The sequence below is a fragment of the Rhinatrema bivittatum genome, chromosome 2 (assembly GCF_901001135.1).
Source record: "Rhinatrema bivittatum chromosome 2, aRhiBiv1.1, whole genome shotgun sequence".
Classification (NCBI taxonomy): Eukaryota; Metazoa; Chordata; class Amphibia; order Gymnophiona; family Rhinatrematidae; genus Rhinatrema; species Rhinatrema bivittatum.
In genome coordinates this window covers 141,977,320-142,049,408 of record NC_042616.1, presented here as the reverse complement: position 1 = coordinate 142,049,408, position 72,089 = coordinate 141,977,320, and the positions used below count along the sequence as shown (strand labels likewise).

At 42.7% G+C, this 72,089-nt stretch overlaps 1 long non-coding RNA gene across 1 annotated transcript; it reads left to right on the top strand.

The window, feature by feature from the left end:
- Positions 1-32,858: 32,858 nt before the first annotated feature.
- Positions 32,859-38,394, top strand: LOC115084181. Its single transcript, XR_003854498.1, has 3 exons — positions 32,859-32,924; positions 33,660-33,750; positions 38,310-38,394. It is a non-coding gene; the product is annotated as an uncharacterized LOC115084181 (long non-coding RNA).
- The last annotated feature ends 33,695 nt before the right edge of the window (positions 38,395-72,089 follow it).

Below are 72,089 nucleotides of genomic sequence, written 5' to 3'. Positions count from 1 at the left end.
GGAGGATGACGTCAAGGTTAATAGTATAGCTGGGTTTAAAACAGGTTTGGATAAATTTCTAGAGGACAGATTCATTAACACTTAGCCAGGCAGGCATGGGAATCACTGTTTCCTACTTCTGGGAATGAATGACAGGGAAGTGATGTGGGTACTCTCAAGAGACCTGGTTTGGCTACTGTCAGTTACAAGATGACAATGCTCAGTGGACCATTGGTCTGACCCAGTATGCCATTTCTTATGTTCTTATGTCAGGGTCCAGGCCAAGAACACCTTTCCCATACACATATCATGCAGTCGTCAACACCTTAACTCATGCCATGATCTCACCCACTCACAAACCCTTTCCACACTCAACACAGAGTAGGAAGTCTAAGGACATTAGAGGCTCCTCTGCAGTGCATAAGGACTTCATCACTGCCATAATAGAGGGGGTTCTGTTTTAATACATCCCACGCCTGCCAGCATCCTGGCCACATTCTGTAATACATCCATCACACACATTGGGAAAGTGCTCTATATGGTAGGAAACCCTGCACACCTTCCCTTTTTAAAGATAAGTAGAGGGATACTGCATGCATTAAGATATGTTGGAACATGGCATACCCAAAGGATGGACACATCTGGAGGCAGAAGAGTGACTGCTGTCTCGAACTCTTACTACTCTTTTATGAAAGCAGCTCTATATGGGGAAATATATTAGATGTGTTTCAATAATGCAATCTTTATTATACTAGATGGGGTCTTTGAAATGATTTTGCAGTGCTGCCCTTATGGATGTACTATGTATCAGAATTGAAAAAAGTAAAATTAATTTCCCTGGGCCCTGTAAAAATGATCTTGGGAAATAGAAAAGCAAAACTATATTTTATTTTGATTTTTTTTTTAATTTTTATTTAATTGCTGCTGATCTTAAGGGCTCCTGCAGGAAGGAAATGTTAACAAACACATGTGTAACACTCCTTATCTCCAGATACTCCCGGCATAGCTTCCTGCAGCATTCTCCATCCTAGGGCCTGGTTGAAACCACCTGCACTTCCAGAAGCTCTTTTATAGCCTGTAGGTACTGCCCGATGATGTCATCTCAGCGCTAGTATAAAAGGATAGCACAGTATTACCATCCAGGGCCTCTGCAACAGGTCTCCTGTCGTGCTCCTGCCTGTAGTTGTTTCATGGTCCTGCCCTGCTGTGTTCCAGTTTTCCAGCCTTGTTGTGTGCCAGTCTTCCTGTCCCATCCTGCCTTCCCACCTTGTCTCTGTCTCCTTGGTCTTTGTCTCCTTGCCTTTGATCTTCAGTTGCTGACCTCAGACCGGATACTGACCTTGCCTTGCCTGCCACCTGACATGACCCTGCCTGGACTTCAACTATGCATTTGCATGCTGCCTGCCTTGACCCTGGACCTCGCCTTGCCTGCCATGACCTCAGCAGGGACTTTCACTACTCTTGTTCTACCTGCAGCCTGCTACGTGGGAGAGAGCCACCTCGTGGTACTCCCTCCTGACAGTGGCTCAAGGGTCCGCTCTGTGCCATGTTACAATGTGGGCAGGAAAGACAAAGTAAAAGAAAACTTTGAACTGAGCAATCCACATGCTTGCTGCATTCTCACCTGGAAGAGGAACATGTTGGGACTAGGACTGCAGAGAGATTTGAAAAAGGTCAGAAGCATTTGTGTGTAGCTGCAGCCAGAGAGAGAAAAAGCAATCTTTTTCATAAAAGAAAAAAAAAAAAGGAATGTTTTGGTGAAGGAAAGTTCTCAGAAGTGAGTTGACTTTTTAACCTAGAGATACAGCTCTACCAGAAGCAAGAGAACATTTGAGAAAAAGGTAAACAGAAGGAGAAACTGGTGTGAAAGGAAATCTAATTTAAAGGTAAAGTTTGCCAGCTGAGACATGTAGCATTAGTGATCTGCTGTAGTTAAGTTTGTGTGAAGAAAGGCTCTAGTGCAACTTGTTTGATTGTGAATTTGGGCATTAATGCAGAATTGCCTTATTTTAGGGATAGATTGAAATTTTGTTATTTAGGTAAGGATAAGTTGAAAGTTTTATAATAAAATCATTTGTTTTGTTATAAAATACTTTTGAATTGTTTTGAGATTTTTAATTTAATATTTTTTCAGAGTTTATTTAATCTAATATGATCCTACGTGTTTTATGAATATATATACAGTAACAGCATTTATCCATCCAGTCTGCCCTTCAAGGTGTTGTAACTGCCACTTTGTGGAGGTTACCCTAAGGGTAAGAAGGCCCCATCCAAGCCAAAAAAGCAGATGATGGCCAGACCTCCCCTTCCCAAATTAATTTATTCATTCTTTCATGCGATGCTTGAGAGGAACTGGTGGAAACATTTAAGCTGGGAAAAATTCCACAGGTAGAAAAGGCCTCTGGCTCTAGTGCTCTGCTCATATATTGCTCATATTTATTGCATTTCTTCGTTCCTCTTTGTGGTAAATAGGTCTTCTTCAGGAACTCAAAATACAGAACAAAGGTGAAAAATAATCTGATTTTAGAACTATTTGTCTGGATGGGAAGACATTTTGAATGAGGAAATCTGCCTCCATATTTAGAGACTCTTTTACAAGTATCCCAAGGGCTTAAACTGCACTCTGTCAACTCTAGTAGATTCATTGTCATTGTAATGCAATTATATATAGTGAAGAAAAATAATGGCAAAAAATAAATAATAAAGTGTTCAATACATAAACAAATATCAGCAAACGAATAATAATGAAACATTATAGAACATCCAATAACATTTTTTTTTATTATTTATACTAAAGAATTATTCTTTTTTTAAAAAACTGGTTACTAACTAGTATACGTGAAAAAACTGTTCCAATACAATAAAGACAGAAGTAATCACAAAAAATATTTCTACAACAAAATGTTTCAAAGTTTCATATATGTCACACAAACTGCTAAGTGGCTAAGCTTAGCAGAAGATCCAACAAAGTAAATCCAATGTTGTAAGTCTGACAAACATAAGCAATACACTAGAAAAAGTGACCGTCTGGTTTAAAAAGCAGCGCTGACTCGGAGCTTCAAAGGAACAATTCTTCATAGAAACCCCATAATCATAAAGAATTAGGACAAAATGGCAGTCCGGTTTGAAAAGCACTGCTGACACCAAACTTCAAAGTAACGAATCTTCACTAAAATCCCCGACAAAGGCCTTTATTGTTTCACCCGAGAAAGCATCATCAGGGGGCAAACTTTCAGTCAGATTATTCTAGCGTCAGTATGGAAAATGCATTCATTTCCACTATTATAGCAGGTATTTCTACAATTTTAGCATGGGTTTACTTAAATCTATAGCAAAACCTTCCTCCCACTGTGAAAACAACGCAGGAACCCAAACCGAGGCTACTATGTAACATCGCTTAACATCTTCCAGCTCTGTGGCGTGGATTGAAGATATTGGTTAATTTGTATGTTCAATACAATATTCCTCAGTTGTCTGGCACGAATCATTACTGGACTTTTCGATTGCACTGAATGATTTTTACTGGCTGCCATACAATTTATCAATGTTATACCATTAATAAGTGCTGTTTTTTTATTTTTGATTTATTTTTGTTTATTAATTTATGTTCCTGTTCCAGCCAATGTTTTTAAAACTATATATATATATATATATATATATACACACACACACACACACACACACACACACACACACATATTTATACACACATCTACACATTGTCTTGTCTCATGCTGAAGGTTTTGTTTAAAATTTCTAGGCAGAAGTGTTTGAGAGCCATAAATATTGTCAGTATCTCTAATGCATTTATAAGTAGGGTAGTTTGTTCAGAGAACCAAACTCTTTACTTGAATTTCTCTGTCAAGACACACAACTCAGTTTATGGATTTTGAATTTAATACTAGCAGAAAAAATTCTGCATCTCTGAGGTAAATCACACATGAGAACATTTCTTTATTATCCCCCCTTTCATTTCTTTACTGACACCGAGATTTAAATAGGTTGCAAAAAATCCTTTTTGAGACATCGACCCTAAAAACTACAGGCATTTTCTTGTTGATGGATTTGAGTTGGTCTGTAGTTCTTCCACCTCATCTTTTAATTTGGAAACTTTTTTTAGGGACAGGTTTACTTTTCCAAACCATCTTGCAAGAATTTAATGGCCTGGCATGGAAACAACGATCTCTTGTGTATTGATAATACATCTGTATGATTTTACTACTTGAATTACCCTGCGTACACACTGAATTGCATTTTCTAGGGATTCTGCTTTGATAAGCCAGTTGTCTAGATTGGGTATTATGAAAATACTTTCCCATCTCAATATGATCACTAGCACCACAATCACCTTTGTGAACAGCCTTCGTGTGGAAGCTTTCCTGAAAGGAAAAGTCATGTATTAATAAAGGCCCCCACAGAAGGAGAATCTTCTAAGTCTTTAATAGGAAGGTCTGCATACTTTTTTAAGGTGGTCTTGATTGCACCTTAACAATATAGCATTAAAAGTGAAGCATATTTCTGAAGTAGCAATGAAATCATGGCAGTATTACTCAATGTCTCTGCCATATTTGATTCTACCATCTTGGTGGAACAACTTAGAGAGATTAGGTTTGGTGGCACCATCTTGAGATGGTTTACTTCAGTTCTTTTTTTTTTTTGTAGCCAACAGATTATCACCGTGGGGAATGCATCTTTAGACCCCCGTGGGTACTCCAGTGTGGAGTGCTGCAAAGATCTGCCATCTCACATCTTCTTTTTAGCATCTACTTTCACCCCTTGGGAATGCTAATCCAGAAGGCAAAATATCAAGTAGCTAATGTAAATTGATGACATACAATGGGTACATTACAGAAATTGGATGAGATTCAGTTTGCTAGGCTTAATCATGCTGAGCTGTCTTTTTATTAAAAATCACAGTTCTTAAGGATGCATAATTCTGTATGAAACCTCAAGTATGTGATGTAGAGTTAATTTTGAATAGTAACTTATCCATGAAAACATATGTTGCTTTGAGCAATATAAATGTATTTGGCAAATAAAATCTTTTTAGATAAAGATGATTTGATCAGTGTAGTTCATGCCCTTATTGCTAAACATCTGGACTACTGTAATACCTTGCTTATGGGTATTCAAAAGACGATTTATACTGTTTACTAGGGATGAGTATTCATTTAAACTGAATATGCAAACACGACAAAAAAGCACAATTTGTTTAATTCAGGGGGCCCTGAGATGAACCAAGGGATCCGGGAATGCATTGGGCGTAGGACAGAAGCAGGGGCTTCATCTAGGGCATAATCTGAGGCCCAAAGCAGGGACAGTGGCCTAGGCCTGAGCACAACGCCGCGGTCTCAGCCTAGGCCAGGACCAACCTGAGCCCCCCCCCCCCCCCCCCGAACAATCACTTACCTGATCTGTCGGGTGTCCACAGAAGTGGCTAGCTGGGTCCTGGACCCAGACCCAGGCCAGACTCTGGGTCCCAACCTGTACATCAAAATTACATTTGCTGGGGTGAATGCACCAGGGTTAATTAACTCCGGCATGATCCCAGTGGACGGCATCAGTTGAAGAAAAAAAGAAAAACAAGGATGTTGTCTGAGCTGCTCCGAGTCCTGGGCTTCGGGCCAGGACCTGACTGTAAGCCAAGGCCCAAGTGTCGGGCCCCAGCCTCCAGGCCAGGCCCTGGCCTAGGCTGAGGACCAGGCATCAGGACTCAGCCTCTGGGTGGGTCCTAGGGTTGGGCCTGAATCTTGGCCGAGGCCCTGGCATTATAACCTTGTTTCCAGACTGGCCCATGGCATTGGGTTTGGGCCCAGGCCTCAGCCTAGGACCAGGCCCAGGCCTCTTGATTCGGACTCAAGGGCAGGCTTGGCCCTCGTGTTGGGCCTGGGTCGGGTTGAAGCCCCGGCATCAGCACCCAGCCTTGGGGCCAGGCTGCAGCATTGAGCCATGACCTGACTTGGGCTGAGGCCTAGGCATCAGGCCCCGGCCTCCAGGCCAGTCCCCAGTGTTGGGCCTGGGTCCGGACTGAGGCCCTAGCATCAGGACCTGGTTTCCTGGCTGGCCCTTGGCATCACACCTGGGCCTAGGCCGAGGCCCAGGCATCTGAATCTGGTCTCCACACTTCTCTGAGCCCCAGTGTCTGGCCTGCATCTGAGCTGATGCCTTGGCGTCGGCACATGGCCACCGGGCCAGGCTGCAGCATCGGGCCTGGGCCCGTAGCCTGGCCTTGGCTGAGACCCAGGCATCAGGATCTGGCCTCCAGGCAGAGCCTCAATGTTTACCCTGGGTCCTGGTCGAGGCCCTGGCATTGGGACCTGGCTTCTGTGCTTGGTCACAGCATCAGGCCAAGGCCCAGTCTCCACCCTAGGCTGTCGCCCAAGCATTTGGACCTAGGCCCACCCTCCAGCCTAGACTGAGGCCCAGGCATCTAGACTCACCCTCTGGGCCAGACCCTAGCCTTGGGCTGGATCCCAGCTGAGGCCCCTGCAATGTTGGGCCTGGGCCTGGTCTCCAGCCTAGGCCAAAGCCCCAGGATCAGGACCCATCCTCTGGGCCAGGCTGCGGCATTGGGCCTGGGCTTGGGCTCAGGCAAAGACCAAGGTTTGTCTTTGTGTTGGCTGAGACCGTGTTTGTGGCAACCTATTTAGCCTACGCAAAGCCAAGGGTTCAGCCTGGGCCTAGCTCTTGCTGGTGGATCCCCACTTGACCGGGTAAGTAGGGGCCGAGGGGTTCCTGGCCTTGCATTTTTTCAGATGGGTGGGGGAGGGGAAAGGGATGGGAGGCTTTGGGAGGCCCCGTTTTTATTTTTTTCTCTGTTTTTTTTTAATGTTTGATTTCTTTTTGTCATACAAATGAAATGAATAAACCATTCAACAAATCAAAATTCGTGGGAAAAAAACTCCTGAACATGAACTGAAAATGAAAACAAATTTTTTTTCTCTGTGCAGCCCTTCTGTTTACAAATTGTGCAGAATACCATGGCATGGATATTTATAGAATGTTCCTTTAGGGGAATATACAACACTAATCCTGACAAGCCTTCACTGATTACCGATCTAGTTCTGAGTATTTTTTTATTTATTTAATTTATATTCTGCCTTTCATGACTGGTCAGTCACTTCAAAGTGGATTGCATTCTGGTACTGTAGGTATTTCCTTGTCCCCAGAAATAAGTTTGTACCTAAGGCAATGAAGAGGGAAGTGACTTGCCTAAAATGTCAAGGAGTGTCAGTGGGCTTTGAATCCTGGCTTCTCTGTGCCACAGCCTGCTGCTCAATATCTAGATGCTTGTGGAGTTGGGCTAATGTGTGTTAGTGTTACCACTAGGAAACTGGAGGTAATATAAATATACAAGCAATAGTCATTGATCCTTAGACCCCAAAGACTGAAAAAAAGTTTTAAAAAAATTAATAAAATAAATCTCCCTTTCAGAGGATACAAGTTCTCTATTTTAAGATCTTGTATCTTGTTTTTGGAGCCTTTAGAAGTGAAGGTACACTGGACCTTAAAGATTGTCTGGTATCATATAGGCCTCTTTGAGCACTTAGATCTTTGCAGGGTATTTTTTAAAAGTTATTCCTACCATAAAAATGGCACGGTTGGAATCAACTTGTTGCAGGGTTTTCAGAATATCTAGACTGATGTTTTGAAATTACTTGCTTATGGAATTTAGAGAATCAAGAAATTGCTTAGCATTCAGGAAAGGGTTGAAGTCATGGCTCTTCACCTAAGTCAATAGATAGGAATAAAAAAGAGACTTTCCTTAAGTAAGTAAGTGTTGCTGCTGGCACATTATCAAAATAGTTTCTCTCTGTTAGTAGGGATAATTGTTTTTATTTTATTATGTTTGTATGTTATTTTCTAACAGATTTTTTATAATTTTCATTTCTGTAAATGTTTGTTGTATCATGCTTGAAGCATTTTGTCATTAAGCACTTGCTAAATGTAAATTCATGAATTCAGAAAATGAGGACCAAAGAATACCTATATCAAATAGATTACGGGACCTTGGCAAGATAAAGTAAGGTACAAACGGAGGAAACTGCTGGCCAAAAACACTTGGAGAATGTATAGGTACAGCTGGGATCTATTTTGGGCATTGGAGAGTGGGAGAAAACAGCAAGTTGTCCATTATCACTAAACAAGTGCTAGAGGTTATAATTAGGACTTCTGATTCTAGGTGTTTATAAATTGTAAATTTAGTGCTTATTTTTCAAGCAATTAGTTGTATTTGAAGGGTACTAAAAATAAGTGGATATTATTCTTTTCACAGCACAAAATAAAATTAGATGCATTTTTAGTTTGATTCTGTTCAATAAGTCATACATCAACATATCTTGAAATGTTTACATGCTAGTAGAGGTGGGTGGGGTGTGTGCCTATGGGGGTGGGAATGGGTGCAGGTGTGTGTGATTGAGGGGTTGGAAGTGGGGTGTATGTGCCTAGGGGTTTGGCTGGTGTGTGGTTGTGTGTGGCTGAGGGGCTAGGGTGTACCCTACTTATTGCTCTCCACCTCCACCTTCCTTTCCCCCTTGCTGGTCCTACTTTTCCCGCATTGCCTCTTTCTGGTCTGATAAGGCTTGGCTCTTTCCTAGTCCTCCTCTTCTAACCATGCTTCTTCCTGGGCCAGTAGGACTCGGGATCCCCACTGGTCTGGTCCTCCCAAGACCTCTCTTTTGTTCTTATGTGGCCCCCTACAGGCTACGTGATTGTTTTTGATGCACAATTTTTCCCGCAAAGGAGAGGTGATTGGGGGCGTACTTAGATTGATGAGTGAAGGGGGGAGTTTCATCCTCCAAAGTGGATGGGTAGTGTAGGAAAATATAAAGGTGTTTCCACAAACACTTGGAGGAGTCTGGTCCAGGAATTGAGAGAAGGATTTCTCAGACTGTGGGTCTGGTAATTTGGAAGACTCATCCTTGAGTATTTTGGGTCAGCAGGTTTTAAGAGAAGAGTAGGCTGGAGGAACATAGGAGCTCTTTCAGTTCAGGTCATGCGATGACTTGGCGATACAAGATCCTTCAGCCACCTAGGAAATTCTTGTCTGTCATGGGAAGCTCACAGTTTGGGATTGAGATTATAGAAGGAGGGGCCCTAAGTAAGGGGTCGGGGTGGGGCTGGACTAGAACCACCCTCTTCCCGCCAGAAAGTTTCAACTATGGAGTGAAGAGGACTATGAGTAACTTCTGTGAAATCTATTGGTAATTGCAACTGGGAAGCTATTTTTTAGTTTTGGACTCTACTACTAAAGTTTTTCATCTTTTTCCTGATTTAACTGAACTCTGATTTTTCTTTGACCTCTTCAATAAATGCTGGCTTTGTTTTGGAACAACTCTTGGAGTGTGGGCTGTGTTTTCCTGTTTGGTACATGACTCTCCTTGGGCTCATTAGCTTTTATTTTTTTTTTAATTTTGCTATTCCCCTGTGGAAGGAAGCCTATTCTGGGGCTGCAGGCTGGCTTTTACTACTGCTGTAGTTGCCAAAGGTGACCCATGATGAAGGAGGTGTAATAGCCCTGTACCCACTTACCTCATGGGGGCATTCCTGGATTTGGGACTGACCTGTAAGGAGCCCCCCTCAGGCAGACTCTATCATTCCTTTTGTTCTTGGCACTTGGTGCCTCTAACTGGGGAAGAAGGTGTTAGTGGGGGGATTTCCCTCCTTTTACCTCAGGAAAGTGTTGCTATATAACTATGAATATTTCTAGAGGATATCAAAGAAAACATTTATCTACTTATGGGTGTTAGTCTCGGTATACACAATTATATTTCTACAAGACAGCAAGCACATTTAGCTATTTGGTTCCCACAGAAAACCATCACATAGAATAGGAGGGACCTCTTGCTAGGGATGTGCATTTGTTTTCAACGAATGTGCAATCCACAAGTCTCTATTCGTTTGATTCGAGGGTTCGCGAAACGCATGGCAATCCCCCACGAATGAAACATATATTAGTTTCATTCTTTTGGTTTGCAGTGATTTCTTAGCGGCTGTTTGAAATAGGAGAAAGCCATGTGGGAATATCCATAGCAAAAATCAGCCCTTTCCTGTGAGTCATAAGTGACCTCACAGCCCTGTCAAAGAGTGGGTCAGACAGGTTGGCAAGGAGACGAGGATGCAACCTATCAGAGCTAAGCATTTTTCTAATGCAGCCAATCGCCGCTCTCACTCAGTGCTCTGTGACACTGTTCTTGATAACGCTGTACTATTTATACCTTAAGCACGCGGCATGCCAAGCTCTTTCTTTTTGGGTGTTGTCCGGGGAGGTGGCTTTACTCAGAGCTAGTCTGAGTGTCTCAAATCTGTATTCAATTGCTAGCTACTTTGATATAATTTTCCATTGAAAAAGATATTTGTTTGTTTTTGCTGCTGTGTCAGCCAGGCTTTTTTTGACTGCACTTATTTTATTGAACTCAGACTGTCTCTCTGTCTCTCCCACTGAGACAAGCTGTCAGCAGTGGCATTTTGCTGTGGATCCTTTGGAGTTAAAATTTTGTTGTGTGGACATACAGCAGTCTCAGTTATAGTGTACATCAAGGCACTGCACTGTGCATCTGTGGGCAGTTTTCCAGACACACATGTGTTGGTACAGCAGTGTCTTTTAATCCAAATCCCCAGTAAGCATCTTTTGGAGTTAAAATTTTGTTGTGTGCACATACAGCAGTCTCAGTTGTAGTGTACACTACAGTAAGGCACTGCACTGTGCATCTATTTGTAGTTTTCCAGACTCACATATATTGGTACAGAGGTGTTCATTCACCAATAAAGAAATTGTTCTTTTAATTGAAATCCCTAGTAGGCAGTGACATTAAATCCTTGATGTCAGGGAAAGATAGACAAATGATTGGGACTGGCAGAGGAGGCACTTCAGAAGGCAGTGCCAGTCCCCCATTAAAGTTAAAAAGGGAGCTGTTCCAATCTAAAATCTCTGGAGGAGCAGGCAGATCCATCCGGAAAAAACTGAAATTTAAAGATGATGCACCGCCACCACCTGTTTCTGACCCTGTAGTTTTGGAGGTGAGGGAAAGGGAGTCTGAGTCATGCAAGACAAAAGGGTGAGACCCAAAAGCAGCAGTGCAACAGCAGCCAACAGACTCTACTTAGCGCTGAAAATGTAGCGCAGGCACTGTTTGCTTCTGATTCCGATGAAGAATCATCTTGTGTGGGATTCTCATCATCAGAAATGGAAGAATTAATAGCTGAAGAAGGTTTAGGAGGATTAGTTAGTTCTGTCTTAGCCTCCACTTCAGTGCTGCAGGGGAGAGATGAAACTGAAGATGATGAGGAGGAAGAGCAGTCAGCGCAGGCACAGAGTGTGACTGATGCCCCTGGCATTGCTTCTCAGGGTGCACCCACTACTTCAGCTCCAGTGCCAGCATCTACCCCGAAGGCTATAGAGAAGGGATCACGAAAGAAATCTGCAATCTGGAGCCACTTTAAAGTGACGGAGGACCCACATTTTGCTCAGTGTAATTACTGTGCCAGGGCTATTAGCAGAGGCAAGCAGATGGGACATGAAGAGGCAACACCCAACAACAGTACTGCCAGGTAGTGTAAAGTGGTTGAAAAGGAGCAGAGTCACCCCATGCCCTCAGCCCCTTCTAAGAGTCAGGTGGCAGGCCAGCAGCCCCCTGCCATGTGTCAGAAGCGACAACCCACCATGGAGGAAATGGGGTGGTGTTCGGTAACACTATCCCGGGGAAGGAGACAGGCAGCCTCAAAAGTTGTAACCAGGAGCATTGGGGAAATGATTGCTCTTGCAGGTAGTGGAGAATGTGGGTTTCAAGCATTTGCTGAAGGTCTTAATTCCAAATTCCAAAGTCCCCTCCAGAACCACATTTAGCAGAACGGTCATCCCCAGCCTGTACAACCAGTGTCGCAGTCACATCCAAGCGCTGCTAGCTAAGGCACAGGGAGTGTGCATTTCACTTGTGATATCTGGACCGCCATGAATGCTGCACACTCTTACCTCTCCCTGAGCGCACACTAGTGGGACCTGACTGAGGCAGGGGCAGGCAGCAGCTCTATTAGTGAACAAGTATCAGGGTGGAGGTAGGCTTTACTGCACAGCCACCTGACAGACGAGGCCCATACCTCAGCCAATATTCTAGCATGCATCAGACAGATGCTGGCAGACTGACAGCTACACCAGTGAGACAGGAATCTTCAGGCAGGGTTCTTTGTCACAGACAATGGCGCAAACATGGTAAAGGCAATATGCGACGGGCGCTTTCAGAATATCCGATGTTTTGCACACACTCTTCACCTGGTAGTGAAGTCAGCTCTGGGGTTGGAGTCCAATCACCAAGAGAATGAATACCTACATATGTTAATACACAAGTGCAGGAACATAGCAGCGCACTTCCACAGAAGAATGAAGGCGGGGCAGGTTCTCCGACAAAAGCAGACTAATTTGGAGATGCCTCACAAGCGTCTCATTCAAGACATTGGCACCCAGAGGAATTCCACCTATATGATGCTGCAGAGGTTAGTGGAGCAGTAGACACCCCTTCATGAACTTTCTGCGGCAATGTGTGCAGAGTCCCCTAGGGCATCATGATTGGTTAGTCATGAGTCAGCTGGTAAAAATCCTGCAGCCCTTCAAGGATGCCGTGGAGGAGCTGAGTTCCAGAAGTGCCATATTGACTGACGACATCCCTATAGTTAATTTTCTGGAGGAACATTTGGAAGGCTTTAAACAGGAAGAGGGAATGACAGCAGAGGTGCTGCATTGTCTGGACCTTTTGCAGAAGCAGGTGCAAGAGAGATTAAGACCTTTAACAAAAGACCACACATACATGCTCGCCACAGTCTGTGATCCCCGTGTGAAAAGGAAACTTGCCCTACAGTACGATTGTCTCACATTTGTGAAGGACCTGCTGTTAGTAAAAGTCCGTGAACAGGAGCGCCATAGGCAGAGACAGATTAGGCATGAAGCAGAGGAGGAAACAGCGGGCACTTCAGAGAGTAGTGCAAGCCCAAGCAGGAGCAGCACTCTATCAGCGACAGCTAGTACTTCCTCCTCCACTTCAGTACGCTAAAGCCATGTTGCTCCTAAGAAAGCATCTGCTCTGGAATGGGCTAGAGTGAAAGCAGCTGGCAAGAAGGACTCTCAGCCCACCCAAGCAAAGGAGACACCAGCACAAATGTCAGTGATACAGTATCTCACAGAGCCCGTAGAGGACATGCAGATGGATCCACTGGCATATTGGGCACACAAGTCCACTGTCTGGCCACACCTAGCCAAAGTGGCTCAGCAATATCTGTAATGTCCACCAACCAGTGTGCCCAGTGAACGTGTATTTTCAATGACGGGGGATATCATGAGCCCTCATCACTCAAGGCTGGCACCAGAGTTGATGGAAATGCTAGTATTTTTGAAAATAAACATGCCTTTGCTTGAGTTTCTAGATTTTCCTTGTGAATGGCAAGATGAATAAAAGCAATTTAAAGCCTTGCAGCAGCTCCAACTGCCTCATATGCTCCAGATAATATCAGCACATGTACCTAACCTCAACCGCTGTGCCTGTCTGTCCACTGTCCAGCCCCTATTTATCTATTTATTTATAATTTTTTATATACTGAATTTTTCATGCGAACATATCAAACTGGTTTACAGTAGGTAACAAATATTCATTGAACAATATTTGCATTTCCAAAAAGAAAAAGGAAGTAAATATATAGTTTCATAATAAATACAAAAAAATACTAAACTCATTGTTAATAAAGTTTAAATTATTAGAGAGGCAGGATAGTGAGTGCAGAGATAAATTTAAAAGTATACATTACCTTGATATATATCCAGTATTCTTAAAACACTAAGTTAATAGCTCTTTGAAGTCTTGTTTGAAAAGTCAGGTTTTGATGCCCTTTTTAAATAATTTAATGTCGGCTTCCAATCTTAGTTCCTTTGGTATAGAATTCCATAGTTGGGGCCCAGCAATAGAAATTGCTCTCTCTCTGACATCATTTAGATGAGCAATCTTAGGGGAAGGAATGGGTAACATTCCTGTACCTGTTGGTCTAGTAGTTCTTGAGGGAATATGGAAAAGAATAGAGGATGTTAGCCATTCAAATTTATCATTGTAAAGTGTTTTATGAATTAGGGAAAGAATTTTATGTTGGGCCCTAAATTTAATAGGAAACCAGTGAAGGTCCTTTAATATTGGGGTTATATGATCAGATTGTCTAGATCCTGTAAGAAGTCTAGCTGCTGAGTTCTGCAGAAGTTGCAATGGTCCAGTCTAGATAAAACCAGTGCCTGTAAAACTGTTATGAAATCTTTAGGGAATAGAAGAGGTTTTAATCTTTTAAGGACATGTAATTTAAAGTAACCATCGTTAGTGACATTTTTAACGCAATTTTTCAGTGTGAATTCGCAGTCTAAGAGGATTCCTAGATCTCGTACTGTGCCTGTCTGTCCAGCCCTTACATCACTACAAGGGCCTGACCTCAAACGCTGTGCCTGCCCGTCCAGCCCTTACATCACTACAAGGGCCTGATCTCAAACGCTATGCCTGCCCATCCAGCCCTTACGTCACTACTGTTATGAACCCTGCCCGCGGAGCTAATCCCCGCGAGCAGGCACTGACCTCACCCCATGCTGCTTTTGTTTTCTGCCCGATGCGGCACGGACAGCGCCGAAGTCGGGCCTGCCCACGCGGCCAGAGCCGCGGGCTTTCCTGCTTCCTGCGGCCCGGAGGCCGCCCACCGGGTCTCTCTTCACTGTGGTCGGAGCCGCGGAATTCTCTGCTCCTCTTCACGGCACTGAGCCGCTGCTGACGTCAGTGCTATCTTCACGGCCGGAGGCCACAAGCCCCTGCCTGGATTAGCAGCTGGAGCCGCCCCCGGGGCCTCCTGCAGCGGCTGGAGCCGCTGCTGTCATCGGGGCCTGCGTTCAGGCCCAGCCCTGCTGCCTCTGACGCTACGTCGGTGCAGGACCACTGTCCACTGTCCTGCACAGCCCTGCTCCCTTCCTCCTAGGTGCGCGGCCATGCCTCTCTTCAGAATTTAAAGGGCCCACGGCCGGATATGCCCTGGGCCCCACCTATGAACTGATTTCATGTTACAGCCCTATAAAAGGGCTGATCTTGCCATTGTTCGTTGCCTTGCATCGGAGTTACTTCACTCTGGAGGCTCCTGCCTACCAGAGCTCCGTCAGGTCGTCTTCGTGGAGCTCCTCATCTGCTCATCATGTCATGTCTTGATTGCCTGAGGTTCTCGTCCAGGTGTCCTGGTGTCTCATCTTTGGATATCCCGCTTCCTGATGTTCCTGGTTCCTTGGTGTCCTGCTCCTGTGTCTTCAGCGCTCCTGAGTCTTCTGGTCCTGTTGGATGACGTCTTTCCCGAGCATGGAGTGGCCTGCAGGTGGAATTCGTTCCTGTGCTCCTGAGACGTCTTGTCCTGCCAGCCTTTGTGGAGCTCCGGATGACATCTGGCTTTGTCGTCGGAGTCCCACCTCAACTGGATTCTTTCCTGCGCTTATCCCACTCTCCACATGGTCCGTGACCAGCCTCTTCGGCTGTGTAGGGTGGTCCACGACCAACCCATTGGGTCAGCCCGTGAAGGTGGGCTGAGTAGGGCACCCTGAGAGATAGTGCCAATGTCCTCCTGCCCAGCTTCTCGTCTCGTCTGGACTTTGTCAAGTTCCTCGTCTTGTCGCTGATGCCGTCGCATCGACCCTGGTCCGGGATGCCATTGCATCGACCCTGGTCTGTGATGTCTTCGTATCAGCCTTGGTGTCATGGCTTCAACAGCCCTGGTGTCATGTCTTCATGTCAAGGCCTCCGTCTGCCCTCATCCTCAGGCCGGCCTGCTGCTCCATGCCGATCCAAGCTGGGAGCTTGCATGCCTGGCAGAGGGTAAGACCGTAGTCCTGCCGTGCTGGAACTCGCCGTCAACCCTCGGTTCGGTCCTGGATCCGTCTGGGGTCGGGCTGAGGCCCAAGGGTACACTAAAACATACCCATACATAACAACTACGAGGGCCTGACCTCAAACACGATGCCTGTCTGTCCAGTTTGGAGCTTGGATATTTTATATGCTCAATAGTTTTCATGACCTTTATAATATGGGCCATTTTCCCTAAATCTTTCTTAGGTGTCAACATTAATGTTTCTAGTACTATGGAAAACTGGTGGTAGTTGTACTCTACTTCATCCTCTGTGTTCCCATAGTTTTCAGAGGCATTGTAGAGTACAAAGTCAACATAGTGTTGCAGTCAGATACTGCAGGCGAGGTAGTGGACCCTTGGGCCGGCCCACCTGGGATGACAGGGTAGGCCGGGAGGCGGAGCAACAGGCAGGTGGTGTTCACTCGGGAACCAGGAGCCCCCCAGAAGGAGCCCGTAGGGTCCTGGAACCTTGGGACTTGGGGAAAAGGCTCAGAGTCCAGTGGCAGGAATGGCCTAGGCCGGAACTGTAGTATAGGAAGTCCAAAAGTAATAGATAGTCCAAGGACCGGCTGTACAGGCCGAGGGCCAGCTGATGACAGGACAGTGGGCAGCAGCGGGAACTGTAGCTAACCGGCTACTGAAGCAGAGTCTGTAGTAAGCTGAAACTGTAGCAGGCTGAAGACTGGAACGGAGTCTGTAGCAGGCTGTGGACTGAAGCAGGCTGTGGACTGGAACAGAGTCTGTAGCAGGCTGTGGACTGAAGCAGGCTGTAGACTGGAACGGAGTCTGTAGCAGGCTGTGGACTGAAGCAGGCTGTAGACTGGAACGGAGTCTGTAGCAGTCTGTGGACTGAAGCAGGCTGTAGACTGGAACGGAGTCTGTAGCAGGCTGTGGACTGAAGCAGGCTGTAGACTGGAACGGAGTCTGTAGCAGGCTGTGGACTGAAGCAGGCTGTAGACTGGAATGGAGTCTGTAGCAGGCTGTGGACTGAAGCAAAGTCAAGAACAAGCCGGGGTCGGAGGCAGGCAGAAGCAAAGTCGGGAACGAACCAAGGTCAGAGGCAGGCGGCAGGCTGAAGCGAGTCAAGGCAGTCCAAAGGTCAAGGCAGGAACGAGGAACAGACGAAGCACAACTCAGAACTACTAGGCAGTAGTGAACCTCGTTGCAAGGCAAGGAGAAGGAGTCCGGGCGCCGGTTATATCGGGCTTAGGGCGTGACGTCATCAGCGCAGGCGGGGCCAGACTTCCGGGAGCTGTGCGCACAAAGTGGGCGTCCTCGCGAGGCAGCGGAGAGACGGGCAAGCAATGGCGGCCGCCACGTGGAGCAGGCGGCGCCGCCGGGGTCCCAGTCACGCGGAATGCGGCGTTTCCAGCAGCGGAGGTAGGCACTGTTCAGACCTAGCGAAGGGGAAGCTGTGGAGACCGCAACACATAGGTTGATATTGTAGATTTGTACTTGAGTAGAAGTTTTATTATTTCTGAGAGCTCTTCAAGTTCCTTTGTCATCAGCTGTAGTGCATAAGCAGTTAATGGCTTCTGGGTATTCACTAGACGTCAACGGAACCACCACACCTTCGGGGCAAACCCATTCCAGGGAGCCCTTTCCTGCACAAAGGAAAGGGAACTCTTCCCGGGTGTTGCCTATTTCTTTTTTTCTAAATTTTAAATGTTTTATTGCTCAATTTTGCAACAATACAAAATGCATAACAATTCTACATAATGATATGTACTTGGCTGACATCGAATAACACCTTGTTAAATAAAGCAATAAAAAGCAATATAAACCTTCAATAATCTGGTATTAGTACTATGTCTTTGATATATACGATTACGATTACGAAACAACATAAGAAACTCAATACAGAGATAGAAAACTGTTGCCCCCCCCCCCCCTGCCTCCTCTCCCCTCCTCTAACTTCGTCTTCGTCTTAATCATAAAGTACACAAAAACAGGTATTAGTTTATAATAGTCGGGGGATCCTGGGTAGGTTGTATATAAAAGATTGAAGGAAAACATCAAACATCTCCTGGCCTACCACACAGCCAGCACTTAAGCATTAACAGAACTGCCCAGACCCTTCTGCCATACATAGTATTTATGCCAGGTGCTCTTAAAACCTCCCACTGTGTTCCGGAGGTGGGCCGTAATTTCTGCGAGCCTGTAAATTTGCTCCACTTTGCTCTGTACTTCCACTAAAGAGGGAATCTGAGGGGGATTTCCATCGTCTGGCTATTTCGATTGTGGTGGCCGAGAAAATATAAGTAGCCATAGTGTTAGACTGTTCCTTCCCCTGAGATAAGGGAAAGCCCAACAAAGCTTGTTGAGGGAGAATACAAATAGGGATCTGGTATAGCTGTGTCATCCAAGTTTCCACCTGAGACCATAATGGGCGCAACACTATACATTCCCACCACATATGGAAAAAACTGCCAGTGGCCGGACATCCCCTCCAGCACAGTTTAGAAATCAAAGGGGACATGCGGTGTAATCGCTCTGGAGAGTAATACCACCGCAACACCATTTTCCAAGAATTTTCAATTATATGTGAGGCTATGAGACCCCTACCCGTGTTAGAGAATAGCTCTTCCCAAGTACCCTGTGCAAAGGTTCTGTATAAGTCTTCTTCCCATGCTTTTACATAGGTGGGTTTCTGATAGTTCTCTTTACCTATAAAAGCATAAACATTCGAGAGTAATTTAGACGTTTGATGTGTATTCAGACATAAGAGCTCAAAATCTGATTTCCGTTGTGCAAAATCCCACTGAAGATGAGACTGTGCAAAGTGACGGAGCTGTAAATACAAGTACAAATCAGAGTGCGCTAGGTCATATTTCTGTTGTAATTCTGAGAAGCTTAACAAATTCTGTGCTCCACAGATCTGTCCCCAGTAAAGAATTCCCTTCCTTGACCAGCCCAGGAAAGCATGACTCTCGAACCCTGCAGTGAATAAGGAGTTGGCATACAAATATGTGCTGTGATGAAATTCTTGAGCTCCTACCAACCATGATTTCTTGGATTCCCACAGCTGCAGAGGTAATAACATAGAGGGCGGTAAGAGATCTCGGGGCTGGAGAACCCAAGTCCTTTTGGGCTGCCAAAGAAGGCTAGATAACGGGACAGACGCCAACAATTGTTGGCTAAACACTACCCATGGCTTCTGTAATGAACTCCTATGCCATTCCACCAATGTCTTAAATTTGGCTGCCATATAATATCACTCTAGATTAGGTATACCCAATCCTCCCTGCTTTCTAGATCTGTAGAGAACCTTGCGGGCAATTCTATGTCTTTGACACCCCCCCAGATGTAGGATAACAGGCGTTTCTGCCAAGTAATAAAGCTTTGCTTAGGGATGGCTAGTGGAAGTGTTTGAAATAAGTAAAGAAATTTGGGCAGGATCATCATTTTTACTGCTGCTATGCGCCCAAACCAGGAGATCCTATAACGATTCCACTCCTCTAAATCTCTAGTAATCTGAGCCCATAGTTTATCATAATTGAGTTGGGTCATATCTTGAGTAGCACTGATATAAACCCCTAAATATTTAAGATGAGTTTGTGCCCATCAAAATTTAAATTTCTCCTTCATAGCCTTTTCCATATCGGCAAAGACATTCACATTAAGGATCTTCGATGTTTCCCAATTGATTCGGAATCCTGAGACCTTACCAAATTCCTCAAGAGTTTGGGATACTAGCTCAGTAACCAAAAGCAAAATATCATCCGCAAAGAGCGATATTTTTGTTGAAAAAGCGCCCACCTGAACCCCATGTATCCATGGATTACTCCAAATTTTGTTTGCTAGTGGTTCAAGTGGTTGCCTCTTTTGAAATATTTTTGCTTTGTCCGTTCAAGCTGATACGCGATAGCAGCATCAAGAGAAGCTATCTGTGTGCGTACAACCTCAAGGAACGCGAAAGAGCCCCTTCGTGTCGGATCTATTTTATGGATTTTCTCTACATTCAACTGGCGCACCAAGCGCTCCTGTTCTGCTTCCCTTTGGCGTTTAACATAGGAGGCTCGTGCTATGAATTTTCCCCTTAGAACCGCTTTTAAACATTCCCATACCGTCCCAGCAGTCACCTCTCCAGTATCATTGATCAATAGATAATCCTAAATGTCTTGTTCTATTTGAGAAATAAAACCCTGATCATTGAGAAGGGAATCATTCAGTTTACAATATCACACCCCTCTATCATAATCCTGAAGCTGTAAAGTAAACCAAATGGTGGCATGATCAGACCATGCAATGGCTTCTATATCCACTTTTGTGACCCGGGGTAACAAGCCTCTACTGCCCATGAGATTATCAATCCTCGAATAGCTGCCATGTGGGGGTAGAGTAAAACGTATAGTTCCTGGATTTTGGGAGTCGTGTGCGCCAAATATCCAAGATCCCCATATCGGCCATCAGGCATTTAAGTGCCTGTCAAGCCACCTTAGGGTCCGAACTAGTCCCTGTGGAGGTGTCCTTGCCTGGATCTATGGTCAGATTAAAATCCCCACCTATTATAAGAGATCCTTCTATTTTAGATGCCAATGTATGATTCAGTGACCTAAAAAAATCAGCCTTTTGAGCAGTAGGCCCATAAACAGAAATCAGAGAAAAGATTTCCCCCCTCAATGAGAATTTCAACATAACCATTCTTCCCGATGGGTCCGTGATAAGGTTCTTAAATTAGAAATGGATATCTTTGTGCAATAAAATTCCTACATCCGAATACTTCGAGGAGGGAGTAGCGGCTGCCCAGTATTGAAAGGGAAATTTAGGATGTTTCATTAGGCCCAGGTAACATTTCCATAAATGGGTTTCTTGGAGGAAGACCACATCTGCCTGCATGTGGTCTAGTTCCTTAAACAGTAAACAACGCTTGCCCGGGCTATTAAGCCCTTTGGAATTAAGAGAAAAACATTTAAGGGTAACCATTTAAGTAAGAACCCCCCTTCTTCCTGCTGCCATTATCTAGTAGGCCACCATCCAGAATCCAACCTCTTTGGAAAGCTAAAAATATCATCATCATTTCAGCAAACAGAAACCCCTGTCCCTTCCCCCCCTCCCCCCCCCCCTCTTATACCCAGAAGCACAAACCCTGTGCTCCAAATAAGCATGGAGGAAGTCTTTCGTCGCTCCTCATGGCACCTAAATCGGGTGATTATTGAAACTTTTAGTAACCGCCAGTTTTTCTGCTGCAAAGCAAAAGGAAGTCTCAGAACTTATATAAGCTACAGACTCCATCATTCTGTGGTTTCGGTTGAGTTATCAGTCTCGGGGTTCCTCTGAAGCCTTCTTTGTCCCTTAGCCTCACTGGCAGCGAGTCCCTGAGAGTTGATTGTAGTCGCGATATTAGCCAGAGAAGAGCCGGCTCCCTTTGCAGCAGGGGGAACTTCAATGGTAATGCCTGCCTCCTTCAGGATCGCGCTGGCTTCCAGTACCGTCTTGGCTCTGTGGGTAGCTCCCTGAATCATGAAAGACAGGCCTCCTGGAAAAAGCCATCTATATCTGATGTTGGCCTCAGTAAGCTTGGTTGTGACACAGCGAAAATCCTGGCGCTTTTTTAAAGTGGCTGAAGACAAATCAGCAAAGATGGCGATATCATGGCCCTCCCAAAGCCAGGTGCGCTTGCGCCTGGAAATATTAAAGAGCTTTTCTTTAAGAGCAAAGGAGTGGAAACACACCACTATGTCCCTGGGTCTGTTTGCAATTCTGGGACCCAGAGTTCTATGTGCCCTGTCAATGAGAATATTAGGCATGACTGCCTCCGTCAGATTTTCTTCATTTTCCAAAAGGGAAATAGCAATTTTTTCCACCACAGTAAAACAGTCCCAATATTCCTCCTTTTCTGGCACCCATCTTATCCGGAGATTGCTTCTCCTGCTACGGTTTTCCATATCTTCCACCTTGTCAACTAATACTTGGCAGGTGGCTTGCAAATCCTGATGACATGTTTGCATCTGGGCCCAGCCTTCCCCCTGAGTGTCGAGCCAGATCTCAGCTTCATCCACCCTTCTGCCCAGTTTAGCAGTCTCCTCTCTCATTTCGGCAATCAAACTGGTAATTTCTGCCTTGTAATTTTTAATGTCCTGCCTCAGCTCAGTGAACCAACCTCTTATTTCGACTCGTGATGGGAATTCACTTGTGGGGACTGGCAAGTCGGGCGCTCCCTCCTCACTCTCCGAGAGCGGGTTCTCCGGCGCCATTTTGGATTTTTCGCCGCCAACATTGCTGCTATCCCAGGAGTATGAAAACTTGACTGCTGCAGCACACTGAGCCGAAGATTTTAAAGTATTATCCACTATGATGCATAGATCTTTTTCCTGGGTGGTAGCTCCTAATATGGAACCTAACATTGTGTAACTACAGCAAGGGTTATTTTTCCCTATATGCAACACCTTGCACTTGTCCACATTACATTTCATCTGCCATTTGGTGCCCAATCTTCAAGTCTTGCAAAGTCCTCCTGTAATGTATCACAATCCGCTTGTGATTTAACTACTCTGAATAATTTTGTATCATCCGCAAATTTGATAACCTCACTCGTCATATTCCTTTCCAGATCATTTATATATATATTGAAAAGAACCAGTCCAAGTACAGATCCCTGAGGCACTCCACTGTTTACCCTTTTCCACTGAGAAAATTGACCATTTAATCCTACTCTTTGGTTCCTGTGTTTTAACCAGTTTGTAATCCATGAAAGGACATCACCTCCTATCCCATGACTTTTTAGGTTTCTTAGAAGCCTCGCATGAGGGACTTTGTCAAACGCCTTCTGAAAATCCAAATACACTACATCTACTGGTTCACCTTTATCCACCTGTTTATTAACCCCTTCAAAAAATGAAGATTTGTTAGGCAAGACTTCCCTTGGGTAAATCCATGTTGACCGTGTTCAATTAAACCAAGTCTTTCTGTATGCTCTACGATTTTGATCTTGAGAATAGTTTCCACTATTTTTCCCGGCACTGAAGTCAGGCACACTGGTCTATAGATACCTGGATTACCCCTGGAGCCTTTTTTAAATATTGGGGTTACATTAGCCACCCTCCAGTCTTCAGGTACAATGGATGATTTTAATGATAGGTTACAAATTTTAACTAATAGATCAGAAATTTCATTTTTGAGTTCCTTCAGTACCCTAGGATGCATACCATCCGGTCCAGGTGATTTGCTACTCTTTAGTTTGTCAATCTGGCCTACTACATCTTCCAGGTTCACAGTGATTTCGTTCAGTTCGTCTGACTCATCACCCCTTAAAACCATTTCCGGACCTGATAGCTCCCCAACATCCTCATTAGTAAACACTGAAGCAAAGAATTCATTTAGTCTGTCTGCAATGGCCTTATCTTCCCTAAGAGCCCCTTTAAACCCCTTGGTCATTTAATGGTCCAACCGACTCCCTCACATGTTTCTTGCTTCAGATATATTTTAAAAAGCTTTTATTTTGAGTTTTTGCCTCTATGGCCAACTTCATTTCAAATTCTCTCTTCGCCTGTCTTATCAATGTTTTACACTTAACTTGACAATGCTTATGTTTTATCCTGTTTTCTTCAGATGGATCCTTCTTCCAATTTTTGAAGGATTTTTTTTGAAAAAAATAGCCTCTTTCACCTCACCTTTTAACCATGACGGTAATTGTTTTGCCTTCCTTCCACCTTTCTTAATGTGTGGAATACATATGGACTGCGCCTCTAGGATTGAATTTTTAAACAATGTCCATGCCTGTTTGAACACTTTTAACCTTTGTAGCTGCACCTTTCAGTTTTTTTCTAACTATTTTCCTCATTTTATCAAAGCTTCCCTTTTGAAAGTTTAGTGTTAGAGCTGCATATTTACTTATTGTCCCCCTTCCAGTTATTAGTTTAAATTTGATCATGTTATGATCACTGTTGCCAAGTGTCCCCACCACGGTTACCTCTCTCACCAAATCCTGCATTCCACTAAGAATTAAATCTAAAATAGTTCCCTCTCTTATTGGTTCCTGAACCAATTGCTCCATGAAGTAGTCTTTTATTACATCCAGGAACTTTGTCTCTAGCAAGTCCTGATGTTACATTTACCCAGTCAATATTGGGGTAATTGAAATATTCATCTAGACAGGTGCAGGACAGAAAATGAAGTTCCATTCAAAATTCAAACGTGTATTTATTATATAACTAAATTTTCATAGTTCATTCAATACGGCAACTCCTTCAGGTAAACAAAGAATATTTTAAATACTTGTCCCCCGACACGGTCCGTGTTTCGTGTGAACTGCATCAGGAGGGACCGCAGTATATTATGATCTACAATAAAACGATACATATCAAGAATGGAACAAAATAGGCTGCAAGACATATATATATACAGATGTGACGTAACAGGTACATACCTTTAAAGAGATCACAGGAGAGCGAGCGCCCTATAGCAATGACAGCCATTTAAAAGGAAAAAAGGCGCGAAAGGAAAACCTCTCGCGAGAAGCTGGAGAACGCCGGAGCGCACAGCCACACACATGTCGAATTAATAGGCTATTAATAAAATTGGTACCATTCAATCTCCACTTTCAGCTACACCGATGATGCTGTAAACGCGGTCCTCACAGACACACTATTCTTTTCAGAAGATACAGCGGATACTGCTCCTCCCGTGTCATGGACTGACCTGATAAATACTCAAAAGCGCCTGACTCGGGCAGAACTACATTCGGCTACACTTATTGAGTATTGCAGAGTTCGTCGCATTCCGCGAGGGCTCCGAGTTCAGAAAGAGCCTAGGTTGCACGCGGACAATACAGCTTTTGTGAATCGATGGAACCAGATTTTAAATAAGTGTTCGCTTGACCTTATGGTCCTAATTATTGAGACGAATCGAGATTTGCTTGATTCACTACGTGATGAAATCACACAGAAACTTGATTCGATTAAACACGCTTGTCCGATAGAAGTGTTTGACCAACAACTGGAGGAATTCCAGGATAATCTGCAAAAATTTAGGTCGGACCTGAAAGCTGTCAAGTTCAGTAAGTTCCAACGGGACGCGACTGATTACAGCACAGGATACGTATACAAATGGATGGCACAAAAGCCCTCAAAAAAAGTCACTTTTGCAGACAGCTCCTCCTCCGGCGAATCATCCGGAGAAGAACTTCGGGCACCTCGGACACGGGGTCAGTCCCGCCGGGGCCGTATTGCTGTTGCCTCCACGGATCCTGGACATTTGGCTCGCACTCACGGCTCAGACGACTCTGCATTGAATTCTGGACCATCTGCCTCTTCACGCTATTCTTCAATAGCATCTACTTTTTTAGACTCGGGGCACCCGCAGCCGAAATCAGACACCCGACAACTTCGACCGCGAGGGATGGTGCCTTCTCAGAACAGTTCACAGACTCGGGTAGTCCGTCCACCACGGTCTCAGGCGGACCTCTGGCAATGAAGGATGAAACTGTTTTCAACCTTTCTTCACGTCAGCTCTCTCCGCTGGAATTACAATTACTTCACAGGGGGCTCTCATTTGTCCCTACCAGTAGAGGGGATAACTTTGATCTTTTAGTTCATGTCCACAGATTTTTTCGGAGATTGAAACTCAAATTATTTTTTGAGGACTCCTTACCATCATCAGATATGTCTGTGGTTCACCCGAGATCAAAATGGACCCCTCCGGGGGTGGTTGATGTATCTTTAGGGGCATTTGAGCGCCTAGTATGTAGAGATGTGAACCTGATTTGCTCACAAAAACCATACATTAGATATAACCTGCCAAAAGATGAGGCTCGAGCCATTGGGGAATTATCTAAAGATTACTCCATTGTGATTAAGCCAGCAGATAAGGGGGGTGGTATAGTGGTGCTAAATAGATCTGACTATGAAACTGAAGTGCTGAGACAACTGGGAGACATGTCTTTTTACACCCCACTACCTGCGGACCCCACGGAGGCTTTGCTCCTGGAGATTAAATCTATAGTACAAATGGCTTTAGACGCACGTATCATTACGAACAAAGAGGCTAGATTTTTAGTAGCATCCCATCCAGTTATGCCACTGTTTTATACCCTTCCAAAGGTGCATAAATCCTTGACAAATCCTCCGGGTCGCCCGATAGTCTCTGGCATAGGCTCCTTATTAGAGCCGTTGTCCCAGTTTGTGGACGTTTTCTTAAAACCACTTGTACCTTGTATTAAGTCATATGTGAGGGATTCCTCTCACTTTATGTCTATGTTGGAACAGTTAGAGATTACCCAATCCAACTTGTTTCTTATTACCCTCGATGTGGTTTCCCTTTATTCCAACATACCACAACTTGAGGCACTGATAGTGATTGAGAGGGCATTGAACACTCGCCCAGTCCCACACCGGGTCACTACCGCTTTTTTGGTACAATTGGCAGAGATAGCGTTGACAAAAAACTTTTTTCAATTTAAGGACCAAATTTACCAACAAAATAAGGGGACTGCGATGGGGGCGACAATGGCCCCGAGTTTGGCGTGCCTGTATATGGACGACTATGAAACATCTAAGATTTATACGTCGGATTGGTCTTCTTTTATTAATTCCTGGTTTCGTTACATTGACGATATTTTCATTATATGGACGGGTACTGATATACAGTTTTATGTATTTTTTGACTGGGTTAATTCTTTGAATCCCCACATTCAATTTAATTACAATATTCATCCCACACATATTTCTTTTTTGGACGTCTCCATTCTCTGGATGGGGGACCATTTTCAGACCTCACTGTACCGTAAAGACACTGATCGGAATACGTTACTGGCATATAATAGCTGCCATCCTCGGGCTCTTCGTGAGAATATCCCGACGGGGCAATTTCTAAGATTGCGTCGCCTTTGCTCAAATCGCACTGACTTTCTCTCACAAGCTCAAATTCTATCGGCCCGGTTCAAGGCAAGGGGCTATCCTCCTCGGGTCATCAAAAAAGCGTTTAAACGCGCATTATACACGCACCGGGAATGGCTCTTTATATCCCCCACGGCCACTGAGGATACATCGCTGAACTGCATCCTTCCATTCTCTATAGTTGGGAGGACTGTAGTTAATATGATTAAGAGACATTGGGCAGCCCTTTCCCTTAACACTCTGATGCACGGATCACTTCGGTTCACTTTTAAGAGAGGGACTAATTTACGGGACCGACTGGTTCATACAGCAAGTCGCCCTAGTGATCCGAGATCTGATAGGAGGGGTCAGCATTCCCCTTGCGGTCATTGCGCTATGTGTCGACATACAGAACCTCTGAGGGAATTTGTACACCTCAAAACTGGACGGGTATTTAAGCTGTTTTCCAATACTGACTGTACAACTAGAGGGGTGGTCTATGTGGTTAAATGTCCTTGTCCTTTGTTATACGTGGGTAAAACCTCGCGTATGATAAAAACAAGGATTATAGAGCATTGCTGTAATATCAGATCCTCCAGGATTGACGAGCCTCTTGTATCACACTGGCTCCAGGCTGGCCATTCCATCGATGCTCTCTCCTTCCTGGTCCTGGAGGTGGTCGCATGTCCCCAACGAGGGGGAGACTTTTCCGGGATGCTAGGACGGAGAGAGCAGCGCTGGATTTTCATATTGGATTCAGTTTTCCCCAATGGCTTAAACAAGGAGATTGAATGGTACCAATTTTATTAATAGCCTATTAATTCGACATGTGTGTGGCTGTGCGCTCCGGCGTTCTCCAGCTTCTCGCGAGAGGTTTTCCTTTCGCGCCTTTTTTCCTTTTAAATGGCTGTCATTGCTATAGGGCGCTCGCGCTCCTGTGATCTCTTTAAAGGTATGTACCTGTTACGTCACATCTGTATATATATATGTCTTGCAGCCTATTTTGTTCCATTCTTGATATGTATCGTTTTATTGTAGATCATAATATACTGCGGTCCCTCCTGATGCAGTTCACACGAAACACGGACCGTGTCGGGGGACAAGTATTTAAAATATTCTTTGTTTACCTGAAGGAGTTGCCGTATTGAATGAACTATGAAAATTTAGTTATATAATAAATACACGTTTGAATTTTGAATGGAACTTCATTTTCTGTCCTGCACCTGTCTAGATGAATACTTGCTTATGTGCAAGGTTGGCTTCTGTTGATTGTTTGGTAATTGAAATATCCCATTATTATTGCACTGCCAAATTGGTTAGCTTCCCTGATTTCTCTTGGCATATCATCATCTGTCTGACCATTTTGTCCAGGTGGACGGTAGTATACTCCTATCACTATACTCTTACCCAACACACATGAGATTTCTACCCATATAGATTCTACTGGGCATTTAGTCTCTTGTATGATCTTTATCCTGTTGGACTCTATACCCTCCCGGACATAAAGTGCCAACCCCCCACCAAGTTGATCCTCCCTATCATTGCAATATAATTTGTACCCTGATATAGCACTGTCCCATTGGTTATCCTCCTTCCACCAAGTCTCTGTGATGCCAATTATGTCAATCTCATAATTTGCTGCTATACACTCTAACTCTCCCATCTTACTACTTAGACTTCTGGCATTGGCATACAGAGATTTCAAAGTGTGTTTTTTGTTTGTATTAACCTGTTTTTCAGTTGTTAGGGATAGTTCGGAAATCATTAGCTTCGGTTATTTTTTACATATAGGCACATGGACTATGTTTGCTTTTAATGGAACCTCTCTGTTGGGATGCTCTAACTCTCCTGTTTCATTAGTATCCTTCAAGGATACATTTCTCCAAACCATGCACTGCTGAGTGACTGTCTGCTTTCCCCCTGGTTCTAGTTTAAAAGCTGCTCTATCTCCTTTTTGAAAGTTAGTGCCAGCAGCTTGGTTCCACTCTGATTAAGATAGAGCCCATCCTTTCGGAAAAGTCTCCCCTTTCCCCAAACGTTTCCCCAGTTCCTTACAAAGCTGAATCCCTCTTCCCTGCACCATCGTCTCATCCATGCATTGAAACTCTGGAGCTCTGCCAGCCTCTGGGGACCTGCACGTGGAACAGGAAGCATTTCAGAGAATGCCACCCTAGAGGTTCTGGATTTCAGCTTCCTACCTAAAATCCTAAATTTGGCTTCCAGAACCTCTCTCCCACATTTTCCTATGTCGTTGGTGCCCACATGTACCACGACAGCTGGCTCCTCCCCAGCACTGTCTATAATCCTATCTAGGTGACGCGTGAGGTCTGCCACCTTCGCTCCAGGCAGGCAAGTTACCAGGCGGTCCTCACATCCACTGGCCACCCTGCTATCTACATTTCTAATAATCAAATCACCAACTATGATGTCCGGCCTAACCCTTCCCTCCTGGGCTGTAGCCCTGGGAGACTTGTCCTCAGTGCGAGAGGACAATACATCACCTGGAGAGCAGGTCTTTGCTACAGGATCACTTCCTGCTACACCAGGGTGATGTTCTCCTACTGGGAGACCTTTCTGATCCAAGTCAGCACTGGGGCTGCCAGACTGGATTTGGGACTTGGCTACTATGTCCCTGAAGGTCTCATCAATGTACCTCTCTGACTGCCTCAGCTCCTCCAAGTCTGCTACTCTAGCCTCCAGAGATTGTACTTGTTCCTTGAGAGCTAGGAGCTCTTTGCATCGAGTGTACACATGCAATCTCTCACCAGCGGGTAAAAAATCATACATGTGACAATGCAAAAGACTGGAAAGCCTCCCTCTTGCTACTGGACTGCTGTCTTCATCTTAGTTTTATTGAGTTCCTAGTTAAGTTTAAGTTTAGGGTACTAAGGGAGTTGGAATGAGAGTACTTTAAGTTTACAGGTGAATTTACTAATTAATCAGCTAGTGTCCTACAAGGGGATGATTAAACTTTTATTAAACATTTTATTTATGTTCTTATGTTCTTTTATTAAACATTTATTTATGTTCTTATGTTCAGAAACTCTGTTTATTGTAACGCCTTAACCGCGACAGTTTTGTTCTATGGAAACCAACCTGATTTGATACTTGTATTGAGAAGGTCGGTATATAAAAATCCTAAATAAATAAATAAAAAAATAAGGGCTGGTACAATAGTATGATCTAGATAAGACCCTGATTGATTTTTAATGAGAAAGTGTCTCATGCCTAAAAAATCAAGGGTTGGTTGGGTGGGAAAGACAGACACTAGAATTAACTATCTCTGGCTTGCTTATTACCTCAGACACACACAAACTAAAGAATATATCCCTTAATTTCACCTTTCTCCAAACGTTTATGAGCCCAAACATTTCTGAAAGCTATACTTACCAATCCTCTTTAACCACCATTAAATTAATCTTCACTCAGTTAATTGGAGCGTTTGAGAACGGCGCATGCTTCTGATCCTCCTCTACTGCAAAGGGTACGGGGCCTCTGGAAGCTGGGGCTGTGGTAGTCAATCCCTGGATCGTTTGCAGTGATCTCTGAACTCCTCTCCCGGGGGATGCTGGGAGCAGTAAACAGATGAGCCTTCCAGTCCTCCTCTACTGCAAAGGGTGCGGGGCCTCTGGAAGCTGGGGCTGTGGTAGTCAATCCCTGGATCGCTTGCGGTGACCTCTGGACTCCTTTCCCGGGGGATGCTGGGAGCAGTATGCAGATGAGCCTTCCAGTCCTCCTCTACTGCAAAGGGTGCGGGGCCTCTGGAAGCTGGGACTGTGGTAGTCAATCCCTGGATCGCTTGCGGTGACCTCTGGACTCCTCTCCCGGGGGATGCTGGGAGCAGTTTGCAGATGAGCCTTCCGGTCCTCCTCTACTAGCTTAACTAGGCTCATGGCTTGCTTATTGTTCAGTGATTATGGCTCTCAATGATTCCAGATCAGCTAAGCTAAGCTTATAATCAGTTATTTGATTTACCCAGCCTGGAGGAGCCACATCCTCTTAACCAAAATGCCGAGACATGGACAGGATTATGGGAAGAGAATATGTGCAAGCTCTTCCAATATGGCTTTCTTTTTTCCTGCTCTGAGTATCACCCGGGCCTCTGACCCCCCCCCCCCCCCTGCCTCCCCCATCATTCAATGTGAGAATGTGTTTGCCTGAGAGGGATATATGTGGAAAATGTTCTGAAAAACAGTCCTATCAGAGTTCTGCAATTTAGGACTTTTTCAGTCAAAGTCCTATTGTCAAGATTTTGACATAATTCATTTGTGAAGTGATATTTCACTGTAAGTCAGTAGCAGTAGTTAGAGGGATGTCACATGCACATCTCCTAGCCTGAAACTCTGAGTCATCTTTTCAATAGTCATTTAATTACCTTCATAATAGGGGACCTGATAACCTTTTCAGTCTTTCTCTGACTTCCAGAAGTGCTGGCTTATGTTACATTGCTGCATTGCCCTTTTCCCTGCTGCAGTTCATTTCAGTATGAACATGCTCTTTTTTCCCCTACTGAAAGATGTGTTTCAGGGGGTTACACTTGGAGCTACTAGTCCTGCTTTGATGATGATATCCAGATACTGCTCTCATGCCTCTTCTTGACTCATTTGAGGACAGAGGCCGGATGACATCATTGGAGCTCTCCAAGCAAGGCCTATTTCCGGGGATTTCCAGTTGTATCAAAAAAACAAATTAGTTTCTTTATGGTAGTGGGGAGGTTAGAGATTTTCAGGTCTAACTGAGAATCAGATGCCCTATGTATAGGGGCAGATTTTCAAAGCCCTATGCTCGCTGGGCCTATTTTCAAAAGGTCCGGTGGCACGTGTAAAGCCCTGGGACGCGTGTAAGTCCCAGGGCTTGAAAAAAGGGGCAGGGTGTGGGCGGGGCAGGGTGGTCCGGGGATGGGACAGGGCCGCAGCCTCCAGGCACAGCGGCCATTTGGCGCTGTGCCCGGGATCGCGAGCCAACCATTGGCTGGCGCGCGCAACTTATGCCTGCCTGGGGGCAGGCGCAACTTATAAAATAAAGGTTGGGGGGGTTTAGGTAGGGCTGGGGGGCGGGTTAGGTAGGGAATGGGAGGGGAAGGTGGGCAGGGCAGAAGGAAAGTTCCCTCCGAGGCTGCTCCGATTTCGGAGCAGCCTTGGAGGTAACGGGGAAAGCCAGCAGGTCTCCCAAGGGCTCGGCGCGCGCAAAGTGCACTATTGTGCACCCCCTTGCATGCACCGACCCAGGATTTTATAACATTCGCGTGGCTTTGCATGTTTGTTATAAAATCGCGCGTACATTTGTGCGTGCCGGGTTGCGCGCACAAATGTACGCCCATGCATAGGTATTAAAATCCGGCCCAGAATGCATGCTTGTAAAAATGGGATATAAATGAATGTGGTAAAGAGCTCATTGCCTTTGAAGCTCCATGGCACCTAGGATCCTTTTGTCAAAAAAGTGTTATGGGTTGGGACAGGGAAAATGGACTCACAGAAAGCTTATAGCAAAAGTGTCGAGGAGTAGACTAGTGGTTAAAGCAGCAGGCTACAACGCAGGGAAACAAGGGCTCAAAGCCTGCTGTTGCTCCTTGTGATGTTGGGCAAGTCACTTTATCCTCTGTTGCCTCAGTTACAAAATTAGATTGTAAGCCCTGTGGGGATAGGGAAATACCTCTAGTACCTGAATGTAATCTGCTTTGTTGTACAATGTACAGCCAAAAAGAGTGGAATATAAAAAATCTAAATAAATAACTTGTATAGATCAATTATAGAAGGTTTATTGCATGAAACAGCTATATTCATTGCAGCTTTTTCCATGATATTTTTTATGGCACTGTGTGTAATCTAATTAGTTTCCCTGTTGAGGTCAGAACCTTATAAAGGGGGCATACAGTTGGGGGGTATAGAATGGACAAATAGGTCAGTTAGGGTGAGGATAAGAAGGTCCAAGACAGATCAAGAAGGGAAAGGAGTATGAGTTATACTGCAGAGGCCTTTGGTTGTGTTAGATGCCTAGTAACAAATAATAGAGCTTTCTTAGAGATAAGAAAAAAAGGGTTTCCTTTCAGTCCCACAGAGCTAGGCAAAAGTTAACAAGGTTCCACTTTGCAGTAGCATTACACTAATTGATCCAGCAGTATTAAGAAGATGTTGTGGGCTTGATGTATATAAATTTGGTACTTATTCTTTTCAGATTGGTGTGGCCACATGTGTAATCTCTGTGGATGGCTGAGGATCGGATTAAGAGGATTGAAAGGTGGGCTTCAGGCCAATTCAGGAATTATGTTAGACAAGAGATGTAAGGATCACTAACATAAAGACTAGCAGAGTGGCACTGTTGTCAAGAACAGTTCACTAATAGATGCTAATTGTAGTCACACCCCTAGGTGTAATACCTGTTGGAGAAATGGACCCCTACTGTTGAAGAATGGTTGATGCTGCCTAGTGAGCAAGCCCACTAAGCTCACCCCATCGACTGGCAAAGAAACTCTATGGCGGGACCGACTGGAGCTTTGCCTATATCAGCCTCGTTCCTTGCAGGTTGAGCCTTTGGGTTCCAGGGGCTGGCAGGTCTTAGGTGGGTCCCTAGGGCAATCCAAGAGAATAGTCTAGGCAAGCATGGGTTGAGGCACGTGGCAAACAACAGAATGGGTAACAAACTAGAGGTCTCGACAGACAGCAGAAGGATGGAGGCCAGGCTGGGGTCAGAATCCAGATTTTTCTTGTATTGGCATTGAGGCCACAGTAGTCTATACAAGGACACAGGGGCCTGTCTTTTTTCCCAATGGAAAAGAATCCAGCCCTGGCAGGGGATGAGGAGGGGTAGATAAATCCCCTGTTCAGGTTCTCTTGAATATACTTAGACATGGCTTCTGTTTTGGGTGCTGACAGTGGATAAACTGAACCTCTGGATGGCAATTTACCAGGAAGCAGTTCTATAGGACAATCATAAATTTGATGTGGTGGTAACATCTCGGCATGTATTTTGCAGAAGACATCCTGGAAGTCAGAGTAAAGGCCTGGTAGGCTGGGCTTCTGAGTCAGCCTGGGACCTGGGAAAAGGTCTCTAGAGAAGCAGTTGCGTAAGTACTTAGGTACAGCACTGAATGAGGTCATTATTATAGCAAATGCGAAGAACGCGCCCTCTATTTCAAAAATAAAATATCAAACCTCCTCCTACACTTTCCTGCCAACCCCTCTCCAGCCAATCTGCTCCCCAAAAATCCCAACCTCAAATTTGAGTTTCTCGACTTAACCTCCGCCAAGGAAATCAAATCCATTAAAAAAAAAAAATCAAACCTGCTACATACACCTCTGACACTATCCCCACTAAAGCACTCCTTTCCATTCTCTCCATCATCACGAAACCCCTGTCCGACATAATCAACTGTTCCCTCTCCCATGGCAAAGTCCCAGACCCCCTCAAACTTGCTGTTGTCAAGACTCTTCTCAAAAAACCTACCCTTGACCCCACCAACCCTTCAAACTACCGTCCTATCTCTAACCTTCCCTTCATAACTAAAATTATGGAAAATATAGTCAATTCACAGTTCTCTGACTATCTGGAAGACCATAATATTCTCCACCCCTCTTAATTTGGCTTCCGGAAGTCTCGTAACATGGAAAACCTATTACTTTCACTGACTGACACTCTCCTCAAGGGCATGGACCACGGACAATCCTTTATCCTTGCCCTTCTTGATATTTCATCTGCCTTCAACACTATCAGTCACAAAATCCTCCTCACCCGCCTAACTGAGATTGGCATCTCAGGCACAGCCATCCACTGGTTCTCTTCCTACCTCAATAATAGAGGCTACGCTGTAAAAATTGCAAATTCCGAATCATCACACATCCCCCTTACCCAAGGCAACCCACAGGGCTCTTCACTATCCTCCACACTCTTTAATACTATACCTGTTACCTCCTCTCCGACCTTGGTCTTAAGTTTTTCTTATATGCAGACGATGTCCAAATCCTCATCCCTATCCAAAAATCCCTCACCAAATCTCTTAAGTTTTGGGAAACTTGCCTCGTCTCCATTAACTAACCGATCTGATATGGTTGTCAACCATGAAGGTTGGAATAGAAAAGTGTTAAATAAATAAATAAATAAATACTCTCTAACCTCCACCTTGCTTTAAACTCCTCCAAAACTGAACTCCTCATCATTTCACAGGTTAAATCACAGGTTAAAGCACATTATGCTCTAACCTAAATTCCTTTTGTATTATGTTATAATTCCTCCTGCCTTTCTTTCTTCCAGCTTTAAGCTTCCCAAGTTTTTTACTCCTTGTTAAATGTAACTTTGCCTTATTCACCTCTCTTGTTAATTACTATTTTATTTATTGCTTCAGTTATACCCTTGTTCTATGTAAACCGATCCGATATGGTTATTACTATGAAGGTCGGTATAAAAAAGTGTTAAATAAATAAATAAATAAATTTCAAATCACCCTGACCGGATGCCACAATCTGCTTGTGACCTCACCCTTCCCTCAAATGCTTTTCCCTACTTCGTGCGAGATCTCGGTGTCTCCCTAGACCACCAACTAAACTTCAAAAACCACATTAACACAATCATAAAGGAAGGATTTTTCAAGCTCCATATCCTCCCCACTCCGTTCGCAAGACTTCCGCACAGCCCTTCCACCAGAGAAAGAGCCCTATCCATTGCAGGCCCCTCCCTCTGAAACACTATGCCACTTGAGCTCCGACTAGAACCATGCATTTGGAAATTCAAAACATGGGTTAAAACATGGTTCTTTAAAATGGCCTACCTTGATCCGGAATCTACGTAGTCCCCCTGCTCCTTCTACTTCAGAGAAAGAGCCCTTGTCATTAACGTACTCATAGCCTTCTCCTTTATTCCTTTAATTATACTCTGTTTTGTCTCCCATTTCTCTGCACCACCTTATATACCCCCTTTTATATCCCTATACCCCTTTTATTTACCCCCTCCGCTATCCTTTAAACCTTACTTTTTCCCTATAACAACCCTGGTAGTCTATATATAATTTCCTTTCTGAACTCATAATTTGTAATGTCATATATAGTGTCTCTTGTTAAAGATAATGTATATTATTGTATATAATACTTTTTGTTATTATTGTATATAATACTTTTTGGCGTGTATAATTTATATAAGGTTATCCACAGTGTATAAGGTTATACACAGTCGCTTACTGAGTGTATAATTTGCAATGCTACTTATTATGTTCTTCTGTTGTTTTCCATAAGGTACTGTTCCTTTTTTCCTCTTCCTGTTTTTCCCTCTCTTCTCTCGCCCCTTCTTTCTTCCTATCTGCTCCCTCTTCCCCCCACCCTGGTTTTTTTGTAATTTCCTCCTTCAGTTATATTATAAACCGGCATGATGTACCCACAAATGTCAATATATAAAAACTAATAAATAAATAATTCCATGGACAGACGTCTAGAGCAGATACCATCCCTGCTGCATGCAGTAAGTTCTGTACCAGCACTTCATCTCATCTTAATACATCTCGGTGGCAATGATCTGGATAATTTCAAAGAGGTCAAGTTGATACTATGTATTAAGAGAAATACCACACTTTTTCCCCAGGGCAAAGTTCGTATGGTCCATCATTATCCAAAGGCAAATCTGGAGAAGCGATATTGACAGGATAACTTTGAAATAGCTCTGTGCACACCCATATACATGGGTACATGAAAATCTACCCCTGTATTTTATAAGCTGTGCATATGATATATGCAGGTTATAAAATTCATGCAAATATACCCTGCAACATCCATGCGCATATAAAGTAAACACGCAATTACATATTGTATTTATCTGCATAAATTCCAACTTATTCAGCTAAGTAGTGGCATTTATCTGCAAAGCTCCTGCTTAGCCAGATAAATCAGAATTTATCCAATAAGTAGCACGCAACTGCTATATTCGCCTGTTTTTTCATCTAACTTTAAAAACATATGCGTGGAGATTTTACCTGCATAATTTACACGCATATAACCCGCAGAGTTTTACGCAATTTTAATTCAGGAGATTTTCCAACATGCATTGCACACAGCAATGAAATTACTAGTTTTACCAGTCAGCCGTACCACTTTGCCCAGTCTGCCTGCAGGTAGCCGAGACCCTTCTGGCTCTTCAGCCCCCAACTCTCCCTCCATTTCACCCAGAAACCCACCCAGTCAGTATTTCACTTTTAAGGCGTTTATGGTCATTTACTCCAGATAAAAAGCAGGTGTAAATATATGCGAATAAGCTCCTAAATCTGCATGCATACATTGCTTATAAAATAGCGACTTGCACGCGTACATGTTGACCCCGCCCCAGCCCACCCCTTTTGTACATGCGCAGATTTACTTGCGGTCCCTTACTTATGCATGTATTTTGGGGTTTATAAAATAACATTTATGCGAGTATTTGTTATTTACTTACTCACCGATATGCTGATTTTTACGTGCGCAGCCTTTGAAGATTCACCTTTTAGATAGGCAATTGCAGTCCTGGAGGGGCCACCAACAGATATGGTTTTCAGGATATGTACAATGAATTTGCATTAGATATTTGCATACAGTGGAGGTAGTGCATGCAAATCTACCTCATGCATATTCATTATGGATATCCTGAAAGCCAGATTTGCTGGTGGCACTCCAGGGCCAGAGTTGCCTATCCCTGATTTAGAAGAATGATAGTGAATTAGGAGATTGTGAAATTTGTCATCATGCTTGGAGGTCTAGCAGTGATGCATGAACTAATAACACAGGACTGTGAGTTTATATAGACCTGTTGGCATTAATCTGTCGGATGTTTTGTTAAGCACATATCATGATGTACTGGAGGCAGGTTTCTTTTTGTCAAAAGGCTGCAACAAACAGGGCATGAGCTAAGACAAGTGAAGGATAGCTGTCCTAGCTTTTGGCAGGGAAGTGCTAGGGACCCCGGTTTAATATAGGATTGCAACTGGCAGTGGATAAGTAAAATGCCCAGTTTTAACTTGCTTAGAGTGTTTTTGAAGAGCAACAGGCGGCCTGCAGGGTGAATTTGTAATGTGAAAGCCCTAGCATTAAATGCAGATCAGCACAGCCAGGCTTGCTGGCAGGCTGGAAGTACAGCATTGAATAGATACTGTATTGCCAAGCCCACTGGCAGACTGCAGATTAGTTAGAAGACCTAGTGGAAATGCAGCCATCTGTAGCCAGGATTGTCTGACAGGATCTGTCTGGCAGGTTGACAGCAGGCTTGTAACAAGCTGCAACACCAGGAATTGGGGAATGAGTGTATGATGTGCAGTATTGGTTTATTGCTGAGCCAAAGGGGGAAGAGTTAAGTTTATGCATTTGAATTTATCTGTATGTTAAATAATGCTGTAGCCATTTTATTTCCACTTATGCATCCATGTGAGTTATTTGGGGTTTAAAGAGGGGGTAGTGAGGCAGGGCTCAAAGGGTCCAAGGATGGAAAGCAAGTAGTGACCTACTATGCCAATTTTATGCTGAAAGGTGCGATTTAGCAAAACCATTATTTAAGGGATAATTCATATCACAGCAGAAATTAAGCTATTGGTGGACAGAAGTACTTTGAGACATGTCTTTATATGGTGACTTGGACAGCATTCAAGATTTTTACTTTACAATATTTTTTTTCTCCCAGATTGTACCACTGCTTCTGGTTTCTGATGATACCATGAGCATATGAGACCAACATGTGATGCTGAGAGGGGATGCCTGTGCTTGGAAGATGTCCTATATCGTTTTCTATCACTTTGAAACAAAACGATAGAAAAACAAAATATAGGGTTTTTTAAAATGTTTGTTTTTGCAAATAGTGTGTACTAAATAATTTATTTACTTATATATAAGAACATAAGAACATGCCGCACTGGGTCAGACCAAGGGTCCATCAAGCCCAGCATCCTGTCTCCAACAGTGGCCAATCCAGGCCATAAGAACCTGGCAAGTACCAAAAAACTAAGTCTATTCCATGTTTCTATTGCTAGTAATAGCAGTGGCTATTTTCTAAGTCAACTTAATTAATAGCAGGTAATGGACTTCTCCTCCAAGAACTTATCCAATCCTTTTTTAAACACAGCTATACTAACTGCACTAACCACATCCTTTGGCAACAAATTCCAGAGTTTAATTGTGCGTTGAGTAAAAAAGAACTTTCTCTGATTAGTTTTAAATGTGCCCCATGCTAACTTCATGGAATGCCCCCTAGTCTTTCTACTATCCGAAAGAGTAAATAACCGATTCACATCTACCTATTCTAGACCTCTCATGATTTTAAACACCTCTATCATATCCCCCCCCCCCCCCCCCCCCCCTCAGTCGTCTCTTCTCCAAGCTGAAAAGTCCTAACCTCTTTAGTCTTTCCTCATAGGGGGAGCTATTCCATTCCCTTTATCATTTTGGTTGCTCTTCTCTGTAGGGATGTGAATTGTTTTTTGACAATTTAAAATATCGTCCGATATATTTTAAATCTTCAAAAATCGTTAGAGGCGATATACAATAGGAATTCCCCCGATTTATCGTCAAAAATCGTAAATCGGGGGATGGCGGGAAAACCGGCACACTAAAACAACCCTAAAACCCACCCGACCCTTTAAAATAAATCCCCCACCCTCCCGAACCCCCCCAAAATGTCTTAAATTACCTGGGGTCCAGTTGGGGGGGGGGTCCCGGTGTGATCTTCCAATCTCGGGCCACGGGTGCGTTAATAGAAATGGTGCAGCGCTACCTTTGCCCTGTCATATGACAGCTAATATATATATTGTGATATCAATCCAATTTTATCAAACTTTATTGGTGAAAATTTTATAAAAGACAATCACAAATTATCCCAAAAAACCCCACATAATAGATATAACAATAGAATATGATCATACCCAATCATCCATCACATATCATCCACACTCATTTATTCAACCGCACATAAGATCTCATTTTCAAACTCCTAAACGTTCAAAAATTTCAACATATAAATACAAATCATCTTATAGCACATTGTAAAATGTAGATACAATAAATTTTGTAAGCAGAAAGAGTCTAATTGCATATGGATTTGTGCGTTACACAAACGCCAATCTTCTTAATCTCCTTGTATTCTCTCTACATGTTTCGCCTTGTCTCAGGCTTCTTCAGGAGAGCTTTTCCAAACAATCTCCCACTGCTCATGTATCCGACCACAGGGCTTTCTGTACGTCCCAAAGAACTTGCCCAGACGCACAGTTTGACAAGTCTGGGCAAGTTCTTTGGGACGTACAGAAAGCCCTGTGGTCGGATACATGAGCAGTGGGAGATTGTTTGGAAAAGCTCTCCTGAAGAAGCCTGAGACAAGGCGAAACATGTAGAGAGAATACAAGGAGATTAAGAAGATTGGCGTTTGTGTAACACACAAATCCATATGCAATTAGACTCTTTCTGCTTACAAAATTTATTGTATCTACATTTTACAATGTGCTATAAGATGATTTGTATTTATATGTTGAAAGTTTTGAACGTTTAGGAGTTTGAAAATGAGATCTTATGTGCGGTTGAATAAATGAGTGTGGATGATATGTGATGGATGATTGGGTATGATCATATTCTATTGTTATATCTATTATGTGGGGTTTTTTGGGATAATTTGTGATTGTCTTTTATAAAATTTTCACCAATAAAGTTTGATAAAATTGGATTGATATCACAATATATATATTAGTTGTTAATTGGCTTGTGATATATTAATAATTTGCCAGTCTGGTTATCCTGTCATATGACAGGGCAAAGGTAGCGCCAGCGCCATTTTGGTTCCTGTCCCCCGACATCACGAGCGCAGGAGATTGCTCCCGGACCCCCGCTGGACCCCCAGGGACTTTTGGCCAGCTTGGGGGGGCCTCCTGACCCCCACAAGACTTGCCAAAAGTCCAGCGGGGGTCCGGAAGCGACCTCCTGCACTCGAATCGTATTGCCGTATTGCAAAATGGCACCGGCCGTATGTAAGAACAGCTAAAAAGTACCCCCCACACACCATAAAAGTTGCAAATCACTGATACAATAAAAATAAATGCAAAACACAAACATTAAAATATAGAAAACAAAGAAATGATGGCAGAAAAGGACCAAATGATCTACCCAGTCTGCCCAGCAAGCTGATGCCAGTATCTGCTGAACTGTGCAGGTTACCCCATGCTTATCAGTTTACCAAACCGTAAAAGTCAGAGCCCTTGTTGGTTACTGTCTGAATCCAATTCCCCTTTTCTCACTGCCATTGAAGCAGAGCACAATGATGGAGTTGCATTAACAGTATCAAGGCTTATAATTGTTAAGGGTAGGAACTGCCACACCAGCAAGTCACCCCCATGCATTCTTTTCTTTATTTCCAATCTCTAGCTTCTAGGGATTCACAGTGTTTATACCATGCCCCTTTGAATTCCTTGACTGTTTTCATCTTCACCACCTCTTCTGGAAGGGCATTCCAAGCACTCACCACCCTCTCATTGAAGAAATATTTCCTGACATTGGTTCTGTGTCGTCCTCCTTGGAGTTTCAATTCATGACCCCTAGTTCTATTGTTTTCTTTCCAACGGTAAAGGTTTGATGATTGTGCATCATTAAAACCTTTCAGATATCTGAATGGCTGTATCATATTTCCCCTTCACTGCCTTTCTTCCAGGGTATACATAATCAGATCCTTCAGCCTCTCCTCATAAGTCTTCCAATGCTGACCACACACCATTTTGGCTGGTCTTCTTTGGACCACCTCTATCCTGACTTAATTCTTTTTGAGATACGGGCAACAGTATTGAACACAGTACTCCAGGTGAGGCCTCACCAAGGACCTGTACAAGCGCATTATCACTTCTTTTTCTTACTCTCTATTCCTTTCTCTATACATCCCAGCAATTCTTCTGGCTTTAGCTATCGCCTTGTCACATTGCTTTGCCATCTTGAGATCATCAGACACTATCACACCAAGGTCCCTTTCCCAGTCTGTGCACATTAGGCTTTCACCACCCATAAAATAAAGCTCTTTTTGATTGTTGTACCCCAGATGCAAAACACTGTACGTTTTGGCATTGAATCCCAGCTGCCAAATTTTGGCCCCTCCAAGTTTTCTTAAATCACTATTCATTTTCTCTATTCCTTCAGACGTGTCCACTCTATTACAGGTCTTAGTAACATCTGCAAATAGACAAATTTTACCTTCTATCCCTTCCACCAGGTCGCTCACAGAGATAGGTCTACCTAAAACTACAATTCAACCCTTGCAAATGTTACAAAACACAGCTGTCCGCATCATCACCGACACAAGCCGCCACAAGCACATCACTCCAGCACTTCAATCATTACACTGGCTACCCGTGGCATCCAGAATAATATATAAATCCATGACGCTTATACATAAAGCCATTCACAACAGAGATATGCGCTAGTTCACCGATCACCTACAATTCAAAACATCAATCCGCCCAACCAGATTCCAGCATTTAGCTAAACTGAAGATCCCTGCACCTAATCTGACCAATCTTTCTACTACAAAACGTTCATTCATCATTGCTGGATCCACAATATGGAACACCGTGCCATCGGAATTACGCCAGGAATTTTGCCACAAAAAATTTAAACCAAACTTAAAAACCTGGTTATTCAAAAAAGCCTACTATTAATGAACAGAGTCCTATTCTTTGCTTTCTAGTTTATTTCCACAGACACTCATATTTTGATATTTATTTTCTTTATACAAAGTTATACATGGTTTTGTATTCTTTCAATTATAATGTTATATTGTAAAGCACTATGCTGAATTAATGTTTGAATGTAAACCGAGGTGATGTTACTTACGTGTCCCGGTATATAAAAAATCAGTAAATAAATAAATAAATAAAATATTGAACAGAATTGGTCCCAAAACCAATCTGTTTGGCACTCCACCTACCCATTTACCATTACATGCTGTCCTCTGTCAATCAACCAGTTTGCAATCCATGCTACTACCTTGGCACCCACTCTCAAGTTTCTCATTTTGTTCACAAGTCTCCTATGTGAGACCTTATCAAAAGCTTTACTAAAATCCAAGTAAATCACATTGAATGCTCTTCCCTGCTCCAATTATCTAGTCACCCAATGAAAAACATCAATCAGATTTGTCTGACAGGGCCTCTCCCTGGTGAATCCATGCTGCCTTGGGTTGAGTAACCCACCATCGAGGTGAGGCTAACCAGCCTGTAGTTTCCAGCCTCCTCTCTGCTCCCACTCTTGTGAAGTGGGACCACCACCACTCTTCTCCAATCTTGTGGCACCACTCCCATTTCCAAGGATCTATTGAACAGGTCCTTCAGCGGACCCATCAGCACATCTCTGAGCTCCCTCTGTATCCTGGGATGTACCTCATCCAGCCCCATGGCCTTGTCCATTTTCAGTTTTCCTAGCTCTTCCCATACATTCTCTTCTATAAATGGAGTTTCATCTACTCCACCCCCATCCACAGTCTTCTAATTAGCAATGGCCCTTCTCCAGGGTCTTCTTTAGTGAACACCGAACTAAAGCATTTGTTTAATATTTCAGCCATTTCTTCATTTCTCTCCACCCATTGAACTTTGTCACCTTTCAATTTCACTATACCACTTTGGACCTTTCTCCTTTCTCTGATATATCTGAAAAATGTTTTGTCACCTCATTTTACCTCTTTGGCAATCCTTTCTTCCCCCTGACTTTTTGCTTTCTTGATTTCTTTCTTCGTCTCCCTTAGTTTCACCAGATATTCTTCCCTGTGTTCCTCTTTTTGGGATCCTTTATATTTCTTGAATGCTGTTCTTTTTGCTTTTATTTTATCAGCCACCTCCTTTGTGAACCAGATCGGTTTCTTATTTCTCTTACTTTTGTTTACTTTTTAACGTATAGATTTGTTGCCTTTGTAATTGCTCCTTTTAGTTTGGCCCACTGTTGTTCCACCTCTCTCATTTTCTTCCAGTCTTCCAGCCAGGAACGTCCCCATTTTGACAAGGTCCATATTTTTGAAATTCAAAACTCGGGTCTTCATGTGACTTCTCTGTATCCTATTTGCAATATCAAACCATAATGTTTGATGATAACTGGTGCTGAGGTGGGCACTCACCTGGACATTAGAGAATGTATCCCAATTAGTGAGCACTAGGTCGAGTATAACTCCCTCCCTCGTGGGTTCCATTACCATTTGTTTGAACAGAGCCCCTTGCAGGGCATCCACTATCTCTCTACTACTGTTAGATTCTGCAGAAGGGATTCTCCAGTCTACGTCCGGCAGATTAAAATCTCCAACAATCAACACTTCTCCCTTCTTTCCCATCTTTTGGATGCCTTCGACCAGATCTCTGGCTAGTTCTTCCGTTTGAGTCAGAGGCCTGTAAACCACTCCAGTAAAAAATGGATTCACCATGATCTTTTTTTTTTTTTTAGGACAGCCCATAATGCTTCTTCTCTACCCCACATTCCTTGCAATCCAGTTGCATGGATATTGTTTTTGACATAAAGAGCTACTCCTCCCCCATTTCTGTCCTCTCTGTCTTTCCTTAACAAGTTATAGCCTGGTATGGCCATATCCCAGTCATGAGAATCTGTGAACCATGTCTCTATAAGAGCAACAATGTCCAAGTTCTCCTCCACCATTAGGGCCTGCAGGTCTGGGATTTTATTGCCCATACTATAAGCATTTGTAGTCATAGCTTTCCAGTCTTTCTCCCTTGATTTGTTGCACTTAATAGACACCTTTTTTGCTTTTTTGAGCTGATTAATTTTGTTATTTTCTCCTCCCACTTCCTGTATTGTTTGGGGGTGACATGTCACTTTCATTGGCCTTCTCCTGCCAACACAGCCCTCTAGTTTAAATGTATGATAATATATCATCTGAATTTCTTATTTAACATCCTTCTTCCTGCTACAGACAAATGTAGGCTATCCTTACTGTATAGTGTTTTACTGCTCCATACACGACCACAGCCCCCAATGTATCCAAAACCACTGTCTGTACACCAGGTTTTGAGCCAGGAATTGAAATTATCTATATGGCATAGCATCTCATTTCCATTTCCAAGTACAGGTAATATTTATTTATGTGTGTGCTTTTCTATACCGAAGTTTGGAGCAAGCCTTCACTCCGGTTTACATGTATAACAATTTTTACATTAAAGTTCGTAACATTATTATAGTGCATTAACAGATATATTTTGTTAACTTTAAACTTTACTACAGTTTGTTTACATTTAACTTTTCTAACTGTAACAAAGTCATTAATAATATAACAATTAACATTGATTTTCTTATGTTAACTCTCGTAGCTTTGTTCTTCTTAAATTGCACTTCTGTAAAGACAATAGTCTTTGCAGTGTGTCTTATCATCTTTTCTAGATTTTGGAAACCTTTTTGTAATTCATGGATACCATTTATATTGAGGTCATTGATCCCCAGATAGATGACACTGATATCAAAGTTCCTACTTTCCTCTTCAATGACTTGGACTATCTGGTTTGCATTTCTACTAGCTGAGGGATCCTGGAAGGCATTTAACTGTTGTGTCACCATCAAAATGGGCTCCCAAATTGGTTCCTCTGATGATAGTCTCCCAGCAGAAGCAGTTTTCTTTTATGACATTTGACTCTGTTGAAGGGCTTCTGGGTGCATTGAGTGACTTCACTTTTTGAAATCACTTAAAAATCTATTGTTGAAGTTTCTTCATTCTCCAATACATAGGGTAACAGTGAGGACAGTGGGTGTCTCTTCATCACAAGCCTTATTCTGCCAGATCCCACTGTTATCCAATTGTTCCTAGGTTTTTGAGTTCTGGATGTCTGACATCTCTATGGGCGTGAGGGTTGATGCACAGGATATGCTGTAAATTTGGGGAAGGTGGGTGTCTGTTTGTCACATGTCTTGTTCTACCAGAACCCACTATAAAACATTTTTTCCTGGGTTTCTGAAACCTCTGTGGGAGATGGGCAAGAGATACTGGATGGTTCAAGGAAGGGGAGATTAATTGAAACTTGGACAATTCCTCCCTTAGATGAATGAGCTCCATTTTAATTGCAGACAGCAGAAGGCAAAAGAGGACAACCTTTGATTCTCCAAATGATAGGCCTTAGGACATAAGCACCACAATTGTTGCATTGAATGAAAGAAATTTTTAAAGAAAATCATATATTAATTCCAGGGCACTCAACAAACATTAGTCACTTCCAAAATAAACAATGCACAGTAAGGCCTAAAACCTAACTAAAACAAGACCTGACAAGGCATGTCAGTGAAAGGCTGTTTGGAATGCCCAAGTCTTTATGAGTTTTTGAAACTGAAGATAATCTAAGCATAACTTGGTCTCCTTCAGAAGACTGTTCCAGACTGATGAAGCCACACATCAGAAAGTTCTGCACTATGTGGCCAAAAGATGTGCAACTCACAAAGGCTGAGTAGTTAGCAAAGCCACCTGCGATGAATAGCAGAGGAAGTAGTGAGCAGGTGGACAGTTAAATAGCTAGGACCCAGCTCTTTTAGTGCCTTAAAAGTCAGACAGGCAGATCATACAGGATGGAGTTATGTGGTCTCTATTTGGTGCCAGAAATGATAAACGTAGCAGCATTCTGGATCAATTGAAGGCATGGAGATGAGGGGTTTTTTTGGGATTTTTTTAGCAAATAAGCCACAAGGCTACTGCAGTAGTCCAGCCTTGTAAGTACCAGGGAGGGGAGTGCTAACTGTAGCTAGTTCTCTCCCAAAAGTAGCAAAAATAAGACTGCAAATTCAATGAATATGGTCAGTCATTAACAAGTTATAGTTAAAACAGTGGTTCTCATACTTTTTTCCATTGTAACACACTTGACGGATGATTCTTATGTGCATGACACAATGCACATTAAAACTGGTTGAATTAAAAAATATACTAAATATTTATTGTTTAAAAATGTCACAAGGGAATGACAACCTCATACTCTTGATAGAATTCACAAACAGCATCATGGGGGGAAGTGGGATTTGAGCACTGACTTTCCTGGATTTGAGATCCTTGCTCTAACCACTAGGCTGCTACTCTACCCCATATAGTCTTCCCTGTTCTGAGTCTTCCAGAACTCATCACAGTTCCCAGGGAATTTGTAATAATCTGGCTTCTTCATATTCTGCTTTAATTATGGTCACCTCATCAAACCCTTCCATGAAAAGTCCTGGGACTCATGCAAGGATATCCAGCCACTGCATTTTTTGTTTTTGATGTACTTACGCTAAGCTTCTGTTGATCAATCTTGTTTCTGGTAGCTCTCTTCCTTTAGATAATGTGCTTCTTTAAATTAATCAAAATGTACCCTGCATGAGTGATTGTCTTGTAGAACCATTTGCTGCAGTGAGGTGGCCACTTCTTTCAGCTGAAGCATGTGATAGATCAATCAGCTTCCCTGACCCAGTAATCTTGTGCCTGTTGGGTCAAAGCTGTCAGATCCTTGAGGTGGGCCTCATGCTAGTTCTGCTCTTTTATCCATCCCAAATGCTACTGTCTTGGCCTGCTGTCCAGCTCAAAGTCCTGTAATGTTTGCACTGCTCACATAGCTACTGCTAGCACAGATGTCCTGTTATAGGACAGTACATGGCGGGAGAGAATTCCAGCCTGAGAAAGCTTTGGTTCAATCTCCATGTATGAAGCAAGAGCTGCACTGTTCTCTGCATACAGCAGCAGGAGGCAGCAGTTTCCTGCCAAGCCAGGGAAGAGAAGGAGCGAGAGCTATTCTGATGGGTTTGATGGGGGAAGACAGAGTTGGCATCCCTTTTGGGGAGGAGCGCAGTGGCAGCATCTGTTCTAGGCCTGCCGAGAAGATAAAGTTTGTGTCCTATGGTCCCAAAGAGGAGGAAATTCACCTAGCTCCTCTAATTGCCACCTTCTCCCATCCCCTTCCTGTTTTATCTTCTACTTTTGATACTATTGATCACCATCTACTCCTTGACATATTGTACACCATTGGTTTTCAGGACTTAGTTCTATCCTAAGTTTTTTCTTGCCTCTCTCCTTATATGTTTGCTATGTCCTCTGGTGGTTCTTCCTTCACTGCTATTCTGTTAGCAATTGGTGTGCCTCAAGGCTCTATCCTGGGCCCTCTTCTCTTTTCTCTCAACTTCTTCCCTTGATGCTCTGATCTCCTCCAATGGCTTTCAGTACAACTTTATGCCAATGACTCCAAATCTACCTCTCTATACCAGAAATTTCACCAAAAATCTAATCCCAAATCTCAGCCTGCTTGTTTGACAGCACCACCTGGATGTCCTGCAGCCAACTTAAATTTAACATGAACAAGGGTACCAAAAACCAACTTAAGGTCCAATAGGACAAGCAGGCTGTCCTCACTTCTATCGTCACACATTTGGAGGTTGTCTATCAGGGCAAAGAGGATGGCTTCAGTACTGTGGCCCTTACAGAACCCAGATTGATATGGGTCAAGGCATTCTATGTCCTCTTTAAAAAAAAAAAAAAAAAAAAAAAAAAAAATCAAGCATTTGTGATGCAACAGCCTACTTTATTAATTCCCTAAAATAGAAAAGTTTTCTATGGGGCAGAGATTATTATGGTCTCTAGCATTGAGGATAGTCTTCTTAAGCAGTGGTCATAATGCAGCTGTTTAAAAATTGCAGGAAATGCAATTATTATGATATTTGCAAATATGCACCAAAAACAAAAATAAAATAGAAATTACATGAAATAGATACAAACAGTGACACAAAATAAAACAAAAAGGAAATGAAGCCAATTTTTGTTTGCATGCTTATCCTTACTGAGAACCTATGTGAAAGGTTCTTGGCTTCCTTCCAAACAGGCAGCTTTGGGACTCTACTATATGGAAGCAATGAGAAAAACATACTAAGTACAACCATGCAGCCATAGAGAAAACCTAGGTGCTGTTTTATTAAGGCCTTCCTCTCATTCTGTGTCTGTGGGAATAAAGCGTAGTAATCAGGCCTTTAATGTGCTCTGAAAGAGAAAATGGGAGTCTAAAGTGAGTCTGATCAGAAATGCTGCAGATATTCAGATAAGGATACAACTGGATTTCTCATTTTAAGACATCTTAGGACTCAAAATTCAACAACAGCACAGCAGCTGAGCCTCTTGTTTTAGGTATGATGGCTGCCAATTCCTAGAGAAACATGAAACAAACTGAAACTCTTAAAGGAGCCATTAGAATAAACCCCTTGAGGGAATTTACAAGCCAGAGGCAGAAATATGAGAATGCTGAACTGCATAAATCTGTATTCCAAACACAGACATTCCAGAAGCTAATACTCTGGAGTTTCCTCACTGTTACTGTAAAATATGTTCCTTCAACAAATACATTCTTTATTTCTGAAACATATCTAACTTTTTTTATTTACATTTCTCATACAGACTGAAAAGTACATCTTCCTGTGCCTGAGACACAACAATCTAGACTAGCGATGTCACTATTTCCGGAACTTTCTTGCTTTGTGTTTGCTCTGCAAGCAGAAAGCAACTATATCGGTCTAGGTCCTGGATATTATGGGGAGCACTAAGAAATTCTTTTTGCCTCAATCCTGTAAATAGTAGAGTGCCCCAGGGATCTGTACTGGTTCCAGTGTTGTTTGACATATTCATCAACAATCTGGAAAAGGGAGCAGTGAGTGAAGTGATCAAGTTTGCAGATGACACAAAAATACTTAAAGGAGTCAAAATACAAGCAGACTGTGAGGAAATGAAAAAGGACCTTGCAAGACTGGGGTACTGGGTATCTAAATGTCAGATGAAACTTAATGTGGACAAATGCAAAGTGAAGCTCATAGGAAAAATAATCCTAACTATAGTACACAAGGGTGGGTTTCATATTAGCAATAATGACCCAGAAAATGATTTTGAAGTTATAGTGAATAATATATTGAAATCCTCAGCTCAGCATCTTGAGTATTGTGTGCAGTTTTGGTTGTTCTATCTCAAGAAAGATATTACAGAACTAGAAAAGACGCATAGAAAGGCTTGTGAACAATGCTTCAGCTGGTTAGGGCTCTTCAGCTTGGAGAAGAAACAACTGAAAGGGAATATGATTGAGATTTACAAAATCATGAATGGGGTGGAATAGGTAAACAGGGAATGGTTGCTTCTCATTTTAAATAATCTGAAAAGACACTCCATGTGCAACCCTGAACTCGGGGAGTACTTTAAAGGTTTACAGGGTCAGTCACAAAAGATACTGGGGCCAAGTCATGTATGCAATCACAAAGCATTCTCTTCAAGCCCTGTTCAGTGGATTTATTTATTTAAAATATGTATTTCCCTTACCCTCTAAAGTTCAGGGCAGGATACAGTGAACACATACATAATATAGTTACATTAAATCAAAACACCAATAAAATAACAATTGAACACCATCAAAGAACAACCTCCATAACATAGTATACCTGCCAGTTGATTAATTAAAGTGCTGTATTACCTTAGTAAGAACTTTTGAAATGATAATATTAATCGGCTATCTCGAAAGGCTTTTTTTTTTTTAAAGAAATACATTAAGCACTTTTTTGAAAGTCTAGGTGTCAGAAATATTCCATAGAGATGACATGCTATAGAAAAGGCACCCTCGCATATCTCTTCTAACCGGGCCATCTTTGGAGAGGGAACATCTAAGAGGCCCTGGTTAGAGCATTGTAATGTTCACACAGGGATACGGATGCAGAGGATTGAATTTACCCATGGAGAGCTAACATCATTCAAACGTTTGTGAATTATGGTCATGATTTTGTACTGGACTTGCCATGCAATGGGCAACCAGTGCAGGGAGTAAATTGCCAGGATGAAAGGAATCCAAATTTTGACAGCAGCAGAATTTTGTGTTTGCAGTGAATATAATGAATCTGCGGGCATTGAGCGTAAATAGACACTGAAAACGCTGGAGCGCACTGGGATGACATGCGCCTTTGTCACATACACAAACGAGTGAAACAAAGGAGTTTGCCTCTTTGTGCGCCCATTTGAGTGCATGTGGCCATGCCTGGCCATCTCCTTCGCTTTGGCTTCAGCTTGCCACTTAAACCTTAATCCTTAACCATGGCTCCGGATAGCTCAGCTCTGAGTCCACTCCTATCATCATCGGACAAGAAAGATATGGACCGTTGTCTTCTTTTTGATATCAGACTTTGTGACGCTCAGGATCTTCAGATACCTTGTAGATCTATTGGTGTCCTTTACTTGATTGCTATATTAACATTTCTATTAATGCTTAATATACATAAAAAAAGACATGTTATCATGATATCTTTATGACTCAAAAGCCAGATTGTTTGTGCCTAACTGAGACCTGGCTTTCTGACTTTGATGTAGCCCTTCTTAACCAGTGTTGCCCACCAGATTACAATTCTATTTCACAACCTAGAAGACTGTGGAAAGATGGTAGTTTATTTATCATTTTAAACACTCTTTATGGTTAACCAAAATTAAAATATCTATGGCATCCCCATCTGAAGTATTATTGGTTTCATCTGCCATGATTAACATTGGATTAGTGTATTGTTCCCCCTATTCCCCACTAATGGAGCTTTTATCTTGTGCTTACATTGATCTAACAAAAGCTATTATCCATGGGGACTTCAACTTATGTGTTGATCAGGATCCCTCATCTGTTGCATATGAAATCTTTTTAAGAACTGCTTTTGAATGGAATCAGATTGTCAACATTGTTCCCTCTAAGTTGTGCGTGTGCACATAGACTCTGGACTCCGTGCACACAGCATAAGAACATAAGAAATTGCCATGCTGGCTCAGACCAAGGGTCCATCAAGCCCAGCATCCTGTTTCCAACAGAGGCCAAACCAGGCCACAAGAACCTGGCAATTACCCAAGCACTAAGAAGATCCCATGCTACTGATGCAATTAATAGCAGTGGCTATTCCCTAAGTCAACTTGATTAATAGCAGTTAATGGACTTATCCTCCAAGAACTTATCCAAACCTTTTTTGAACCCAGCTACAGTAATTGCACTAACCATAACCTCTGGCAACAAATTCCAGAGCTTTGTGCGTTGAGTGAAAAAGAATTTTCTCCGATTAGTCTTAAATGTGTTACTTGCTAACTTCATGGAATGCCCCCTAGTCCTTCTATTATTCGAAAGTGTAAATAATCGAATCACATCTACTCGTTCAAGACCTCTCATGATCTTAAAGACCTCTATCATATCCCCCCTCAGCTGTCTCTTCTCCAAGCTGAACAGCCCTAACCTCTTCAGCCTTTCCTCATAGGGGAGCTGCTCTATCTCCTTTATCATTTTGGTTGCCCTTCTCTGTACCTTCTCCATTGCAACTATATCTTTTTTGAGATGCGGCGACCAGAATTGTACATAGTATTCAAGGTGCGGTCTCACCATGGAGCGATATAGAGGCATTATGAAATTTTCTGTTTTATTAACCATTCTCTTTCTAATAATTTCTAACGTTCTTTTTGCTTTTTTGACTGCTGCAGCACACTGAGCTGACTATTTTAAAGTATTATCCACCATGATGCCTAGATCTTTTTTCTGGGCGGTAGCTCCTAATATGGAAGCTAACATCGTGTATCTACAGCAAGGGTTAATTTTCCCTATATGCAACACCTTGCACATGTCCATATTAAATTTCATCTGCTATTTGGATGCCCAATCTTCCAGTCTTTCAAGGTCCTCCTGTAATCTGCTTGAGATTTAACTACTCTGAATAATTTTGTATCATCCGCAAATTTGATAACCTCATTCATCGTATTCCTTTCCAGATCATTTATATATATATTGAAAAGCACCAGTCCATGTACAGATCCCTGAGCCACTCCACTGTTTACCCTTTTCCACTGAGAAAATGGTATGCAACTTTTAGTCCTCATTCCAGTTAGATAGTTAGGTCAGAAGGCTGTAGGTATCCACCAAGATGGCCTGGGTGACGAGCCATGCTTTAGCTTTTTTTTCCTGAAAGTGAGGTAGTTTTTCTCAAGGTGCAGGGCCAGCAGTAACTGAAGGTTTGACGTCTAATACAAGTCAGTGTGGCAGAGGCCAAAGTAGAGGTAGGAAAGAAGGCTCTTGTTAGGTTGCTCCATTAGTTGTTTCCTGCGTCTATATAAGACAGAGACCCCCTAAAGAAGTTGTGGATTTTTGAGTTGAAAATCTAGGAATGTCTTTTCAGTTCACAAATCAAGAAATGTAAAGCATCTATTATAATACAAAATCATATTAATAAAATAAATATTTCAAAACTACTGATGAAGAGAATAACATCCATTAAAGTCATACATTTTTCGATTTCCCAAGTACCAATAAAGTATTTCAAAACAGCAAACACATCAATAATTAAAACTAATAAGGATTTTAAAAAATCCCCAGCTGTCCATACCTGGGAACTCGAATTCCAGTCACCCTGAGATTGTCAAGGATTAGGAGGCGAGGGGGGAACACAAACGTAGTCTTCTCTCTCTCACACACACACACGCATATACATTCTCTCTCTCATACACACTTGCATATACATTCTCTCTCACTCATACTCTGTCACATACACACACACACACACACACACACACACTTTCTCTCATACACACCCTCATCCCACATCCTCCCTCTCTTAGACACACACACTCTCAGACCATGTCTTTCCCCTCCAGTATGCACACACAGTCTTAATCCCAGATTCCCTCATATACTCCCAGGCCCTCACATACACAAGAACTCACTCACTGGGGCTCCCTCACACACACACACACACACACACACACGCACTCTCTCTCTCTCTGGCTCCCTCACATACATACACACACACACACACACACACACACACACTCTCTCTCTCTCTCTCTGGCTCCCTCACATACATACACACACACATACACACACACGCACTCTCTCTCTGGCTCCCTCACATACATACACACATACACACACACACACTCTCTCTCTGGCTACCTCACAAAATACACACACACACACACACACACACATTCACTTATTCTCACTGGTTCCCTCAGACATACACACCCTCAGACAAGCTTCCATTCATTTTCACACACACACACACACTCAAGGCAGGATCCCCTCTCTTTATTTTGCCAGTAGCCTTTCTCGCTCCTTTCCTGCTGCTGTCACTGCTGCCTTAAGCCTAGTGGGGAGGAGCTGATCATTGCTACAGAATCCCATTCTGCTGCTCCTCCTTTGTGCAGGCCCCACAGTATAAAAAATTTGCAAGGCTAGCACTTCCTCCATGCTGATTTTATGCATTGCAAGATCAGCATAGAGAAAGTGCTACTCTCATGAGTTTTTAATACTGCGGGTCTGGCGCAAACACTGAAACGAGTTCAATTTTCTGCTACTGTTGGTCCTGATGTGAGGCCTCTTCTTTCTTCTGCCGCTTGTAAGATGAAGTCCACTGGCAGCTATAGAGGCCTTTCTTCCTGGTTTTTCAGCTGCTGGGAGAAGGGCTTATGCACATGCTGTTCTGTATGAGAGAGAGAGTGTATGTGTGTGTGTGTATGTGACAGAGTATGTGCGAGAGAGAATGTATATGCAAGTGTGTGTATGAGAGAGAGAATGTATATGCGTGTGTGTATGTGAAAGAGAGAAGATGAAGTTTGTGTTCCCCCCCTCGCCTCCTAATCCTTGACAATCTCAGGGTGACTGGAATTCGAGTTCTCAGGTATGGACAGCTGGGGATTTTTTAAAATCCTTATTAGTTGTAATTATTGATGTGTTTGCTGTTTTTAAATACTTTATTGGTACTTGGGAAATTGAAAAATGTATGACTTTAATTCTCTTCATCAGTAGTTTTGAAATATTTATTTTATTAATATGATTTTGTATTATAATAGATGCTTTACATTTCTTGATTTGTGAACTGAAAAGACATTCCTAGATTTTCAACTCAAAAATCCACAACTTCTTTAGGAGGTCTCTGTCTTATACAGACGCAGGAAACAACTAATGGAGCAACCTAACAAGAGCCTTCTTTCCTCCCTCTCCTCTGGCCTCTGCCACACTGACTCGCATTAGACTTCAAACCTTCAGTTACTGCTGACCCTGCACCTTGAGACAAACTACCTCACTTTCAGGAAAAAAAAGCTAAAACATGGCTCGTCACCCAGGCCATCTTGGTGGATATCTACAGCTTTCTGACCTAACTACCTAACTGAAATGAGGACTAGAAGTATTATACCATTGACTCTTCATGCTATGCTAACTGTGATCTTGACACTAACAGAATAGTTAACTCAAGGAATTGTCTTTTCGAATTTTGTTGTAATCTTCCTCAAAGTCATCTCTGGTACCAAATGTCAATAAATAAATAAATGGCATGTTCTCTAAATGCTTAGCCTTTCTACAAGGCAACCCCCTTTGTAGGGATCCTAATGGCATCTAACACATGAAACTAGCAGGTAGCATATTTAAAACAAATCAGAGAATTTATTTTTGGAGAATGTGGTCAAGGCATTTAGCATAGCAGGTTTCTGACAAGCTCCTGAACAAAAAGTCCATAAACAATAATTAGCTAGGTGGACCTAGGAAAACTTGGCCCTTATCTGTAGGAGTGAGCAACAAGGCATTGAATCTACTCTTTGGGATCTGCCAAGTACTTCTGATGGCTCAAATTGGCCACTGTTGTAGACAGGATGCTGGGCTTGATGGATCTTTGGTGTGACCTAGCATGACACTTTTTATATTCTTAAGCCCATAGAAACATATTATAAATAATCAAATGTTTGATTTGCCCTTTGAAGTTTTGGCTTCCATGAGGTGAACAGAGGCTGAATATCAGGTTTCTACCAATATCTTCCGTTATTAAAAGGAATATTCGACTTCTATTTTGGCAGATTTCAAACTACAAAAGTTGTTGAGCAGGCTCTGAAAAAAATATTATCTGCAAGTAGGAGGCAGACTCTGCCTATACATGCCAGTATTGAGCGCCACTTTAATTGCGTGCCTGAGGCCTCTGCCCTAAATATCAGGGCAGGTATAAGCCCAGGCAGCCTCAAATTTTCCCAAATAGCTCCCATCATTTCTTCTAGAGGAAAAATGTGTTTTCCTTTTTTGTTTCCTTTCATGGAAAATGAGGGGAGCTGGCCTGTGTCACACACTTTTCTTTTTCTCTATCTGATTCTATTGGAATGGAATCTGAAGAAAAAGGCACAGGAAAAAGTCCTATATCAGAACCTTTCTTTTTTACTTTTGCAGAAACAGTCCTGCGATGGTTGAAACACATCACCATACTTACCTAATGAAAAGCAGCATTGGCAGTCTCTACCTGCTACAGGAACATTTCCACCTACTTATCCACACACCTCTTCTGTCTTCTCCCCTCATCCATACTTCTCTCATAAGTATTCACCACTGGGGCTTACCTGTGCAGGGGTGTCACATCCTTCAGATAGACCCATCACTAAACCTAGGGAAAAACCACAATGGACACCAAAGAGTATAATTTCATAAAAATAAAAAGGGAGATAGGGCATTTTATCTTATTTTTTTCCCCTTTTCTAAAGGGAGACAGGAATAAGGTGATGGGCTTTCTATGACTTGGGCAGGTTAGCTGATCCTCTCTCCACCTCAGAGGAGCTTTATCCTCATCCTTGTGTAATTCTTCTTCCAAAGGTACAGTATTAGCATGTCTCAACAAGGTTGAGAGAAAATAATTCACTCAAAATGCCTGGTAGAGAAAACAGTGAACAGCAGATAAAAAAAAAAATAGGAAAGAAAGCAGCACATGCAATTACACCTCCAAAAGGGACATCTCTTCCCCTCCAGGACTACCCTAGCGAATGAGTGCATGCATCCATTAGTGGCATTCCCTGTGGAGATGATGGTGCATTCTCTGGGAAATCTGGAGAAAAGGGAAGAAGGAAGAAACTCAGATACAAAGAAGATATAGTTACACTAAAAAGCATGAATAAAAAATGTAAAGGCAAAATGTACAGAAGAAAGAAGATTTACGTAGCAACCAAGAAAGACAAAGAAAAGCAACAGGAAAGATATCACTAAAGGAAAATGCAAGTATTAAGAAGGGCATTAGTAATAAATCTGAGAGACTGATATCACTGTAGTCATACTCTGGCTTACGAATGAAATTCATTCCTTTCAAGGTATGTGCAGAACAAACCCATTTGGAGACACTGCCCTGAGGAAAATGGAAATATTTTACTGCAGTAGATATAGATAGAATATATGATCACATCGACTAATTACATCTTGGTAACAGACCAAAAAGGTAACAAAAGAGGAACATATGGAACCAAAGACCAGTTGATGCTAAATAAAGGCATTATAACCAATTATAGAAATAGTTAAAATCATAGTATATTATGGATTGACTGTAAGAAAGCTTTTGATTACATTCCACACTCTTGGATAATAAATTGCCTTGAAATGTACAAAGTGAAGCCTGCACTGATTGAGTACATCAAGTTCACCATTAAAATATGTCAGATAATAGTCCATCTGAATTTGAAGAAGGAAAATGTATCATCTGGGTTTGTTCTGCACATACAAAATTTAGAGAAGAAAATTAAACACCTGGCAAAGACCATTGCCTTTTCAGAAGTATTACCTGTTCATGGAAAGGAGAAGGAAAGGCACTGCTATATAGATAACTTCAATTTCTGGCTTAAAACATGGTGTAAACAAGTGGTTTTGGATACATTGGAGGCTGGGGCCATGAATGGAGCAGTAAAAGGTTATATGGTAAGGATGGTCTACATTTGGCGTTGGCTGGAAAGAGGATGCTAAGTAAGAAATTCAGAGAATACATTATAGGCATTTAAACTAGAGGTCTGTGGTGGAAGGATGTTGCCAATGAATTTGCTATGTCATCCCCAAGCAATATGGGAATTGGGAGGAGAAATAACAAAATCAATCAGCTCAAAATAGCGCAGAAAAGGTGACTAGGAAGAGCAGCAAACAAAGGCCTGGATTTATCAAAATGCATTAAATATCACATGTGTTTTTTATGGTGTGTTTTATGGTAATAGGCAGTTTATTGCAATTGGTGCTAATACCTATATGAAGTGCTATCTTAGTGCAAATTGCGATAACTGTTGTATTTCCTACATATAACCTCTGGGGGGACCATGTTTAGTAGTTTTAAGCTCCTGGAGAGCCAGCCTAGCTATCTTGGGGAGGGGAGGGGGGAGAGAGAGAGAGGGAGCAAGCCTAGCCATAATGCCCTCACGCTAGATAGGTATTTATATCTCTATGGGAGGCCCACCTAGTAATTCAAGGTGAGGTTTAGGTATTAGTATAGGGGTTAGGGGCCACTTTGAAATTCAAAGTGAGACGTATGAACAGAACAGTGCTCTCTTGTGAACATTTGATGAGTAACATCAAGCTAGGTTGAGAGAACATTGCACAAATTTCATCTTTGAGTGAGTTTCCTCAATCCAAAGGTCAATAAATCTTCACAAGAGAGCACTGTCTCACTTTGAATGTCAAAGTGGCCCTTAACTCCTACACTAATACCTAAACCTCACCTCGAGTTACTAGGTGGGCCTCCCATAGAGATATAAATAACTATATAGTGTGAGGGCATTATAGCTAGTCTCTCTCTCTCTCTCTCTCTCTCTCTCTCTCTCATATATATAGTGTGAAAAAGGAATCACAATTTGCAGTAACATAGGTATTAGCACAAATTGCAATAAACTGCCTATTACCATAAAACAAGCTCCTTTTCCTATCACATGCAATATTTAGTGCACTTTGATAAATACAGACCTTTGTTTGAATGATTGGATTGCACAAAAGAGAGTTAAAAAGTAAATCAAAAACTGTGAATTTGATTTATGAGGATCTGGAAACTCATTTGGGAAAAGATGTTGGAGTAAAACGCCTGGAATTTATGAATAAATGCTTGAGAACAAAAGTGTTGCCAATAGGATTGGGGTTTTTTGTTTATTTTTTTTCATGATGGCAGTTAAATGCTGAATAATGTCTGAGGTTTTTCCCCCCATATTTTTTGATATTCTGTTTTGGTTTTTTTAAATTGGATCTTAACTTTATAATTCACTTTGACTCTATAATCTTTTCTAGAATTTTCTACAATCGAAGAAACGTTTAGGAAGTGCAGCTTCAAGGAAGATCTTTTGATGATCTATGTAATATATGATTGGTATATTAAAGTAAAATAAAAATTAAAAATTATATAAAAGAAGACATGCATGTGTAGTAATGTAAAAAATTGGCTCTGGTGGGTTTTGCATCTAATCTAACATTATGATCCAGTGAAGAATCCATCAGGGAGATTCCCTGTCACTGCTTTTGTTTTGTCTTGGCACTAAATCCGCTGAGTACTCTAACTTCTTGAGTTATGCAATTAGCTTTAATCCTAGAGCTACTAATTTCCAACCAGTACCATCTCACCTTTAGATGACCTGAAACTCCACTGCTCTTATGATGCTCATTTAGCCAAACTGAGTTGTGAAGAGTTTCACCGATGACATCAAGATGGCATTTGGCCTGGACAAATATGCTAAGGTGACTTTCCTTAAAGGAAAATTAAGCAAAACTGAAAACATCCCCCGACTAAAGATTGCAATATAAAAAAAACTGGAATATGGAGGGGTAGAGAAAGGTAGAAAAATGTGGCATAAACATCTGAGAGATAAGACCAGTAAAGAGTACTATAGGAGACTGAAGCTGATATTGAAAAGTTCCTTAACATCATGGAATAAGATACAGCTTGCAATTCCTGAACTCACATACAGCTTTGGAATAGTAGTCTGGCCCTATAAATATCTTGAAATATCAAGAAATGTCCTCCATGCTCACCAGGTAATTTATAAGAACTAGTGTATGCTGAGATTGTACATCCCTAGAACTGAAGGCATTGGTTTCATTGAATTGGTTTCATTGACATTGATTATACATATAGAGCTATCATTATAGGCCTTTGGGCATACTTAACACTGGCAGCCGCGATTATAATGCCCACCACATCCTCTCCACCTCGCCACATCCATGAACCAAGCGAGGGAATTAGACACAATTAAGACAACAGCAGGAAGGATGAATTGGAAGTACAGGCCACAGCTTTATTACAAAAACCCGTCAACAATAAAAGAACTCGCACCTGAGCCGGGGTAATGAACATCCGGCTACAGCCCATCAGTCACCTGCCATGAATAAAGCAAGCAAGGAATTGCTATTTGTTTCCTCCCCCCCCCCCCATGTTTCCAAGCATGGGGGGGGGGCCCACATCCTCCAGGGCATACTCATGCCCCACCATTTTACCATAAAGGTGTCATCTTTATAAGCCATAGGCAAACCTGTACCTTGGCAAAAGACTTCAGGGCCACCAATAAAAGTCGCCACTGGCTCGGGTACTCATCCCAGCTGTGACAATATCATGAATAACACATGTTGGAATTCAGTCTGCAAACTAACATCAAAAACTATTTGAAAGCAGTAAATACAAAGAGAGGCTAATTAACATCGACCAACTGCCTATCATATGCATATGATGCAATTTACCCCATACAGAAACACATATATGCAAGCATGTCCTGTACATACAACTCAGCATAATAAAAGCAAATACTTGAGGACAATATTTACCCAACTAACCCAACAAGGGTATTCTTCAAATATTTCAAGATTGTCTCCTTCTTCCATAGACGTTAGGCCACCTGATGGAACTGACGCTTATAGAAGGGTGGTGGAAAGGAGGAATGCTGGAGCCAAAAGAGTAAGTTTGGCTCCCCAACTTGACCCTTTAAAGGACACTTGATGTCATCAGGCAGCAACCACTGTCCTCATCTGACATCACCCAGTGCGAACAGCGCCTCTGAGTGATGCCATTGTCACGCTGAACTCAAGCACCTTATAGTATCAGGGATGGTGGCAACAGCCCCATGACACAGCAGCCGTGAATGGCCATGTTGGTGGCGGGAGAAGGGGATCTCCAGCAGCACCAGGTTAGTCATGGGCTCTGGCCTATTCAGACAGGGTTCACACATTAATGGCAGTAATGGATCCAAATGCCCAAATAGTGCTGAAGTATAAAAATGAACAAGCATCATAGGTGGCCATTTCTAAGCTTGGACAATTGTTCCGGTGAATTGAAGGAGTGACTGAGAATCCATCAGTGCGCAAGGGAAAAGAAGCAACAGAATTTGCAAAACTAGAGAGAAGTCTCTTTAAAGAATCAGACCAGTAAATAATGAAAGATAACTGGCAGAAGCACAAAGACAGTGAGAAGTACAGAGTTTCTTCAGAAACCCAACGCAGCTCAAGATTTATCACAGCAGTGGGTAAGGAGAAGTGAACTCAAGCCAAAGAATGAAAGATTGCAGCACATGATAGTGGACTATGGACAAGATGGTTCACAACCAGCATAGAAAAAAAATGGTAAAACTGGCAAATGCAGGTTGTGTAAAACAGAATTGGAAATGGTTACAAATCCTGTCACTGGATGTGCTGTGCTGATGTCAGAAGATGTGTTTGGAGAAAGACAAAACAAGGTGGCATGGCTCATCCATTGGAAACTGTGTAAACATTATAACATCGCTATACCTGAGAAATACTGGGATCACAACCCTAACAGAATGAAGAGAATGAAGAAGTTGTGATCAGTTGGGGCATTCCCATTCCAACCAATAAGAAGACTGGTGCTAGAAATCCAGACTTTTGTAAAAAAGAAAAACACAAGAATGGCATTGCTGATAGAGATGTCAATACCTAGCAGCTATTCTATGGATCGTATGGAGAAAGCAAAGATCCTTAAGTATCACTACCAAGAGATGCAATCAGAGACCAAGAAAATATGGCAGAAAGATACAGAAATAACCCCAGTTATATTGAGCACCATTGACCTTATTGAGAAAAATGTTCAAGTGCACCTTGATATGTTTTTCAGACATATTACATTCTATGAACTCCATAATGCAGTATTAAGATGGACATTAGCAGTTAGTTTGAGAGACTGAGATCATTCCAGTCATACCCTGGCTTATGAATGAGATTCATTCCTTTCAAGGTTTGCACAAAATAAACCTAATTGGAGATACTGCCTCCGACAACACCACAGTATAAACACATGCACAGAGGGACAGAAGGAGGTAGAGAGTATTGTGTTAAAGTTGGACCAAGTGACATATGCAAACAAGACAGAATAACACAGCAAATGTCATGCCAGCATGCCTGACAAAGACAAGCACCATAAGAAGAGAAACTTGCAGATTCTCCTACCAGAATGATTTTTATACAACGACAGACTTATACTGGGAAATACAAGATATATCTTCTCCACCATCCATATTGTCCTCCAGACTTTAAAACCTTGAGGTTTCTCCATGAGTTATCCTGCTAAGCAGGAATCAGGGTGGCAGTAGGCACGGGACCAGGATAAGATGCATCGCAGCATCTGGATTAGTCTGAAAAGCATCCAGAAACAAGAAGACACTCATTAGTGAACCTAGTCCATCAAGTGAAAAGCAATTAGTGAAGACTATTATTTCTTCTTACAGTTCTTATTGAACCCATTAACAAGCTGGTACATCCCCTATCACCTAATGTTGAAAGACATAAGATGAGAAATATTGGATATATTGGATTTGTCAAAAGTTATCAAGATGGGTACTTTTCCTCATTCTAATACTGGTCCCAGAGGACCAACTGAAGGAATACCAGTGAGTAGCAGCTGAGGGTGACTGAAGTGTTTCCTCTGGCTGCCATTTTCTCCTTCTTAGGCAATGAGCATGAGCAGTGATAATGTGCCTTTTTGTTCAGTCCCTTGTGCTACTGTTAGGGTGGTGTATTACCAGCTTGCAAATGTGCCAATTCTGTTTATGCTGCCTAAGCACAGCTGAAAGGCATCCTGGATTTTTTGGTGATTCCAAACAGGCTTAAGAGAAGGGGCAAGAAGAAGGATTGTCAGCAGTCACTCTGGCCTCCAGATGTGTCCATTGGTCAAGGTTCCTTCCACGAGTACTAATATGCATCCCTGTAGAACAGTGAGAGCAGGAGGTGTACAGAACATCCTGGTCTTGAAGGCCCTATGTCAGTCAATATATCTGGTGGTTGATTAATAGCTGGTGGTAGAGTGCTTGCAAGAGTGGGATGCATGAAGGCAACATCCCCTGTATTATGACATAACTATTGAAGATGTAGGATAAGTAATGTGATGATATTGCTCTTTCATATTATGTGATGGATGAGGTTCCAGTAGCCAGTGCTCACTTGTCTGGAAGAGGATTGGTAGATTATGAGGACATGACAGTGTCAGGTATACCTAGTGATTAGTTTGCATGGTAGTGCTCAGTTTTCTCACATATATTTTTCTTAATTACACATTTTTAGAGACCTTCATTTTCAGTTTTTATTTGATTGCTGTAACAAAAACAAATCAGTAAAAAAAATGACTTTTCCACTGAATTTACTCCTGTTTGTTATAACAGTCATTTTTCCACTGATGTATTTTGTTAAAACTTTGAAATTCCCAAGGAAAATGAAATAAAAATTGAAATGAATGTCACTACATATCTACCTTATAAATGGCCTGTGACCGACGGCCCGCAAATGCGCAGTAGAGCGCAGCTCTACTGCGCATGTGCGGGCAAGGATGTCGATCAGAAAAAAAAAATGGCGGTGGGGCCGCAGGAGCGGGAGGAGAAGCAGCGGCGCCGCGCGCGCGCGGTGCCGCTGCTTCTCCTCCCCAGATCTGCCGGCAGATCTCGGGGGGGGGGGGGGTGTCACTCCCGCGCCCCCCCCACCGAGATCTGCCGGCAGATCTCGGGGGGGGGGGGTTGTCACTCCCGCGCCCCCCCCCCCCCCCGAGATCTGCCGGCAGGAGCGGGAGGAGTTAATGGAGCCGGGGTGAGGGTTGCGGGAAGTCGCGCTTACGGCGCCGGGAGGAAATGGAGGTGGGTGAAGGGAGGGAGGGAGGGAGAGGGGGACTGAGTGAGTGGGAGGGAGAGGGGGACTGAGTGAGTGGGAGGGAGGGAGAGGGGGGGACTGAGTGAGAGGAGAGGGAGGGTGGAGAGGAGTGGGTGGGGGAGGGGGGTGGTGAAGAGTGAGGGGAGAGAGAATGAGGGGGAGGTGAGAGACAGAGGGATGTAGCCCGTTTTAACGGGCTTTACGGCTTGTATTTTTATATTTGGAACTCAAGGCTGAAATCTTCCTACAGGGATAGACTTAGAAAGCCTAAAATTAGCTTCTCCTTTAAGTTTTGATCTTCCCACAAATGTTTTCTGTTTTTATTTTTCTTAACTGCCCTTGCACCTTCAAATATATATATATATATATATATATATATATATATATATATATATATATACACACGGTATATATCGTTGCATGCTTTGCAGATCAGCCAGAAACTTGATGTGAGGTGGTAGGTATAAGTGAATAGCTAGGATAGTTATTATCCTGAGGGAGTATTGAGAGACAAAGAAGATTTTGCTGGTGGCCAAAGAGTATTAGTGAGTAATGTTTTGCTGGATAAAATTGGGAATTAAAAGTTTGGGAGAGGTGAAATAGTGGGATAAATTATCTTTAGTAAATATGCTTGATTAAAAAAAAAAAAAAAAGGCTACGAAAAAGGCTGGCACGTTCTTTAGTGTCTTTTATTCCCTTCCACCCACCCCAGGCTCTTTCTTTGAGTTATATCCCATATAAGAGGACAAGAGATATTTTCAGATCAAAAATCAATCAGGAATTTATCTAGAACAAGGGATTGACCCAGCCCTTATCAATAGAATAATTGTCCCCTTCCAGGTTATTGTCAAATTAACATTAAATACACCACATAAATTTAAAGGACTTTAAGCATTCCTACTCCCTTAGTAACCTAAATTAACATAAGAACTCAACAATATGAAGATGTAGAGAGCAGTCTTTGTGCTGAGTGCCATAATTATGATTATCTACCAGCTGATGAAAGGTTGTATATATGCACCCGATTCAAACAACTCCTGGTCTCAGGTGGACATAATTGGCATTTTAGAGACCTGGTAGAAGGAGGATAACTAATGGTATAGGAGTTACTAATGGGTACAAACTATATTGCAATGATAGGGGAAATTAACTTGGAGGTGTGTGTGTGGGGCGGGGGGAGGAGTTGCTTTATTTTAGGGATGGCATAGAGTCCAACAGAATTAAGATTCTGCGGGAGATTAAATGCACAGTAGAATCTTTATGGATGGCAATTCCTTGTATGATGGGGAATAGTATTACAGTGAAGATATACTACCATCCATCTGGTCAAAATAAACTGAGGGATATTGAATTGCTAACAGTAATTATGGAAGCTAACAAATTTGCCTCACAGTGATTTTAATTACTACAATATTGACTGGATAAATGTAATATCAGGACATGCTAGGGAGGTAAAATTTCTAGATGAAATAAATGACTCCTTTGTGGAACAGTTGGTCAGAGAATGGACACGAACGGGAGCCATTTTAGAACTGATTTATTTATTTATTTTATTTACAAAAAAGCACTTATTTCCCGCACTTCCTACGTTCAGAGCAGGGTACAAAAATGAAAAAATAGATGTTCGGGGCAGGGTACAATATAAAGCATATACAGCCATTGGAAAAATGGCAAGGGAAATACAAAAATCTTGGAGGAGGGAAGAAAAGTAAGCATCAAGGGCATGACATTGATTGAGTTAAGGGGTCAGAGGGGAGAGGGTGGAAGACTAGGTAGCATCAGCTGAAGGGGGATGAGTTGAAGGTAGTCAATTGTCATCTAGGTTGGGGGGAATGCTCTCTTGAAGAGTATCGTTTTTAGGGCTTTTTTGAAGAAAGATCTTTTTCGGAGACATCTTATTGTCTTTGGTAGGCTGTTCCACAGTAGTGATCTAGCAGAGAAGAATGCATGTTCCCTGGTTTCCTCGAGATAGGTGAGCTTTACAGGCAGAGAGACTAGCAGCATCTGGTTGGACGATCTGAGTTGGGAAGGGGTGTGGATTTTTATTGTTGATGAGAGCTATCGGGAGTTTAAGTTATGTTATCATGGAGTGAATTATCATTGCAAGCTTATATTGTATTCGGTAGGAGATGGGGAGCCAGTGGAGAGATTTGAAAACAGGAGAGATGTGATCGCATATGGAAGTGCCAGTAAGGAGTCTTGCTGCCAAGTTTATATGATCTGTAGTGGGCGAGAGGCATATAGAGGTAGGCCTGTCAGTAGGGAGTTACAGTAATCAATCCCTGAGAATAGAAAGCATTGAAGGACCACTCTGAAATCTTAATGTTCGAGTAGGGGCTTGAGGTGATGTAGCAGGTGTAGTTTATTGAAGGAGAGTTGATAATATTTCTTATATGGTTGTGCATGAAGGGAAAGGGGTCGATAGTGACTCCCAAGTTTCTTATGCTTTGGGAGATGGAGATGGAATGTGAATCAAAAGTGATATGGTTGGGGTGTCGATGACTGGATGGCGTGATAAAGCGATGATTTTTGTTTTAGATGTGTTAAGAGCTAATTTATTACTGTGTAGCCATTTCTGGATCATTGTAAGGCAATCAATAAGGAAAGCTTCAGTCAGGGCCCATGTTTCCTTGAGAGGAAAAAAGAATTACATATTGTCTGCATAGATTTTTTAGTGTACTCCAAGGTCATTGAGAGTGTGGCATGTGATAAATAACACATTGCAAGATGCGTATGCAAATTTTTAAAATGTAATCAAATGTGAGGGGTTTATGAACATGAGGGATGCTTAATGTTGTGTGCGCTAGCATAATGTTAGCTATTGCAGGATTTAACACTGGAAATAACTACACCTTTTTTTCCTGGTGTTGTTGCAAATCCCATTTGAGAGAGAGAGAGAGAGAGTCATTCTCTGGGGAGGCACACATTTTAGTCAACTTTTTATACAACTGTAAGAGGGTCCAATCTGATCTTGAGGTGAGGTTTTGGTGGTGGACTAGGTTTTGAGAAGCAGTTTTACATGCACAGTCAGAGGTACAAACAGCACAGTAGACATCAGTGAAGATTTTATGTGATTCGGAGTGATGAAAGATATAAAAAGATGAGATTTGTACAACGTAACTTCGACCTAGTTTGATGCACTCTCTACCTAGCTGCTGATGCTTTTTAATTTATTTATAAATGATCTGGAAAGAGAAACAACTAAGCAAGGTTATCAAATTGCAGGAGGACCTTGGAAAACTGGGCATCCAAATAGCAGATGAAATTTAATGTGGACAAGTGCAAAGTGATGCAATAGGGAAAAATAACCTATATTTTAGTTACATGATGTTAGGTTCCATTTTAGCAGTTACCATCCAGGAAAAAGATCTGAGTGTCATAGTGGACAATACATTGAAATCATCTGTTCAGTATGCTACAGAGGTCAAAAAAGGAACTAGAATGTTAGTAATTATGAGGAAAGGGATGAAAAATAAAACAGAGAATGTCATAGTACCTCTGTATCGTTCCATGGTGTGACCGGACCTCGAGTACTGTGTGCAATTCTGGTCATCGCATCTCAGAAAAGATATAATTGCAATGGAATTGTTTCAAAGAAGGGCAACCAAAATGATAAGGGGGTTGGATTGGCTCCCTTATGAGGAAAGATTAAAGAAGTTACGGCTGTTCAGCTTGGAGAAAAGAAGGCTGATGGGGGATAAGATAAAGGCCTAAAAATCATGAGAGGACTAGAATGAGTAAATGAGATTTGGTTATTTACTCTTTCAGATAATACAAGGACTAGGGAGTACTCTAGGAAGTCAGTAAGTAGCACATTTAAAACAAATTGTAAAAAAATATTTTTCACTCAATGGACAATTAAGCTCTGGAAGTCATTGCCAGAGGATGTGGTTAGTGCAGTTAGCGTAGCTGGGTTTAAAAAAGGTTTGGATAAGTTCTTGGAGGAAAAGTCCATAAACTGCTATTAATCAAATCGACTTATGGAATAGCCACTGCTTATTGTTTGCATTAGTAGTATGGGATATATTTAATGTTTGGGTAATTGCCAGGTTCTTATGGCCTGGATTGGCCCACTGTTGGCAACAGGATGTTGGGCTTGATGGACCCTTGGTCTGACTCAGTATGGCAACTTCTTGTCTTCATATATTCTGAAGATACAAGTGTGGGCAGGTGTTTTTGGCTTCTTGCCCTTTGCTCTGACATCATGGGCCGTATATGCTCAGTACATTTTGTTGCCTTTTTCTGTAGGGGGGCCAATGTCACCTACATGACTTTGTATGGCAGAAAAGGGATAATGAGGCTCATGCATAGGGAAGTGAGGTAGCTCTTACATTCTGCAGCTTAGGGTTGGGTAGGTCTAAAACACTTCTTATATGCTCCTTGTTGCTAATTTTACTGCCAATTAGCCTCCCATGCAGTCCCTTTTCCAGCTTTCAATCCCGTCTTGCTCACAGAGGAAAATAAGAGGCTGCTGAGGAAGCTGCACCTCTTTATCCTTCTGTGGGGGTTGCTCCTCCCTCCACCCTCCCAGCCATACATCATGTCCACCTCTACTCCTCTTTTTATGCCATTATTTCTATCTGGGGCTGGCCTCGAGGCCACATTATTGCCTTTTGGCTAATTTTCTTGGAGGCATTTTAGAAGGGGCCCAGCCATACACGTAACAGGGGTGCTGGACCCTGAAAAAAGGGGCGGGCCAGGGGGGGTGGGCTTGGGACAGCGCCATTAGCCGCTGTCCCGGGGAAGCGCACGCCGGTAGCCGGCCGGCGTGCGCAGATTACTTCTTCTCTGGAGGAGTAGTAAGTAATCGAACAACAAAAAAAGTAAGTAGTTAGGAATGGGTTAGGGGTCGGGCAGGAGAGGGGAAAAGGTGGGAAGGTTAGGTAGGGGGGGTATAGGGAAGTTCCCTCCCAGTCCACTCCTTAATTGAAGTGGACTGGGAGAGAACTGGAGAAGCCCTAGTCCCGTCGCCGTGCATGGGCTTTGAAAATTCCCCTCCCCCCCCCTGCGCGGTGCGCGCAGAGGAGGCCATCTGCCCGCACATGTGCACGTGGATATTGTATTTTATAACGCACACCAGTGCATGCGTGCTATAAAATAGCCGTGTTCATGTGCCCGTGCCGGGAATCATGCACATGGATGGGCACGTGCTTCTTTGAAAATTGACGCCTATGTGTACTGCTAGGACTGTCATCTGAAAGTGAGGCATAGAATAATATTTAGTAATCGAGAGCTGCCGACCTATTTACTCAAATTCATTTTCTCTGACCACTGCTTCCTATCAGGCTGATACAGTAAAGCGCGGCCGCGGTTACCCTGTTTCTAACCCGCTTTGTACGCACAATTTGGATGCATATGTCTAACCCGCGATTCAGTATCCGGTTTGACGTGTCCGTACCGCTTCTTGAAATCAACGCGTATCCCTTGCCGCCCGCCGCATGTATATATGTTATGTTAATGATCGGATTAGCTATTCCCTCCCATACAGTAACATGCGCCCAGATTATCGCCTTTTTAACCAGCTATTTTGCCGTGTCTTTAACCTGCAAATTTACCGCCTACCCTGACCCTGGCGTTAGTGTGGGTGAACTTAGCGGCCCAGTCCCAAACCAACCCAATCCACAGAAAAAAATGCTTCTCGCACAAGGGAGAAAAATTATTACAAAAAGCAAAGCAAGGTGCAGGGCGAAAATCATTTCTGTATTACGCTCGGGCATCGGGGATTGCCAGCTTGACAAGCGTCAGGCAAGACCCAGCAGAGAGAAGAAGAAATTTCACGGGCAAACTTTCCCCCAGCCCCCCCGCTCACCTGCCCTGGCCAGGCCACGCAAGCCTCCAGCAGCAGCAGCAACAGGGCGTCCATGGGTGCCGGTCTCCCGTGCGGGCGCGCTGACCAGCTCCGGAGCAGCCCCAGTCCTCTCTCTCCCCTCCTCCCGAGGGCGCTCACCGCGGCTCCCCTGCCTCCCGGGGGCAGCCGGCGGTGAGAGTGGCTTCAGCAGCCCAGGGCGGATCGGGCGCTCCCCATGTGAGGCGGCTTCCAGCAGTCCCCGCCGGCGAAGGTGCATGAGCGCCCGCCTGTACATTCAATTTGGGTGCTCAGGCAGCGAAGGTGCATGAGCGCACGACCGTGACCTGAGTGCCCGGCTGTGACATACCGAGCTCGCAGCGTGCGTTCATGGCACCTTTGCTGCCTTGATCGCCCGCCTGTAACATTCAATTTGGGTGCTCAAGGGCAGCGAAGGTGCATGTAGGACTCCGCCGTGACCTGAGCGCCCAGCTGGACATCCGAGGTCACGGCGTGCGCTGATGCACCTTCGCTGCCTTGAGCGCCCAAATTGGACGTACAGGCATGCGTTCATGCACCTTCAAGCTAGATTGAGAGAACATTGCACAAATATCATCTTTGAGTGAGTTTCCTCTCGCCGAGGGTCATCAAATCTTCACAAGAGAGCACTGTTCTGTTCGTACATCTCACTTTGAATGTCAAAGTGGCCCCTAACCCCCTACATTAATACCTAAACCTCACCCTCGAGTTACTAGGTGGCCTCCCATACAGATATAAATACCTATATAGTGTTAGAGTATTACAGCTAGGCTCTCTTGCGCTCTCTCACTCTCTCTCTCATCCCTGTTTCTATCACATGCAATATTTACTGCATTTTGATAAATCCAGGCCATAGATTGCAATGCCCTTATGATAAAAACCCATGAAATTATATGGTTTATCTTGTGTGACTCTAGAAAAAATAAATATTATCATCTAAGTTGCTAAGACATATTAGCTGGAGTTTCATGACAGATGATGTCATAAATTCCAAATAACACATTTTGAATCAAATAGATACACATTTACTTTCAGCTCACATGACTGCAGTATCTCATTCAAATATTCAGGGGGCCTGAAAATTGGAGAAATTATATTGCAAATTGTTTGAGAGTGAATTCAGCTTATTAGCTGAGAAGGAATGCCTTTAGGTCTGATTGAATTAAATATTTCACAGGTAAGGGTTAACGTATTGATATCATTTGTCTGTTGTCCCTGCATGTGTGAGCCTAGGTGTCAAGAATTCAATGCCCTTTTTTGACTGTGTTAAAAAAGCATGTAACATATTGATACTATTTCAATTAATTGCTGATCAGCTTTGCTGGAAAACTGCATGACAAATTTCTTCCCTAATCAAAGTAAGCCAAGTATTGTTTATGTAGCAGTGAAAAGCTGTAGTCCATTTTCTCATTTCTCAAGTCCCAAGGGGGGAAGGGAAGCTTAGATGAATGGCATTAAAATTATCTAGTCTTCTGTTTCTTCTCAATGCTGTACTAGCTCAGCCTCAGTCAATTCACTATACATAAATGCAGCTGACAACTTTAATTTCTTCAGCATCTTTCATATTCTTTTCCTCGGTATGTTATAGGACTCCTTGCTCACAGTGTTTGCTTTGCCCGTCCTACAGCCTTTTGCTGTAATATCTCCTCATTTGCAGCACTAAAGCTGTAATGCTTTGTAAAACGTCTCTCAGGCACCCACACATTACGCACTGCTTTCTTTTAATTCCTCTGGCTTTCTCCATAGCTGAACATACTTTTTTTCTTGTTACATTAATGTGAAATGAAAAGTAAAACAGTCCAGCTGGTCCGATCACATACCTGGTTCAATTATACTGAATATGGTTTTATGGTCTGAAAATGGCTTGTGCTTGCATTCTGTGGCGATCATTCATTTCTCCCTGTTGACAAGACAAGTAATGACTTAAGAGAAATGGTGAAGCAGTGTTCTCGGTGAGCAGGACACTTCATTATCCTCTTGAGTGTGGTTGTAAGGCTGGTTCAATATTTGATTGCTAATAGTGTTTTATGAAGTAACAGACTGTCTGCAGTCCAAAGAGTTTATTTAGTTTCGGGTTGTCTGTAAATTAAAAGATGAGTTAGGTATCTTAATTAGAACTGAAGAAAAGATGCTCACAGGAATGAGAGTTGGTTTGGGGTTGCACGATGTATTCTCTGTAATTTTTTATTACATTCCTTAGGCAAATGATGGCAATATTTCCAAACTGAGTGAGCAAACTGACTTTGAAGGCTTTTTCACCTTTTTCTGTTTGCCTTTCTTTTGCCCAAAAAATCTGTACGAAATGAAAAACAGAAGCACAGAATGATGGCTTCCCCTTGCAACCTACCCTCCAGTTTGATCTGGCAAGATATAGAGTGTATGCTGGAAACAACATCTTGAGATAATGATGTTGCAGACACTACTTTTTGCCCCTAGGAGGAGGCAATGAACTCATTTAATCTTAGAGAAATCTTCTGTGATTATACATGCATAACTTTTTTCTCAAACTTTCTTCTTTGCCAACTTGCCTTCTTTTATTATTCTGCACTGAATATTCAGTTTTGATGATTAAGAGAGAACAATGTAGAATCTATGCAACTGCACATCAAACATGTATCACACACCGAAACATCTCCTAATCTAAGATAAATGTCAGAAAGGTATGAATATAACTGAGCCAACAGGACCCATTTCAGTAAATACTCTCTCCTATTTGTGACTATAAAAAAATCCATGATTTTCTTATGTAAGCACCAGT